Raw genomic sequence first — 72089 nt, forward strand, 5'->3', positions numbered from 1 at the left:
AAGTGGTAGAGAGCTTGCATCAGATACACAAGGCCTTGTGTATACACAAGGTTCAGCCTCCAAGACCTAAGTAAATAGGTAAAAATTTAAATAATTATTTTTTTTGGTCGGTCGTGGGGCTTGAACTCTGGGCCTGGGCGCTGTCCCTCAGCTCTTCAGCTCAAGGCGAGCGCTCTACCACTTGAGCTACAGCGCCACTTCCAATTTAAATAATTATTAAGAAGAAAAATCTGTCCTTGTGTTCACAGTATACATTCTCAAGTTCCTGCTGCAGAACCAAGACTCTGACACTGTTCTGGGCATCATTTACCATCAGTTCTTAGAGGTGCATCCACCTCAAACAGTGGCTTAAATGGAAGATTTCTTTGTAAAGGGAAATGGGAAGCTGACAGGTAAGTAGCCCCATTATGCAGTCCACACAATGTGGAAGCCTCACCCCAAAACCTCCACATGGCTGGGTCATAATTACAATCACTTTTTTAAAAAATCAGTCATGGGGCCTGAGCTCTGGGCCTGGGTGCTGTCCCTGAGCTCTTTAGCTCAAGGCTAGTGCTCTACCACTTGAGCCACAGCACCACTTCCAACTTTTTCTGCTTATGTGGTACTGAAGAATTGAACCCAGGGCCTCGTGCATGCAAGGCAAGCACTCTACCACTGAGCCACTTTCCCAGCCCAATTAAAATCACTTTTAAGATAATATCCTTTTTTTTTTTGTCCGTCATGGGGCCTGAACTCTGGGCCTGGGCGCTGTCCCTCAGCTCTTCAGCTCAAGGCTAGTGCTCTACCACTTGAGCCACAACCCCACTTCCAGCTTTTTCTGCTTATGTGGTACTGAGGAATCGAACCCAGGGCCTCATGCATGCAAGGCAAGCACTCTACCACTGAGTCACCTTCCCAGCCCCGATTGTGGTATTTACTTATATGCACATTCACTTCCCCATTATTCCCCAACATACAACTCATTAACCAAGGACATTATATGTACATATGGAAATGTCATGATGAAGTCCTCTAGGTACAATTTAATACATGACAATTTTGAGAACAAAGTCTGTAAACTGTTAGAGCTGAGGGGTATGTTACTTCTGCCAGCCCTATTTTCCAGCCCAGCATCCACTTTCCAGAGAAGCAGACAAGCCCAAAAAGATAAAGAGAATTCAAGAAACAGAGTTTTGTTACCCTTGTTACTTCCAGGTATTGGGGCCATCTTTCTTCAGCCAGTGAGGAAGATTTTCCTTATCTCCAAGAGGATGCTCAAAGTGCTTTTTGTTCACCACTCAGTCTCTTGTTTTTCTTCACACTGTGGTCTCAATGTCAGGTCTTCCAAATTTCACAGGTTGAAATTTTAACTCTCAATGCAATGGTATTAGGAGGTGGGGCATTGGGAGGTGATTAATTCATGGTCGTGAGTTAGTGCCTTTACAAAAGTGGCCCCAAGGTCAGGTGTGGTGACACACAATTCTATAATCCCAGCACTCAGGGGAGGTCGTGGCAGGAAAACTGTGAGTTAAGGCCATCCAGAGACTTAATCTCAAAATAGACAGATAGGTAGGTAGGTAGGTAGGTAGGTAGGTAGAGATAGATAGATAGATAGATAGATAGATAGATAGATAGACAGACAGACTCAGGTGGCTGAGATTTGAGGATTGGGGGTTGAAGCCAGCCTAGGCAGTAAAGTTTACAAGACTCTTATGTCCCATTAACCACCAAAAAATGGGAAGTTGAGTTGTGGCTCAAGTGGTGGATATCCAGAATTGAGCAAGAAAGCTAAAGGATAGGATAGCACTCAGGCTCTGAGTTCAAGCCCCAGTACTGTCTCCAAAAAATGAATAACTAAAAATATAGAGACTCTATAAAGTTCATCTGCCCCTTCTACTATGTGGTGACACAGAGAATATGCCATGTATGAACCAGAAACTGAGTCCTCACTAGATATCGAATATATTGGCATCTCAGAATTCTCAGCCTCCTGTGTAGGAAATAAATTTCTATTGTTTATAAGATACTTGGTTTATGACATTTTGTTACAGCAGCCCAGATGGACTAAGACATTTGATGACTTGCTATACTTAGAGAATTAGCTTAGTGGGAAGAAAATGCCCTACAAAGAAGTGGCACTGTGGCTCAAGTGGTAGAGTGCTCGCCTTGAGCTGAAGAGCTCAGGGACAGTTCCCAGGCCCAGAGTTCAAGCCCCATGACCAACACACAAAAAAAGAAAATGCCCTACAAAATTTGGACTTGAATTGTATTTCCTTATCCATTGAATAGTTAGGTGTTTTTAAGTAAGTTACCTAATATATCTCTCAGTCTCAAGTCTTATATGTAAAATAAGCTGTGATCTTCTAAGGCTTGCATTTAGAAATTTTTGGTGTCAGTCCTTGGACTTGAACTCAAGGCCTAAGTATTGTCCCTGAGCTTTTTTTTTTTTCAGTCGTGGAGCTTGAACTCTGAGCTTGGGCGCTATCCCTCAGCTCTTCAGCTCAAGGCAAGCGCTCTACCACTTGAGCTACAGCGCCACTTCCGGTTTTTTAGTGATTTATTGGAGGTAAGAGTCTCATGGGTTTTCCTGCCCAGGCTGGCTTTGAACCTTGATCCTCAGATCTCAGCCTCCTGAGTAGCTAGGATTACAGGCGTGAGCCACCAGCGCCCAGCTTTCCCTGAGCTTTTATTGCCCAAGGCTAGCACCCTATCACTTCTGGCTCCACTGGCACCACTTCAGCTCTACTTCTGGCTTTTTGCTGGTTAATTGGAGATTAGAGTTTCATAGACTTTCCTGTCCCAGCTGGCTTTGAACCATAATTCTCATATCTCAGCCTCCTGGTTAGCTAAGATTACAGTCATGAGCCACCACTGCCTGGTTCATTTTGAACATTTTAAACAATTTCAAATTCCAAGTCCCATATTCACTGAGTTCTTATACTTAGGAACTGTGGCTTAAGTCTTGTTGACCTGTTCTCAGCACATAGGGATCTGGCAGAAATTCTCTAACAGGAGCACATAACCAGATTCTGGCCTGGCTAACCCATTCAACAATGGAAAAGAAACGTCAGAGCCCTAGGTTTTGGAAGTTTCCCAGTCTAGAAGTGAGGCATAGGAATTTAGTATTGTTTAACCAACTGAATCAGTACTCAGCCCAAGCAGAGAAGAAATTTAATTTGAAATTTCCAATAATCTCAGCCCTGAAAAGCATAGAAACATAGATGAGAGAGGCTAGACCTGAAATCCCAGCACTTGAGGCGTTCTAACAAATGAGACCTGTCTAGAGAATGAGAGGAAGAACGAGAGCAAAGGGAGACAGACAGAGAGAATGAGTACAATTCTTGGCCAGGTCAGTATACTAAAAACTCAAGCACTAGGGACATTATTTAATAAGAATCCATCAAGGAGCTGGGTTCAAGTGGTTCAAGTATCTAATCCTAGCTACACAAGAGGCTGAGAACTAAGGATTGTGGTTCAAAGCCAGCCTGGGCAGGAACGTCCATGAGTCCATGAGATTCTTATCTCCAATTAACCACCAAAAAGCTAGAAGTAGAGTGTAGCTCTAGTGGTGGAGCACTAGTCTGGAGCAAAAAACTCTCAGGGACAACAGCACCCAGGCTCTGAGTTTAAACCCTAGGTCAGGCACATACAAACAATCCATCAATGGATTCATGAACATATTAAAACTGAACTATCTACTTACTGGCCTTGGAAGAGTCAATGTCAAAGTCAGTAGGGCCCAGAGGCTAGGAAATAGTGTAATAATTCGAGGCCTATAAAATCTTCACATGATAAATCCTTCAATGGCCAACACAATTGAGGGAGACATGGAACTTATAAATTTGAAGGGTGATGAAGTCTTCAAAATTGATTGTGGCAATAGTTTTATACAACTATACAAAAAATACAATTGCTGGACTCCCAGTGGCTACATAGCTACATAGGAAGCCAAGATCTGAGGATGGTAGTTCAAAGCCAACCCAGGCACGAAAGTCTGTGAAATACATATCTCCAATTAAACATCAAAAAGCTGGAAGTAGCGCAGGGCACTGGTGGCTCACGCCTGTAATCCTAACTATTCAGGAGGCTGAGATCTGAGGATCATGGTTCAAAGCCAGCCAGGGCAGGAAAGTCCATCTCCAATAAACCACCAGAAAACCAGTGCTATGGCTCAAGAGGTAGAGCACTAGCTTTGAGCTGAATTACTGAGGGACAGCTCTCAGGCCCAGACCCAAAAAACAAAACAAAACAAAAAAAACTGGAAGTGGAGCTGTGGCACAAGTGTCAGGGCCCTATACTTGAGCAAAAAATTTCAAGCCCCAAGCCCAGCACCAAAGCAAGCAAACAAACAACCCCCCCAACAACAACAACAACAAACTCTGAATAGGTGACTTGTATGCTATGGGAATTGTGTCACATTGAAGATCTTACAAAGGCAAAAAGAAAATCCATCTTTCCCAAACTAAAAGAAGAAAACATGATAGAGAATAGTTATTTGGACCTTGAGGAAGTCTGTGAGATTAGCAGAGCCACAGAACAGAAGAAACCAAGGCTCTGCTGACTTTAGGTCAAGTACATCACTAACTTACCTCTGAGAGAATTCTCTAACCTCTTTTTTGGTGCCAGTCTTGACGCTTGACCTCAGAGCCCAAGTGCTGTCCCTAAAATTTTTCCTCAGTGTTAGTGCTCTACTGCTTGAGCAACGGTTCCACTTCTGGCTTTTATTTTGGTGGTTAATTGAAGTAAGTCTCACAGACTTTCCTTTCCCAATTAGCTTCAAACCAAGATCCTCAGATCTTAGCCTCCTGAATAGCTAGTATTACAGGTATAAATCACCAGCATCTAGCCTAACCTAGCCTAACACCATTGGAATTTGGGTATTTGTAGTGGTGTTGGTCTGTGTATCCACCCAAATCCTGAACAACACATCAGACTTTTCTATCTTGGCTAATGTGAGTATCTGTCAATAAATGGAACAGGAGACAGGTAAGGATGGTTAATAATGGGGAATGAGAGGCAAAGAGAGGTGAAAGAAGGATCATGAAATAAAGAGGAATGTACAGCAGACTGGAGTGAATGTGGAGAGATATAAAGGGAAGAGTAAAAGAAAAACTGTTATGGTTTGGATTTTAAATGCGCCCCCCCCCCCCCAAAGCTCTTGTATTGAAGGCTTGGTCCTCAATACAGCTATGTTCAAAGTTGTGGCCTTTGGATCATGAGGACTCTGATATCATGAATGGATTCTTTCATAGCTGTATAATTTAAAGGTCTGTTGGGTGAAGGAGGTGGGACCTAGTTGGAGAAAGTAGGTTACGGTGTGCTCACACTCATTTTCTCTCTACCTGCCACCTGTGCTCCCTGAATGACATTAAGTGAGGAGCTTGGCCCTACCACAACCTCCCTACCATACACCATGATGTTCTGCTTCTCACCACCACCCCAGAAAAAATGGAGCCAAGTGACCATGGATTGAATCCTCAGAAATGTCAGCCAGAAGAAATCCTTCCTCCTTATAAGTTGTTTTCCTCAGGTATTTTCTCATAGTGACAGAGGCTGACACATGAATATGTACAAGATTTTGAATGAATTGGAAATTATGCCTGAGCTTGGGTATGTGATGGATCATGAGGCCAATCTAAGTGGGCAATAGGCAGGGAAAGGCAGTGACTGTGCATGGAGCTGATGTGAGCACTCAGGAGTAGAGTGGAACTGCGTGATGGTTTGTGAGATATGAGAGAGGAGAAGGTAATTTAAAGGGAAGTAAGAGTGACTGAGGTCATGTGGGACATAAGAGGAAATGAAGATAAATGGGAATTAGTTAGAAATTGAGCAGGTTACCACAAGGAAGAAGGAAAATCATACAAAGTGAATGGGGTGATATTCAGTAGTGACCCAGTAAGGTGGGTGGTACTGGGATCCCAATAGGAATCAGCAGCTGTGAAGGAGCTGAAGAGCTCATGCATGGATGTGACGTTGAACAGAGAAGGAATGGAAGTAAAAGACAGAAGATAAGTACATGTGGGGACTGTGAGGTGAACAGAAAAGTGATGAAAGTCACATAGCACAAGGTGAGTAAGCAGGGAAACAGAACCCAAAGTGAGCAAAAGTGGTGGATTCAAGTCACAGTGTGACTGGATACAGTTACCAGACAGGAGGAGCAAGGACAAGAATCAGGAGTGGACTTTGAGAGGGAAGAAGGTAACAAGGATTACCTTGGGAGTAGATTTATGTGAATGGGGTAATGAGAGGCTGCATGAACACAAATGGACCTAATGAGGAGAAAATTGAGCAAGAATGGGGGTGACCAAGATAGAGTAAGTAAATATTGGTAACTTGAACTAGCATTGGAAGAATAATAAGAAACGGAGTTTCCAGGAAATGGGAGTGCTGAGGGGGAGGGCAGCATTGGAGAGAACAGAGGTTTCAAAGAAGAGAAAAGAGGAAGTGAATGGAGATGATGAGGTCAAGGCAGTAAAAAAAATGCTGAAGGATGGGTCATAAGAGAGTGAATAGGAGTCATTTGCTGTAGTGTCAGGAAGAAGTCAAGGTAAAAGTAGGCAATGAGCCAGGGTGAACATGAAAGGGGAGAAGAAGGAGTATAATGTGAGAAAATGTAGTAGTGATACCTAGAGGCTTAGGGAATTGAAAAGAAGTGCCCAGTCTGAGTGAACTGAAGTGGAGGTAGCCTATGTGAACTGGGGATCAAAAGGGAGAAATAAGAATGAAGATGACACAAGAGTTGAATCTATGTGTGTTAGTGTGTGTGCACATACACACACATATATGCAACATGTCTGTTGTTAAATGTAGTATTGCATAATAATATGCAATATGTAGCATAGTGTGACTATCACATGGATCAGGTTCCAGTAAACTGAAGTGGGACAGTGCAGTAAGTATAGGGAAGGGAGGGGTGTCAAGGATACATGCAGTAGTTTCAATATGTCCCCTCCAAAAGGCAAGTGCTTAGAAAATCCTCAGTGCAACACTGTTGGGAGGTGGGGCATTTGGGGGAGTTGTTCAGGTCATGAGAATTCCACATTTATGAATGAATGCTGATACACAAAGCCTTGCAGAAATGGGTTCATTTTCTTGTCCTTTGCCTTTTACCATATAAAGACATAGCAAGAGAGCCCTCCTTGGATGTCAGTCATGGTTACATTCAGCAGAGCATGAGGACTCAGAAATAGTAGTTTGCACAGTGGAGTGAATAGCATTGACCTGTCAGAAGGAGAAGGTTAGAAGCAATGAGGGTCACCATTGGAGGTGACCAAGTAGTAAAATGTGATTAGCGAGGATAGAGTTGGATAGTGTTTTAAAAATGCAGGGAAATGTGGGTCTAGTACTTGTCCTGCTTTCATATGCTCAATCCCTCTCTCCCTGCATCCTTGTCTGACATCGCTAGGTTCATCCCTCTCATTGTCTGCTTCCATATTTATGTTTGTGTCAGTATTTTTCTTTTTATTGTGTCTGTCTCTTGGTCTTTAATAAATATGGTACTGGGGAGAATGATGAGTTGCCCAGATCGTTAGTTTCTGTGTTCCAAAATCTGTCACACAGGCCAATGCTCATAGAGCCTAGAATTTCAGAATGCCTCTCATTCCGAACATTACAGGGTGATCTGGAGCAAGGAGTCAGCTTGTGAGGCTTATGGGTATCATACTGCAGTCCTGGGATACTGTGATAGTGACCCTGATCACACTGATGATTGTTACTGTGGATGCCAAGATTTATGAACGCTGTGAAATAGCAAGGAAGCTGGAGAAAGCAGGTCTCAATGGCTACCGAGGCTATACTATTGGAGACTGTAAGATTCCAGTTGCCACATGTCCCATCTATATCCTCAAATAATTCACCACACTCAGATCTAGGCCTTCCTCCACAGTTCAGGGCATGATCTTTCAGTCTGGTGATAATGACTGACTTTTTTGTGTGTGTGCCTGTACTGGGGCTTGAACTCAGTGCTTAGGCTCTGGCCCTGAGCTTTTGTGCTTAAGGCTAGTGCTCTAACACTTGAGCCTCAGCTCCACTTCTGGCACCTTGGTGCTTAATTGGAGATAAGAATCTTACAGATTTTCCTGCCCAAGCTGGCTTCGAACTGCAATCCTCAAATCTCAGCCTCTTGAGTAGGTAAGATTACAGGTGTGAGCCACTGGCGCCCTTCAAATGACTGGTTTAACACAACACTAATGTTATCATCATTACAGCCTTTGTAATCATCCCTTTGATCTCTACAATCAACACCACCATTCTTAGTGCCATCATGAATACTATCACAACCACTACCAGTGATATTTTAAAAGAAATGCCAACATCCCCATTCCACCACCAAAACAAAATCGTCACCCTCACAACTAAGACCACAATCATCGCTGTCTTCATTCCCTTTATCATAGCCTTCCCTATTTGCAAATCCTATGCCAACCTCCTACCTCCTTTGTCCCTACTCAGGGTTATGCATGGCACACTATGAGAGTGGTTTTGACTCTGCCTTTGTGGACCACAACCCTGATGGCAGCAGTGATTATGGCATTTTCCAGCTGAACTCTGCCTGGTGGTGTGACAATGGCATCACACCTACCAGGAACCTCTGCCACATGGATTGTCGTGGTAAGACAACCCTGGGAATACATGGAAGACCTGAGTGGCTCTACACACCACACACAGAAGGCACTGTCATCTAAACTAATCTCCTAGAAAAGTAGAAAAGTGAACAGGAAAAGGCAAAAGTTACCTGGGCCATTAGAAACAGCATTCTATACTGAGTTGTCTAGGTCAGGAGAATACAGAGCCCTAAATCTCATCTAGAATGGAAGATGCAGTTTTCTGAGACTCAGGAAACAGGAAAATTAGCTCCATGTGAAGTAGAAGGAGAGACTGTTCTGATTTAGGGTTAAAGTTGTGTAAGCCTTGAAGGAAGAAGCAGATCCCTAGAAGTAGGAAAAGAAACTACCTCTGATAAGAAATGAGAGAACTTTACAGGCAAAAGTGAGGTGTTTTTGAGACAAAATAGAAGAGCAAATTGAAATTATTCAAGGATATCCAAATTGGTGGTTGAAATTGTCCAATACAGGCCAAAATAGAAACAATGCTTATATGAGGCAAGTTCAAATGGAGACTGAGGTTGTCCAAGTCCTGTCAGCACAACAGAAAAGGTCACCCAGGAATGGCCATCAGTAGTTGAAGTTGACTAATAAGGGGTAAATTGAAAAGTGAGGCTTTTTAAAGGCTAGGTAAAACAAAGATTAAGTCTGTTCAGTTTGAGACAGCATGGATATTGAAGTAGTTAATAAGGTTAAAATTATTTATACCTAGATAGCAATTAAGATTGCCCAGACCCTGAGCTCAATCTCCAGTATTGTGAAAAAATGCCTAGGACTGGTCTACATGGTGGTTGAGATCATTAATAACTAGCCAAATAGCAGTTAAAAATCACCCTGTCCAACAAGCATAGCACTTAAGATCATGTAAAACTAGGCACCATAGTGGCTGAGGTTGAACAGGACTAGGCAATGTGGAGACTGAGGTCATCCAAAACCAATCAAATCTAGGATCTACCAACCCAGTATTTGAAATCACCAGGACAAACTGCTGTGGCAATTAAGTAATGCCAGTATTACTGTTTAGTAGCCAGCATTACAGTTTAGATAATTCATAACCAGATGAAAAAGTATAAAAATATCAGTTGAAATCATCCAGAGCTAGCCAGGATGGAGATTAAGGTTGTCTAGGAACAGCCAATGAGGTATGTTGGTTACTCCAAACCAGCCAACGTGATAGTCAAGGTCAATAAGGAGCATCCACATGAGTTCAGCCCACATGGTGGTTGACAAGGAATGATGTCATCTACAATTAGCCAATGTAGTGGCTGAGGTTAGGCCCTGAAGAACCCAGAAACCTAGGGCCCTCTGTATGCTGTCCCCTGGTCCCCAATTCACCAGATGACTTTTTCCCTTTTTTCTCCCCAGATTTACTCAATCGCCATCTATTGGATGACATCCTGTGTGCCAAGAGAGTTGTGAGTTCACATGACAGTATGAGAGCCTGGTAAATTCATGGGGATGGTCTGGACTCTGGACTGCCAGATATGGGGTGGTACTAATACCCCACCAGCTTGTCCATTTCACCCTCCCTCCCGCCCTCTCTCCATTTCTAGGACTTCTTGGATTCAGCACTGTTCTGGCCATGATTTATCTGAATGGCTCAAAGGGTGTGATTTGCATGCAAAATCTGACTCAAGAAAAGATTCTTGGGGATAAAGATTTGCTTTTCCTTTTTTTCAAACCTTTTGTACATTCAATAAAGGGTAATATCTACAAACAATGTAAGGCCATTGCTTGTCAGATCTCTGACTCTTCATTTTCCAATGCCTAAAAGTATCTCTATTTAATCAATTCCTCCATACCATCACACTCTGATATAGAGATACCAGCTGAAGCCAAGCATTGGCGGCTTATGCTTGTAATCCTAGCTACTTGGGATGCTGAGATTGGGAAGATTGCAATTCAAGGTGGTCATGGGTAGAAAAATTTGAGAGACCTATTCTCAATGGAGAGCAGGACATGATGGCATGTTTGGATAGTGGCCCACATGTGCACCTGGGCAGGAAATAAGGCTCTATCTCCAAAAAATAACCAGCAAAATCAGAGTTGTAGATCAGTAGTAAGAGCATCTACCTAGCAAGTGTAAGTATCTCAGTTTAAGCCCTGCAAACTGCAAAAGAAGAAAAAGAAAAGGAAAAAAGAAAATATATGACTCACTTGGAGTAGGTGTTGGAGATTATTGTAGTGATTAAGTGGACAAGTTCTCCTTGGTTCAAATACCACAGCTTCTCAAGGCTATGGTGCCTTAAAAATATCTTGAAAAATAGATCTTTGTGCCTCAATTTTCTCATCTGGGAAGTGAAAATATGATTGCATGGGATTATTGGCAGGATTAAATGAATTAATGTTTGTAAAGCACATAAAGTGGTATAAAAGTCAGTTATAGGGTGTGGTGGTGAGTGTCTGTACAGTGCTTGGGAGACAGAGGTAGGAACATTGCAAATTTAAAGCCAATTTGGGCTATTTAGTGAGATTCTGTCTCAAAAACAGTGTCTCACACCTATAATACTATTTACTCAGGAGGCTGAGATCTGAGGATCTTGGTTGAAAGCTAGCCCCGGCATGAAAACCTGTGAGATTCTTTTTTTTTTTTTTTTTTTTTTTGGGTACAGTCGTGGGGCCTGAACTCCGGGCCTGGGCACTGTCCCTCAGCTCTTCAGCTCAAGGCTAGCACTCTACCACTTGAGTCACAGCGCCACTTCCGGCTTTTTTCTTTTTGCTTATGTGGTGCTGAGGAATCGAACCCAGAGCCTCATGCATGCAAGGCAAGCTCTCTACCACTGAGCCACCTTCCCAGCCCAACCTGTGAGATTCTTATCTCCAGTAAATTACCCCCAAAATAGCCAGAAGTAGAGCTGTTGCTCGAGTGATAGAACTTCAGCCTTGAGTAAAAGCTCAGGGACAGCACTCAGGTCCTAGGTTTGAGTCCAAGGACACTCGCTCACCAAAAAAAAAAAAAAAAAAAAGCGCCATGCTGGTGGTTCACACCTGTAATCCTAGCTACTCAGAAGACTGAGATCTGAGGATTGATGTTCAAAGCCAGCCAGGCAGTAAAGTCTGTGAGACGCTTATCTCCAATTAGCCATCTAAAAGCCAGAAGTGGAGCATGGCTCAAGTAGTAGAGCACTAGCCTCAAGCAACAAAGCTCAGGCTTTTTTGAATTCAGGGCTTCCAGACCCTGAATTCCAGCCCCAGTACCAGCACAAAAGTCACTTAGATGTTTCAATAGAGAGGAGTGGGCTACAAGGATAAGAAAACAAACTTCCCTCAAAAAGTTATCAGTCTCAGATGAGGTCACAACAGGGTCTTTATTTAAGACATACAGTCTCTTCAGGGGAGGACCACAATAGATTCAGCCTACCCAAGAAACTCAGTGGGAATTAGGAGTTTAAAATATTCCCATTCTCCCATTGCCTCTCACGGATTCCCATTCTCTCTGTTCCAACATCACCACGTACACAACCAAAATCCTAAATTGCAAATGACAGACTGGGAATTTAGGCAAGGAGTTCAATAGACACACAAAGTACTCATTTCTTTTTACAGAATGTCCAGGTTTCAGTCAGGTGTCTTCAACATTAAGAATTTGAACTTGCCATTCTCTCTTTCCACTGAGCAGCACCAATGGAAGTAGCCACTCCCAGGAGGAAGCAGCTTTGTAGTCTTTGCTTGGGCCAGGGTAGTGGCTACCCTCCTACTCACGACCTTGCTTTCACTGTTCCCCTCATCCAAAATAAGCCCAGATGATCACAGAAGTAGTCCAAGTCAAGTTTAAACCCCCTCCTTAAGGTCAAGTCAATTTCCCCTGTGTTCTTCCCCAACCAACATAGATGAACAAATTCTGTATCTCCCTTAAGGTCCATTGGGGGGAGAGGGGAATCCCTCTGGGGTGGTGACTTCTGAATGTGATAGTTATTCATCAAAAGTAGCAGAAATAAGCTCAGTCAGAGACGGATCTTCTAAAAGCTTGTTAGGTAGCTTAGTTTATAGCTGTTCTGGGAAAGCTAAACTTTCAGAAAGGGGAAGGTCCATGCACAGAAACAAAAATTTTGCCCACAGAACAAGCGGGGGTAGAAACATTGACATGATTGCTGCTATTTGAGGAAACTAGATTTCATGTTGTCTTGACATTGATTTGATTCAGCATCTTTCTAATAATTTGGAACATTTATAAGCATATTCTCTCTCTCTCTCTCTCTCTCTCTCTCTCTCTCTCTCTCTCTCTCTCTCTCTCTCTCTCTCTCATATTGGGGCTTGAATTCAGCGCCTTGCACTCTCTTGCTTAGCTTTTGAGCTCAAAGCTGGAGCTCACCACTTGAGCCATACCTCCACTTCCAGCTTTTTGATGGTTAATTGGAGATAAGAATTTATTGGATTTGTCTTGCTGGGCTGCAAACCAGGGTTCTCAAATCTCAGCCTCCTGAGTAGTTAGGATTACAGGCATGAAGCCACCAGCACCCAGCAAAGTACATTCTTCATTGTTGTTTTTTTAATCATTATCTTTAAATCTGTACACTTCATTAGTACTATTCCACAAACCTCTTTTTCCCCTTGGAGATGGTACTTCCCATTATGAGAAATGACAAAAATGTGGGTTCATAGTTGGATTTCTTTACTTTTTTCTGTAAGAGTTTGGTATTCAATTTGGAAACATATTTCCCTTATATCATTTCCAAAAGACTGTGCTTCAATAGACTCGCAATACAAGTTCAATACCACATTTTTACTTCAGGATGTTAGAACTTGCTATTCCTTCTGCCTGGAATGCTCTTCCCCCAGTATGGGTGGTGCTTCATTTTCAGGTCTAAGCTCCTCAGAAAAGCCTTCTGGGATTACCCTAGGTAAATAAAGCATGTTGTTTTCTTTGACTTTTCTAAGAAAGATTTTCTATTTTCAGTACTTTGGTTTCTATGCTCTCTGAGTTCTCTAGTGCATGTTGAACTGTGAACCCAGGAAGATTTCTCTCATATTCAGGGAAGTCATAGGGTTTGTCTCCTATGTGAGTTCTTTGATGTACAGTGAGTTTGGACTTCTCTCTGAAGGCTCTGTTACATTTGTCACATTTATAGGGTCTCTCTCCTGTATGAGTCCTTTGATGTATAATGAGATAAGATTTTTGGGAGAAAGCTTTCTCACACACATTACACTCATAGGGTTTCTCTCCTGTATGAACTCTCTGATGAATAATGAGGTATGATTTCTGGAAGAATGCTTTATCACATTCATTGCATTCATAGGATTTCTCAAATTTTTCTCTTGTATGAGCTCTCTGGTGTAGCATGAGATAGGACTTCCGGGAGAAGACTTTTCCACATACTGTACATCCATCAGTTTTTTCTCCTGTGTGGATTCTCTGATGAGCACTGAGGCTCAGCTTAAGGGTAAAAGCTCGTCCACACTCTGAACACACATAAGGTTTCTCTCCTGTATGAATTCTTTGATGTCTGCGCAGAGTTGATTTCTCTCGGAAAGATTTGCCACATTCATTGCATTCAAAAGGTTTCTCTCCTGTGTGTGTTCTTTGGTGCACACTGAGATGTGCCTTTTGATTGAAGGCTCTTCCACATTCTGAACATTCATAGGGCTTCTCTCCTGTGTGAGTTCTCTGATGGATGATGAGCTTTGTCTTTTCTCGGAAGGCTTTACCACACTCATTGCACATATACGGTTTCTCTCCAGTATGAGTTCTTTGATGGATATTCAGGGTTGATTTTTCTCTGAAGTATTTGCCACAATCAGTGCATTCAAAAGGTTTTTCTCCTGTGTGTGTTCTCTGGTGCACACTGAGATGTGCTTTTTGGTTGAAGGTTTTCTCACAATCAGAACATTTATAAGGTTTCTCTCCTTTGTGAGTTCTTCGATGTATGATGAGATTTGTCTTCTCTTGGAAGGCGTTGCCACACTCATTGCATACATAGGGTTTCTCACCTGTATGAGTTCTTTGGTGTATATGTAATGTTGATTCCTCTCGGAATGATTTGCCACATTCATTACACTCAAAGAGTTTATCTCCTGTGTGCATGGCCTGGTGTATACTGAAGAGTGCTGTCTTGTCAAAAGTTTCTCTGCATTCTGCCCATTTCTCTCCTATATGGGTGATCTGATGAACAATTAGGAGGGAGTTTGTGCTGAGGGTGATTCTACACTCAGGACATTCATAGGTTTTCTCTCCAGCTTGGGTCATATCATACTGAACAAAGTTCTGACTGTGACCTTTCCTATATGTATTACAGTCATGTGGTTGTGTGCCATCATTGATCTCATGCCTGCCATGAATTAAGAATTTGCCACATCTATTACATTCATAACATTCCTGAGCTGCAAAGCTCAGGCTATTAGGGCTGAGTAAGCCTACATTACCTTTGCAATTTTTCACACAGGAGTCATTCATATAAGGTGCATATCCTGAAGCAAGTCCCCATGGGCTCTGAGAAAGGGAATTTGCAAGTCCATCATAGTTCTGATTTCTCTTTTCAGTCACATTGTTCCAGAAAGTGGCTATAGCTTGCCTTGGGTGTGTATTTTGGGTTTCCTGATGCTCCTCCAGCTGTCCTTCAACCTGCCCATCTTCTAGAAAGAAGAATAATAAACAATATTCTGTAAATACATGTTTCTCATAAGGAGGTCTCTGATGGAGTTGACTTTTATTTTCTTTTAGGTCTAGGTACCAGTCAAAAAGAAATTCCAAGCATGTTTCTCCCTTACACTCAGAATTTGAAAGGGAAAATAAGTTGAAACAACAGACATTAGAACAGAAAGTAAACAATAAATATACATAACACAATTGCTTTAGGGAGAGTCAGGAATTGTTGGCTCATAGCTATAACCTTACTTACTGAAGTTTGCAGTTAAAACCAGCCCAAGCAAGGAAGTCCATGAGACCCTTTTTTTTTTATTTGGTTGGTCGTGGGGCCTGAACTCTGGGCCTAGGCGCTGTCCCTCAGCTCTTCAGCTGTAGACTAGCACTCTATCACTTGAGCTTCAGCCCCACTTCCGGCTTTTTCTGCTTATGTGGTGCTAAGGAATGGAACCCAGGGCCTCATGCATGCAAGGCAAGCACTCTACCACTGGGCCACCTTCCCAGCAACTCCATGAGACTTTTATCTCTAATTAAGCACTAAAAAAAGCCAGAAGTGGAGCTGTGGCTAAAGTGATAGAACTCTACTCTTGAGCAAAAGAATCTCAGGGGCAGTACCCAAGCCTTGAATTCAAGCCCCAGGACTGGCACACATACACAAAAATAACTTTGTAGAGAGGATGTAAACAAGTTTAGGGAACTGTGAATTGGAAACGAATATTGGAAGAGTAGCAGATCCAGGATTTGGAGGGAGGGAGACTCAGAATGCAAAGGTGAACTTGAGGTAAATGAACAAAGAAACCCAAGGTCTCAACCACAGTGTACTTAGTCTGTAGTTCCTCATCATCTCACACCAAGATTAGCATGAGACAGCAGCTCATAAAATTAAAATCTGGAATTAGCATCAATAGTACATATCCTTTAGAGACAAATTTCTGATCCTTGAAAGATGAAGAAAGAAGAAAAAAGAAGAAAGATGAATTCCTGTGATTCTGGCTACACAGGAGGCTGAGATCTAAAGATCGAGGTTTGAAGCCAACCTGGGCAGGAAAGTCTATGAGACTCATTGCCAATTAACCAGCAAATATCCAGAAGTAGAGCCACAGTTCAAGTGGTAGAACCTTGACTTTGAGTGACAGAATGAAGCAAGATTGAGAAGCCCCAAGTTCAAGTCTAGTACTAGTATGCATGTACACACGCACACGTACATACCACACATTCACACACACACACACACACACAACCAGAATAATGGCTAGGCCTCACAGATGCGCCCCCCCCCCCCCCCCCCCGCCAGGTCTTAATCTACTTATCTCCCAAATTGCTCTTCTTACCTGTACAACTTGAACTTGGAATTTCCCTCTTTATGATCCCAAGGACTGCCTCTTGCTCCAAAAAGGCAATCACTTCTGGTTTAGTAATAAGATACCCTGTAATAAGAAATGATACAATTTTTGTGTTGTCTGTGCAGCCTTCAGGACTTCAAAATAAGGTACATTTTAATAAAGGTTCATGTCACATGGGGCATGAAAATACAAACTCCTATTCACTTTAAGAGGGAATAAGAATCTTGAGTCTCTAGAACCTGAGGTCAAAGTATTAAAGCATTTTGAAGCTGGCAAGTTATTCTACTGGGAATACCAATGAATTATTCAGGCCATCCTCACCCACAGATACAAGATGGCTATAATTCTCTAGCATCACATCTCTGTATAGGGTCTTCTGGGAAGTATCCAGTTGATTCCACTCTTCCTGGGTGAAGTCCACAGCTACATCCTCGAATGACACTGATCCCTGCAATTGCATATTTTTATTCAACCACTTTGATAAAAATTAAAGTGATGACATTTCCCCCCAAAATTAGTCTTAATTTAATGCTGCTTTCAAAAATGCATAACTAAATATTTATGGAGTATAGTAGGATATTTCTCTCTCCCTCTCTCTTTCTCTCTCCCCCCCTCTATCTCTCTCTGTATGTGATATGTGTGATTAGCCCAGGGTAAATGGAGTCATTATTTTAATTTTTTTGGGTCGGGTCATGGGGCCTGAACTCTGGGCCTGGGCGCTGTCCCTCAGCTCTTCAGCTCAAGGCTAGCACTCTACCACTTGAGCCACAGCACCACTTCTGGCTTTTTTCTTTTTGCTTATGTGGTGCTGAGGAATCGAACCCAGGGCCTCAGGTATGTAAGGCAAGCGCTCTACCACTGAGCCACCTTCCTAGCCCATGGAGTAATTATTTTAAGATAAAAGAGATAATCTTCAGAAAGGAGCTATCATTTAATCATTTCAAAAAGCCTTTCAAAAGGGCAGAGGGTATGGTTAAGTGGTAGAGCACCTGTCTAGCAAGTATGAGGTCCTGAGTTCAAAGCTCCAGTACTCGGAGAGAAAAAAAAAAGCTTTCTACGGTACTAGTGTATAGCCAGTAGTATGATGCTTGAATAGTATCCATAGAACTCTAGGTTCCATCCCCAGCACTGCAAAAAAAAAAAAAAAAAAGCTTAAGTAAAGCAAAAACTTTTGTATTGTTGAACCAAGTAGAATTCCTTCAAATCAATAATATAAATAGATAATCCAATTAAAATTAGAAAATTATTTCATTAGATAATTTCATGAAAAGGATATCTGGATTGTGAATGAACATGTGAAAATATTTATCAGGGAAATGCAGAAAAGTTAACAATCCTGGAAGTGGAGCTGTGGTTCAAATGATAAGAGTCCCAGCCTTGAGCAAAAAAGCTAAGTATGTGGGGGGGGGGGAGTGTGTGCGTGCACACACACACACACACACACACACACACACACACACACACACACACGACTAACAAGCCAAATGTTGGCAGGAGCGTGGAACTACTAGAATTTTCATGTATTGTTGATAGGAGTAAAATAGTACAGATACTTTAGGAGATAGCTTGACAGAATTTACTAAACCTGAAAATACTCAACATAGGACAGAGTGACTCAATCCCAGGTGTATATATCTAATTAAAATGCTACACACATATGTCCACAAAGACATGTACAAGAGTATTCATAGATTTGTTATTTGTAATAGGTGAAATGTAAAGATCAGCAGTGGAATAGATGAACAACTGTGATACTTTTTTCTGCTGGTCCTGGGGCTTGATCTTGGGGCCTGGGAAGTATAACTGTGCTTTTTTGCTTAAGGTTGGTGCTCTACCACTTGAACCACAACTCTACTTCTGGCTTTTTGGTGGTTAATTGGAGACAAAAGTGTCACTGATTTTTCTTGCCTGGGCTGGCTTGAAACCACAATCCTCAGATCTCAACCTTCTAAGTAGCTATGATTACAGTCATCAGCCATTGGTACCCAGCTGTGATATATTCTTTGGTAGTATGGGGGTCTGAACTCAGAGCCCTTCATTCCTTGGCTTGCTTGCTCAGCTGTACGTCTACCACTTGAACCAGGCCTCCCACCTGTTTTTTTGCTGGTTGTTTTTAGAGAGGAAGTCTCACAGACTTTACTGCCTGAACTGGCTTCAAATCTAAAACTTCTAGATCTCAGCCTCCTGAGCAGCTAGAGATATAGGTATGAGCCAACAGGAGCCAGCTTGTGCTACACAATGGAATAGTAAACAGTGATTTAAAAGAGAGCAAACTACCTATACATGAAGTAACAAAGATTAGTGTTAAAAATCATTATGCGGGGGTTAGGAGTGGTAAACATTTGCCTTGCATGTGCTAGGCCCTGGTTTCCATCCCTAACACCACAAAACAATATGAGTGAATGAAATGAGACTCAAAAGAATAATAACAGATGATTCTGTTTAAATGATAGATTCAAGAAGAGACAACAATCTATGATAATAGAAATCAGAACATGGTTACCCAAAACTCAAGAGATGTGACTAGAAGAGGCTTCTGCGTGGTGTGTAATTTCCTCCTTTGTGCTTCAGGTAAGGGTTGCACAGGTGTTTCCATAGGCCTGTACATTTTATATGCTTTTTCTGTGTATACTATGTTTCAATCTACCTCCAGTCTACCCCCAACGATTTTTAATGAGAAGAATATATCCATAAAAGGTTTAAGAAATGTCAAGGTATATTTTTACATTACCACAGGGGGGAAAAGCAGTATATGTGAAAGAACAATTCACCAAACTAATATAAAAGAAAAAAATATTAAAAGCTGCTCAACCACATTGATAAGGTAATAAAAACAAACAACCAAAATGAGATATTTTCAATAATAAAACTACAAAGCTTAAAACTATGACAAGAGGACTCAAAGGTGTATTTTAATTCACTAGTGGATATGTCAACTTACATTAACATTTCAAAAGGCAATGCCTATGAAAGTACAAAGCAAGATGAATTTTGAACTAGGTATTTTAGAAATGCTCATCTCTATACACAATGATAGATCCAGAGATATTGCTAAATACTGTAACAGAAATTATACAACGGCCCTTCAATATGAATCTCATTAATCATGGTATAAGCATACAAAAAAACAAATTCAGTTGTTAAAATACTGCAATGTGGCCAGGCACCAGTGGCTTGTGCTTGTAATCCTAGCTACTTAGAAGGCTGAGATTTAAGAATCATGGTTTGAAGCCAGCCCAGACAAACAAATTTGAGACACTCAGCTTTCCAAATATTCAGCAAAAAGCCAGAAATGGAGGTGTCCCTTAAGAGGTAGGGAGCCAGCTGTGAATGAAAGAGTCAAGCCAAGAGTGTGAGGCCTGGAGTTCAAGCCCCAGTATACACAGAAAAGTGTGTTCAATCTTTAGTACTACATACATACATATATACAAACACACACACACACACACACACACACACACACACACACAGCTTGACAGCTGGATACAGTGGCATACTTGTAATCCCAGCTACTCAGGAGGTGAAGATAGGAGGACTGAGGTTGAAAACTAGCATAGGAAAAGGTTAGCAAGAGCCTATCACAAAATACACCAGTGGTTTGAGCCTAGCTACTCAGAGTATGGGATGACACCTGGAGAATCAAGGTTCAAATTCAGCCTTGGAAGAAAAGCCTGAAAGACTCCATTTGCAATTAACTGACACAAAGCCAACCTGGAGGGATGGCTCAAGTAGTAGAGCACAAGCATGAGCAAAACACCAAGCAAGAGCATGAGGCCTTGAGTTCAAGCCCCAATTCTGGCACACACACAAGAAAATTGCTGGTATAATAGTATATACCAATGGTCTCAGTTACTGGGAGGCAGAGATAGGATAATCAAGGTCCAAAGCCAGGCAGGGAAAGTTGACTTAAAACCTCATCTGTAGGAAGTAGAGCTGTAGCTCAATTGGTAGAGCACAAGCCTTGAGGAAGAAAGCTCAGAGACTGTGCCCAGGCTCTGAGTTCAAGCTCCAGGACAGACAGACAGACAGACAGACAGACAGACACACACACACACACACACACACACACACACACACACACCATCTGTAAAACAAGATAAAAGAACAAAAGGGGTATGTCTCAAGTAGTAGACCATATGCCTAAGAAGCACAAGGATCTGAATTCAATCCCTAGTACTACATACATGCACACACAGAGACACACATACAATCTCTATGTGGCTAGGCACGGTTGCACATGCCTATCTCCCTAGCTACTTGTGAGGATTGTGGCTCAAGGTCAGCCTGGGCAGTGGCAGGCCTGTCTCAAAAACAAGCTGAATGTGCTTAGCACATTCCTCTGGTCTAAGCTATTTAGGAGATATAGGTAGGAGGATCACAGCTTAGGCTAGCCTTGGCAAAATATTAGATTCCATCTAGAAAACAAACTAAAAGCCAAAAGATTGGGGGTGTGGCTCAAGTGTTATAGTGCCTTCCTTGCTAGCATGAAACTCTTGAGTTCAATATCTTTGTGGGGCAGGTGCATAATTATCATCCCAGTTTGAAGGAGGCTGAGGCAGGGGGATCGTGAGTTTGAGGCCAGCCTGGACTACATATCCAGATCCTATCTCAAAAATCAAACAAGGAGCCAAGCTCAGAGAGACAAATGATGCATATTTTCTCTCATATGTGGAAGCTAGAGCAAAAATGCACTGGGACATAAATTATATAGGACTCTAGGCATTCACACACAGTGAGACCAAAGGAGGCTACTCTTAGAGGTCAAAGGAGTAATGCCTATGTGCACCTGATCATATAAAATAATATTTTTTGAAATGAAAATATGAACAAACAAAGGAGCACGATACAATGGCTCAAGCCTGTAATCCTAGCTGCTTGGGAGGCAGAGATCTGGGAATTTCAGTTCAAAGCTAGCCTGGCCATAAAAGTTGGCAAGAGTCCATCTCAACTAATGACAAAGGAAGAACAAGTAGCATAATAGCCCAAGCTATTCCAGTCATTAAGCAAGACTCTACCTTGTAAATATCCAAAACAAAAAGAGGCTGGAGATGTGGCTCAAGTGGTAGAGAGCTTGACTAGCAAATAAAAGGCTCTGAGTTCAATCCCTAGTACAGTCAAAAACAAAAACAAAACAAAAAAAGGAGCCAGGGGCTGATGGTTCATGCCTGTTATACTAGGTGCTTGAGAAATGGATACTGAGATGATATCAATTCAAGGGCAACCTGGGCAAAATGTTTGAGAGATCCCCATTTCAACAATAAAAGCTGGGCATGGTGGCACGTGTCTGTCATCCCAGTTTATACTGGTAAGTGTAAATAGGAGGTTTATGGTCTAGGCCAGCCCAGAAAAAAAATAAAAAAGACTATCTCTCCCCTCTAAAAATCCCACAGAGGCTTAGCTCAAGCACTTTAGCACCTGGCTAGCAAGTGCTAAGTCCTGAATTCAAACCCCAGTATCACACGAAAAAGAATGGGCATAGTGGTACATGTCTGTAGCCCGGCTATGTGGGACATGGAGGTAGGAGAATCATGGTTGGAGGTTGGTCCAGGCAAAAAGCACAAGACTCTATCTAAAAAGTACCTAAAGATAAACCTGATACTGGTGGCTCATACCTGTAATCTTAGCTACTCTAGAGGCTGAGATTTGAGAATCATGGTCAAAAGTCAGCCTGGGCAAGAATGTTTGTGAAACTTTTATCTTCAATTAACCATCAAAAAGCCAGAAGCAGAAGTGGGGCTCAAGTGTGAGAGGATTATCCCCCCCACACTTTATGTTGGGTGTGGGTCTTGAACTCAGGGCCTGGGTGCTGTCTCTGAACTCTTTTGCACAATTCTAGTGCTCTACAACTTTGAGGCACAGCACCACTTCCAGTTTTCTGGTAGTTAACTGGAGATATGAGTCTCATGGGCTTTCTTACCTGGGCTGACTTTGAACCACTATCCTCAGATCTCAGCCTCCTGAGTAGCTAGGATTGGAGGCATATGCCACAAGTGCCTGGTGATATTTTTTGTGTATGTGACCCATCACATAAGGGGAAGTATAGCTTTTCCATTTGTTGCATCATGTCCATAAAACAAGTTTCAAATTTGTGAGCTTTTTGGATTTAAGATTAGGGCAATCTATACTACTATTATACTTATTCTGTTATGAAAAAGCAGAGTTGGAAAACAGCTTTAACTAGTGAGCAAATTGTAGCAAAAGGAAGACTTATGTAAACTATGCTTTAGAAATATATGTAAATATGGGCTTGGAAGGTAACTCGGGTAGAGTGCTTGCCTTGCATGCATGAGGCCCTGGGTTCGATTCCTCAGCACCACATAAGCAGAAAAAGCTGGAAGTGGCACTGTGGCTCAATAGACACTAACATTGAACTGAAGAGCTGAGGGACAGTGCCCAGGCCCAGAGTTCAGGCCCCACAACCAACAAAAATAAATAAATAAATAAAAATTTAAAAAATAAGCATAAGTAAATATAAAGTGAAAGAACAAAGGCAAGAGAGATGTATAGGCAAAAAGTAGCCAAATTCACATTAAAACTGGTTATCTGGAATGATTCAAGATTGTGTCTCTTTTTAGTTTTATTTATTATTTTTCTTTTTTGTGTCAGTACTTGGACTTGGACTCAGGGCCGGGTACTGTTCGTGAGCTTCAAGGCTCTACCACTTGAGCCACAGTACCACTTCTGGCTTTTTCTGTAGTATATTAGAGAGAAGTGTCTCAATTACTTTTCTGCCCAGGCTAGTTTCAAACCATAACTCTCAGATCTCAGCCTCCTGGGTCACTAGGATTACAAGGGTAAGCCACCAAGGCTGAGATGAGGATCACAGTTTGAAGCCAGCCCAGGCAGAAAAGTCTGTGAGACTCTTATCTCCAATAAATTACTCAGAAAAAGCCAGAATTGGTAGTGTGGTTCAAGTGGTACAGTGCCAGCCCTGAACACAAAGAGGCTCAGGGATATTGCCCAGGCCTTGATTTCAAACCCCAAGATCAGAAAAAAAATGGAAAGAAGGAAAAAGGAAGGGAGAGAGAGAAAGAGGGAGGGAAGGAGAAAAAAATGATTTTTTTTTTTGGTGTGGTACTGGTGATGAAACCCAGAGGCCTTCCCGTGCTAGGCAATGCTCTACCACTGAGCTATACTACCAGCCCTTGGTTTACTGAGATGGAGTTTCATTAGGTAGCCTTGGCTGGCCTCCAACTCCCAATCCTCCTGCCCCTGCCTCTGGAGTGCTAGGACCACAACATATTCCACCATTGCTAGCCAGAGAGCTTGAATTTTTTATTACCATTTCTATCTCACTTCTGAAACAAAATGATGAAATAGTCTAAACTTTTAAAAGAAAAGTAAGAAGAAGAAAAGAACTGAAAATGGACAAACACACATATGAATTCTGAACTTAAGAACAAAAGCAGCCCTGTGCATTTCTCAGGCTGTACTGAAATTGGAGATGAGAACTACAAATGTGTCAGTAAGGAAATGGAAGGCTATGAGGTTTACTGATTCTTCCAGCCTTTCAAGATTTTTATCCCTGTGTGAGCCAGATCACAAGAAATGTTGGCGTAGGCATGGCTATGGTTGTATGAAGAATCACATCTCTTTAGTTCTACACTGGCAGGACACCTTTGGCTGACACACCTGTAATCCTACCTACTCAGGAGGCTGAGATATGAGGATCATGGTTCAAAGCCAGTTTGGGCAGGAAAGCCCATGAAACACTTTTCTCTAATTAACCACCTAAAAAACAGAAGTGTAGCTGTGGCTCAAAGTGGTAAAACAGTAACCTTGAGTGGAAAAGCTCAGGGACAGCATCTGGGCCCTGAGTTCAAGCCCTATGATCAAAGGGCGAAAATAGATATTTTATATCACAGCTGAGCAATTCTAGCCCTGTATTTCCCACAGGATTGCTGATGGGGAATTGGATGACCCATCAGAAAAGTAGCTGATCAATTTCAGGAAATCTTTGCTTTGGAAAAAGTGCTCACTTAAAAAAAATATAAATGTGTTGTTATTATTAAAGTGTTGTACAAAGGGGTTACTATTTCATAAGTCAGGTAATGAGTACATTTTTTTTTTTGGACAATGTGGCCTCTTCCTTTCCCACATGTTCACTTTCTCTAAATGAGATAAATAAACCAAGTGTCTTTCCTTTCTTTTATGAAGTTGCTTTTATAAGTCTCAGAAAAGTAACCACAGCTCAATATATGCAGACTCCTATAATCTACATATATTTCAACCTTGACTTGGTCTTACTTTACCTCACCAAACCTTATTTTGTATGGTTTTTTGTTATTGTTCTTGTTTCATGTTTATAGCTATTTTTAGGGAGGAGAATTTGGAGACAGGGTCTTTCTTTTTTTGGGGGGGGGGTCCGGTCGTGGGGCCTGAACTCTGGGCCTGGGCACTGTCCCTTGAGTCACAGCGCCACTTCCGGCTTTTTTCTTTTTGCTTATGTGGTGCTGAGGAATCGAACCCAGGGCCTCAGGCATGCAAGGCAAGTGCTCTACCACTAAGCCACCTTCCCAGCCCAAGACAGGGTCTTTCTATGTAGCACGAGCTGGCTTGGAACTCTTAATCCTCCTGAGTTTCTGAGTTCTAGGATTACAAATGTGTGCTAGCATGTGAGGTTCTGTATGTATGCATACCTGTACAATTTATAGTATCAATAGTAATACAAAGCTGGGCAGTAGTGGCTCTTGCCTGTAATCCTAGCCATTCAGGAGGCTGAGCTCTAAGGATCATGGTTTGAAGCCAATCTTGTCTGGAAAGCCTGAGATTCCTATCACTATTTAACCACCAAAAGGCCAGAAGTGGATCTGTGGCTCAAGCACCAGCATTGATCAAGAAGAAAAAAAAAAAAAAACTAAGGGACAGCACCCAAGCCCTGAGTTCAAGCCTTAGTATCAGCACACACAAAAATAATGCAGTAACATGAAATTTATATTTAAGGCATATCACGTATATAGTAGGCATTGTCTTAAACACTTATCTTAACTCAATTGATCTCTAAAATAACCATGCAAGGTAGGTAGCATCACCATCATCATCATCATCATCATAGTCAGGGAAACTAAGGCACAGAGGGACTAGACTTTACTCAACATTGTATAGCTGTTAAGATGTAAAGCTTAGGATACTGTGGTCTTAATTCTTGTACATCATTGCCTTCTTGTTTCTATATATTCTAACATGGGGAAGGGGAGGGGGGTGAGATACAAGTAATAACTTACCCAGAACTCAGTCATGTCTGACTGTGGTGAAGGGAAGGCAAAGGCCTATAAAGGCAGAACTGTTGAAAGGGAGGAGAAGAAAAGAGAAAAGCTGCAGATGGCAAGGAGTGCCCAGACTGAAAGTTCACCAGATCACCAGGCCAGAAATCCACACATGCCAGCTGGTAAAATGGCCACGCTTTAGCTAAGAAAAAAGGGAAAAGACATTTGTTTTCCCCCACAGATCCCCATCACCCAACAACACATTTGTATCATGGACCTCATAAGCCATTCTACATCCCCCACCAGATTCCCCATCGCTGACTCAGAATCCCCACCCCCTGCCACCCCATATATTCCCCAGAGCTCCCTCTGCCATCATTTATACTACAAACTCCATCATTCAATCTATAGATCCGCTCATCATCCCCCCCCCCCCCCAATACTCCCATCATTCACCCCATACACAACTCCTCGGTTACAGACTTCACAGACCCCCGTCTCGTCCCACAGACCCCCACCAGCCTACGTACAGCTCCATCCTCAGATTCTCATTACTCAGCTCCGAGCCCCTCCCCAAGTACTCACCCTGTAAATTCGTGTCTTAAAAAAAATCCACACTCGCAATCCCTGTCACTCCGCCCCACAGAGTACCAGCCCTCTCACTTCCGCTCTGAGTGAACTCTGCCCTCCTTCATCCCTAGCTCCGAATTCTTATTCTGGCAAAGTCTCCTTCAATGTTTCCAAAATCAGTCCTAACTTCCTGCGATAGCCACTTTTTCGCCCTTTATCCCGCCTCGGTTACTGTCAGTCACTATATTTGCTCATGCGCAGTAGCCCTTCCTGAAGCCATTCATGCTGGCAGCTTAAATTATTTTGATTACCACAATGATTGTATTTGGGGGGCAAAAAAATGGCCGCGTTAATAAGCCGACTTTCCTTGGGAGCAGACATCTTTACAGCTTTTAGAGTTCCGTACAAAGGAGAAGTCTGCTTTTTCAACTTTAGAAGAGATGAAATTTCGAGAGGCATTAAAAACAAAACTTGGCGCTAAGACTAGGGACTCGGGTGCCAAAGCTGGCTAATTATGGTTTTTGTTCTGCAAATCGAGAGTTAAGGACCACCCCCTCCCTCCGCAGGGAGGGGGAGGCTGGAATGGTACAATCCTCCCGGGTAACTATTCAGGAAGGAAGGAATCGCAGCAGAGAACGATCCATTTCTCTACCGACCAATGCCTCTTCGGAGATAAGGAGGACATTTAGAGCTGATGGTCCTCTTAAGAAAATATCACTTGCGAGCCAAATACGGCTTGAAGAAGGTCGGAGTTGGTACGATCCGCTCTGGGAGATACCAAGGTGCAGATACCGGGAAGGGGGAGGTGGCGGCAGCAAAATTCTATCCTCTGTAAAGAGTCGTTAGAGCAAAGCTACACCTGTAAGCACAGAGATTCGGAGACAGAAGCTTAGAGACAAAGGGGCCCGGGCGAAGTAGGATCTTAGACATTAAGGAAAAAGCCACACAGAATTGACAGTAACCCCGCCATGCACAAATTTCTGGGAATCTGCTGCAGGCACATTTGGGAAAGCTGAGATGTGATGCCAGGGTCCAACCCCGCACCCCTCCCATCTCTGAGCTCCTATGGGGAGGGGCTGATCAGGGTCTCCTAGAGGCCTGGAGGAATCAACTGAAGATAATGCTCAGATTCAGAACTTAAGACACCTTGCCCCATGAATCGAACTCTTATCATTTAACCAGGTGAAAGACAAAAAGTCAGGCTATTACAATAGAGAATACTTTCATTAATGAGAATATCCCAAAGGCAAGGAAGTGGTCCTGAATTTTATAAGGATGGACCAACAAAGGAGTCAACCTTAAATCATAAAGCAGGATACATAGATTAGTTAGAATATGAAAAAGACTTGGAAACTGATATGGACTGGTGTCCCTTTCCAAAATTACTATATTGAACCCCTCAATATGATGGTATTTGGAAATGAGACCTGGTTGGGGGGGGCAGTTAGTTAAATGACTTCATGAGGGTAAAGCTCTGATCCCATGGAATTAAGGCCCTAAAACCTGGAACCACCAGGACTGTGAGAAAGCAAGTTCCTGATTCATAATCCATTCAAACTGTGATATTTTGTTATGGCAGCCAGAGCTGACTAAGGTAGAGTCCTGAACAGTTAGTCCTTACCTGGAACACAAAGGGACGGTGTTTGAAGTGATGCAAGGGAATAACCATCCCTACTTTCCAGAAACACAGCACTCACTCAGATACAAAGAAACACTGCCACCTCTATTTCAGCTTACTCTGACCTTAGTGATTTCCTTTCTTTCCCAATTCTACCAATCATTCAAATTGATTCTCATTTGCTGTATCCTAAATGTCCTTCCATTCAATCACACTGCTATTCGTGTTCATTCACTCTACTTCATATCACCATTCACACATAACACTAACTCTAAGGGAAAACTTGGGGGAAGGAGACTGGGGTTGGGGCTCAGAGCATTTGCCTATTATATTCAAGTCCCTTATTTGATCCCCAGCATTGGAAAAATAAACTTTTGCTGTTGAAGCAGTAAAATATGCATAGCATCAAATGTTTACTATTTTAACATGCACAGTTCAGTGTCATTTAGTTCATTTAGTGTATTGCAACAATTACCACTGTCTGGTTACAGACCATCTTCATCACTTCCCCTCAAACCACACAGCCATTAAGCAATCATTTCCCATCCTGCTCAGTTCCCATCTCTTGGATACCACATAATCTGTTTTCTGTCACAATGGATTTGCCCACTGGGAATATTTCATCTGAATCAAATGATGCACTCTGTGGAATTTTGTGGCTAGCCTTTTTTCCCCACTTAGCAGAATGTCTGTTTTGTTTATTGCATGCCACTGAAAAAGAATACCATATTGGGCTCATGGTTTTGGAGTCTGGGAAGTCCAAGATATACAACATAAGAATATGACCAGGACCTGGCTAACATGTGTGAGTCAGGAGGCAGACATCTGAGGATTTTGTTTTGAAGCCACCCTGAGCAGAAAAGTGTGAGACTCTTACCTCCAATTACCCACCCCCCAAAAAACAACAACAGGAATTAAAGCTATAACTGAAGTGGTACAGTGTCAGCCTTGAATAAAAAAGCTAAGGGATAGCACCCAGGATCTGAGTTCAGCCCCCAATACCAGCAGACACACACACACACACACAAATCTGGTCAGGGTCTTGCTGCATACTGTCATTGCAGGAAATAAGCAAGCAAGAAAAATCAGGAGACTTCACCCTTTCTCATCAGGAACCCAATCTCCACATAACACACTCCTTCTATAATGGCATAATGACAAAGGAAAGGGAATGATTTCCAGAAATAATCCTGAAATGGTGGACTGCCAGTGTTAGAAATAGCTCAGGACGCTGGGGTGTCATGTAGGGATAATGACATCAACTTGAAAGAAACTCAGTCAGACAAAGTCTCCTTTTGTAGAAGGATGAACCATCAGACAAAAATCCACCAGGTAAGCACCCAGAACAGGCAAGCTGCTCCCTTTTTATCCCTAGAGCAGCAGGCCCTGCCCCTCTTCTCAGATTGAGTTCAGAATGTAGTTAATTAACAAGATCTAACTAAAATTCAAGGAGCTTTGAACAGGATGTCTTTATAAAAGTGCAGCAGGTAAAGGTTATAAAGATAATGTAATTAACAAGAGCCAAGTTACTTGGCCAAAACAGGATCAGAAAAATAATTCTCAAAAGATTAACTGTAAGGAAGCCAAGTACTTTAATAGAAAAGAAGCTTTTCTCACACAGGTCAGTCAATCAGCTGGCAATATAATCCTAGAAGGTGTCAAGTTGTGGGACTCAGAATCAGGAATGCCACTGTGACAGATTGGCATAGCAATAATCTGTGCTATTTTTTGTGATAACCTCCATGCTTCACCAGCCTGAAAGAGTATTAATATCAGTACTTGACTGAACACACCTTGGTCTGACTGCTAGGGGTCAAGGCTCCTAGCTGGCCAGGGACAGTTAATTGTTGACCAGGATCCCCCCAAACCAATGCTAGACATCATGAACCTTCTGAGCCTGAACACAAACAGAGCAGTTCAGGACCTTGGAGCAAGCCACACAAGCCAAGCATTCAGACTGAGTCCAGACCTGAAGTGCAATTGACCACTGTATTTGTTGAAGCAGCAATAGCTGTGCTTGCATATGGAACCACAGAACAAGATGACATCTTCCTAGTTCTATTGCAGAGCCAGTTCCATACCTGACATTTTGGCTGAGGTGACTAACACATTACTAAGGAGACAAAAAGTAGGGAGACCAGGAAGTAGGGCTAGGAGCATAGCTCACTGGTAGAGCACTTGCCTAGCATGTGCAAGGCCCTGGATAATGACCTGGATTTTTGGAGCCATAGGCTGGTAAAAAGATTTCATAGAATGGGGCATGGGTGGTTCATACCTGTAATCCTACTCAGGAGCCTGAGGTCTGAGAATCTCATTGGAAGCCGGCCCAGGTAGATAAATCCAAGAAACAGTTATCTCCAACTAACCAGGAAAAAAGCCAAAAGTAGAGATATTGTTCAAGTGGTAAAGTATAAGCCTTCAGTGAGAAAGGTAGGCAAGTCCCAGAGTTCAAGCCCCATTACCAGGGCACATACAAAAACAAAAGTATCAAGACACGAGATTTTAAAAAACAAAGATTAGCTGGATACTAGTGGTTCATGCCTGTAATCCTAGCTTATCAGGAGGGTGAGATCTGAGGATCGTGGTTCCAAGTCAGCTCTGCAGGAAAGTCCATGATTCTCTTATCTCTAATTAACCACAAAAAAAGCTGCAAGAGAAGCTGTGGCTCAAGTTGTAGAGTGCCAACCTTGAGCCAAAAAAGCACAGGGACACTGACAAGGCCCTAAGCTCAAGTACCAAGACTGGCACACAAAAGAGCAGGGGGTATTAGAATTACAATAAACTAGGCAAAGGAATACAGTGCTGCCTTTACTGCTAAGCCGATCTGAGGTGGGGAGAGGCTTTAAAGAGATGACTGAGGATTGTGCTAGTTGGCTATTTCTTTTTCATGGGCTTAATTGATGTTAATTTTTTTTTTCTTTCAGAGGATGGTTTGAATTAGGGATGGGGGAACATCTTACCACCAGATTGATTTGACTTGTACATTCCATAGGAGTCTGGATATTTTCCTGTCTTCCATGACTCATGTGTGTGTGTGTGTGTGGTGGTGGTGGCTCCACAGATTCTATCCATGGCAACAGGAAACAGGAGTTGGTTATCCTACTCAAACCTAAAGACTCCTAGTGAACCTTGCTCCCTGCAGCTTTTCACCAAGGAAGCTAATTTCCACAGACAGCAGATAAGGGAAGCTCACTGGAGGTGAAAACTGGCGCCATCTAGTGAAAGATCTTAAGAAGACAGTTTATCTGCAAAATAATGACAAAGACAAACAAGAAAGGTAATTTCTCACTTGGGGAGGAGACACATGCTGCTCTCTCTTCTACTCTGGCCCAGTGTCTCCTGAAGGACATAGCCCAAGAACTGATAGAAAAAAATGGGCTTGCTGGTAGAAAGCACATATATAACAGTGTACTACATGCCTTACCTGAAGTGGCAAAGTGCTGAGCCCAAGGACAGTGCCCAGGACCTGAATTCAAACCCCAAGACTGTCACACACAGACACACAAACACACACATACGTACAAAAGGATATCACATTTGGCACATGGAAGTGTAGGCTGAGTAGTCCAAGAACCCCAGCACCAGAATCTGGTTGGGGTGAGTGCCCAGTGGCTCACAATGGGAATTCTCATACCCAGGACGAGCTGAGAGTAAAGATTCACATCCTGCTGGGGTATGAAAGTTCTTGACACTTATCACTAACCCTCAAAAATTGAAAGTGAAGCTGTGGGTCAAGGGGTTAAAGCATCAGGCTTAAGAAGATAAGGGAAAGACAGAGACGCTGATATCAACCTCTAGTATGGGGTGGGGGAGTGAGAATCTGGCCAAGGTCTTCATCCTCCATGCTGTCATGGCATGCTCCAGACAGGGCAAAAGAAGTCAAGAGACATGTGGGCTAAGAACACAGCTCACTGGCAGGGCCCTTGTCTACATATGTAAGGCCCTGGATTATGACCTGGCTCATTGGACCCACAGGTTAGTCAAAAGAATTAATCAAGCCATGGACTGGTGGGTGGTGGGTCATACCTGTAATCCTACTCAGGGGCCTGAGTTCTGAAAAAAAATCATCTTTTAAGCCAGCTCTCAAGAACATATCTTTATCTCCAACTAATTAGAAAAAAAGTCACAAGCAGAGGGTTGTAGAGTGCTGGTCTTAGCAAAAAGGCTAAGCAAGAGCCTGAGTCCCTGATTTCAAGCCCCAGTATCAACATGCATGTGCATGCACACACGTGTATGCACATACACACACACATACACACAATTATCCATACATAAAAACAGCACTGTCTGTGGCTCATACCTGTAATCCTAGCTACCCAGGATGCTGAGATCTTTGGATCACAATTCCAAGCCTGCTGGGGAAGAAAAGTTCATGAGACTCTTATCTTTAATTAATAAAAATAAAAAGTCAAAGGGGAGGCTGGCTCAAATTATAGAACACATGCCTTGAGTGAAAAAGCAAAGAAAAAACACAAGTCCCTGATTTCAAGACCCAGCACTAGCACACATACCCCCAAAATATTGTCAAGACAAAACTATGGCCAGGTGCTGGTAATCCTACCTAGTTAAGGGGCTGAAATCTGAGTACCATAGTTTGAAGTCAGCCCAGGCAGAAAAGTCCATGAGACTAATTAATCACAAAAATGCCTCAAGTGGAGCTGTGGTTCAAGTGGTAGAGCAATAGCCTTCAGCAAAAGCTCAGGGACAGCATCCAGGCCATGAATTTACCACCCAGGACCAGCAATAAATGAATAAATACATAAATAAAAATAAATTAAAGTAAAATAGACAAAACAGAAGTTCATTAAAATCTGGTTAAAGAAAAATGGCAGCAAACTAGGCAAAGGAACACTACTGTGTACTGTAGCTGCTGAGCTGATATATGGTGGGGAGTGGCTTGAATGGGAAGACTGGGGATTTTGTTGATTGGCTATGTCTTATCTGTCTCACTGATAGGCAGATTTTTTTTCCCCTTGGAGTACGCCTTGAATTAGGCTTGAGGGAACATCTCATCTGATTTTCTTCTATATTCCATCAATGCCTGGATATTTCCCTGAATTCCAGTCTCTATATTAAGGGGAGGAAGAGAGTGGACCCCCTCAAAAGTTCTATCCCTGAAGGGAAAAAGAGCAATTTATATTTCTCCCTTTCAAGACTCTGAAGGAGGTGACTATCCTACCCAAACCAGGAGACCCAGAGTGAAACTTGCTCCCTGTAGCTTTGCACCAAGAAGGCAAACTGCTCAGACACCATAGGGGAAGTGCTCTGAGGATGAGAACTTGCGCCATCTAGTGAAAGATTATGAGAAGACAGACGACCTGCTTTGCTGTTGACCCCATGCAAAAGACAAAGACAAAAGATAAAGACACACAGGGGATGCAATTTCTTAAGTCGAAGAGGAGCCACATTCTCACATACATTTTCTGTCTTCCCCTCTGGCCCAGTGTCTCCATAAGGACATGTCTCAAAACTAATGAGAAAATAGACTGTCTGGTTAGAAAGAACAAAAGGGAACGTATGACAAGTTTGGCCTACTAGAGACTGAAGTGACAATCAGATGCCATAGTATAGACTGTACATGGTGTTCCTCCTGCAGCACTGTACACATTGTTGAAAAGAAATGTCAGTCCATGAGGAGCATTTGTACCACAGTTCCAACTAACTGTAGTGGTTTTGGGGAAATTCTATGGCTTTGGAAATCTACTCACCTAACTTGAGACCTCACAGCCACTCTCCCCGGCAGACATGCAATTGACTCAAGTTGTTCATTTAGCCACAAGGAAGAGCACCAAAAATTGTGGGGACACAAATACAGGGAATACACATGAGAGGGGATGGGTTATTTCAGAAATAGACAGAGGCTGGGTCCATTGGCTCACACTTGTACACCAAGCTATTCAATCCATCAATTCTCACTTACTCAGCTCTACCTCAACAACTCACTATGAACCTCTATGTTCTAAGTTGATAATGATATCCAGTTTTACAAGTGAACAACGTGCTAAGAAAAAATAATTATAACATTGGTTTCAGAAATTCAGGAGGGGAAGAAGCAGCAATTCCAGGGATCTCACAACAGAGATGGGTCCTTAACTGGCACCATACAAAAAAGAAATAAATTTTGCTGGGTATAGTGGTGCATGGTTGTAATTCCAGCCATTTTGGAGGCAAGGATGGGAGCTCTTTGTTCAAACCAGCCCTAGCAAAGTTATTGTGAAATCTTATCTGAAAAACAAAATAAAAAAGCAAAAGAACTTGGACATGGCTCAAGTAAATTAATCAATACATTCAGAAATTAATTTTTACAATTAATTTAAAAACAAATAGCATCTACAACAAAAAGATGAACATGTGAAACCCAAACCATAAAACATCCCATTCAAATCATTTTTAATGATAAACTGTACTTTTTATTTTGACATACATTTTTGTGGTATTTGGAACTAAACCCAGGGCTTTGTGAGTGCTAGGCAAAGGCTTGACTACTGAACCCACACCCCAAGGTCATAGCCTTCTCAGCTCTGAGAAGTAGGTGGATTGAATGCGCTGGTCTGCAGAGAATCTGCTCTAACCCAGGGAGACAAGGTGGCTATAGGCTTCCAACATCACATCTGTGTGAAGTATCTTCTGAGGGGAGTCCAGCTGCTGCCACTTTTCCTATGTGAAGTGCACTGTCACATCTTCAAATGCACCTGCTTCCTGTAATAACACATTCCGGTGCAATCTCTTCATTTCCCTACTGCAATATATGTATCACTATCTGAGTGAGACAATGCACAGTCTTCCCAAAGAACAATACAGTGGAATGAGTTAGAGATAATAAAAGTGGAAAATGTATGAACAAGGTGTCATTTTCAATAATGTGGAGGAAAATTGTATTCAAAACTGATGAGCTGCCAGTTGTGAATGGCTCACTACTGTAATGACTGCATCTCAGGCAATTGAGATCTGAGGATCGCAGTTCGAAACCAGTCTAGGCAGGGAAGTCCATGAGATTCTTATTTCCAGCTACTCATCCAAAGCAGAGTTGGAGCTGTGGCTTAATTGGTAGAACCCTGGCATGGGAGGGGGAAAAGCTCATTAGAGCACCTAGTCACTGAGTTCAAAACCCAGGACTGGCATACACAAACATAGAAACCTGAAGAGCCACAAGAAAAAAAAATGTAGTGTTGCAATTCTTACACTATCCCTCCCCGCAAAAAGTTTAAGATCCAAGAAAAATTCAAACAGAGAAAAAGCCAGGTACTGGTGGCTCATGCCTGTAATACTAGCTACTCAGAAGGCTGAGATCTGAGGCTCACAGTTTGAAGCCATCCCAGACAGGAAATCCATGAGAATCTGATCTCCAATAAAAACTACTCTGAAGAAGGCAAAAGTGGTTCTGTAACTCAGAACTGTAACTAGCCTTGAGCAAAAGAAGCTCATGGACAGAGCCCAGGCCCAGAGGACTGGCTAAATAAAATTTATATATATATATATATATATATATATATATATAATCAAACAGTGAAAAAGATCGGAACTGGGGATGTAGTTGAGTTGTTGAGAGCTTGAGAGACAGAGAAACCATTAAATAAAGATAGGAGAGGGGAACGTACACTGAAGTTTACATCTGTATTCAAAGTTACTTGGGCAGGAAAGTCTGTGAGACCCTTTTATCCAATTAAACACCAAAAAAGCTGGAAGTAGAGCTGTGATTCTAATGGTAGAGTTCTAGCCTTGAACAAAAATAAGGGACAGGGCAGAGGCCCTGTGTTCAAGTCCCAGGACCAGCAGAAATCTTAGATATTAAGAAGGTTGAGATCTGAGAATCAGTTTGAAGCTAGCCAGCGCATAAGAGACTATGAGAATCTTATCTCCAATTAACCACCAAAAATTCAGAATTGGAGCTGTGGCTTAGTGGTAGAGTGCTAGCCTTGAGCAAAAACAATCAGGGGTCTGGGAAAGTGGATCAGTGGTAGAGTGCTTGCCTCGCATGCATGAGGCCCTGGGTTCGATTCCTCAGCACCACATAAGAAGAAAAAGCCAGCAGTGGGCGCTGTGGCTCAAGTGGTAGAGTGCTAGCCTTGAGCTAAAGAGCTGAGGGATAGCGCCTAGGCCCAGAGTTCAATATCCACGACCAACCAAAAAACAACAACAACAACAACAAAAACCCACAAAAAACCCCAAAAAATCAGGGACAATGTCCAGGCCCTGAGTTCAAGCTCAACAACTGACTAAAAATTAATATAAAAAATACTAGGTACTGGTGGCTCACACCAGGATGTTGAAATCTGAAGATCACTGTTCAAAGCTAGCCTGGGCAGGAAAGTCCATGATACAATTATCTCTAAATAACAAACCAAAAAGCCATAAGTGCAGCTGTGGCTCACTTAGAGTGATAGCTTTGTGAAAAAAAAGACAAGGCTTAGGCACACACACACACACACACACACACACACACACACACACACACACACACACAACCTGAAGAGCTATGAGGAAAAGAATGTGACATTAGATTTCTTACGTTCTACAAAAAATTTAAGATATAAGCAAAATTTAAACAGAAGGAAAGGTCAGAACTGGGGATATAGTTAATGGTTGAGAGCTTGCCTAGCACACACAAGCCCCTGAATTCCATTCCCAGAACTGAAAACAGACAGAGAAACCATTTAATAAGGATAGATAAGGGGACCTGGGCACTGAGGCTCACCTGTGATCCAAGCTACTTGGGAAGATAAGAATGTGAGGGATGTGGTTTGAGGCCACTTCAGGCAGAAAAGTTTATTAGATTCCAATTCCAACAGTAAAATTCTATGTATGGTGCTATATACTTGTCATCACAGGAATGCAGGAAGTATAAACAGGAGGAGAATCCAACTAGGGCGTAAATTTAATCATAAATAAAATCAAACAAAAGCAAAAGAGGTCTGGTAGTACCATCCAAGTGATAGAGCACCTGCCTGGTAAGCACAAGTCTCAGTTCAAACCTCAGTGCACACACACACACACACAATAGAATAAGAAGACTGGTATAGTGATGCATGCTTGGAATGCCAGTATTCTGGAGGAAGAAGCAAGAAGATTAAAAGCTCAAAGCAACCCTGGGCTATAAGACCTTGGCTAAAACAAAAATAAATAGAAATAAATAAATAAATCACTGATGGCTCATGTTTATATTATTAGCTACACAGGAGGTTGAGATATGAGGATCATGGTTTGAAGCCATTCCTGGCAGAAAAGTCCTTGAGACTCTTTTTTTTAAAAAAAAAAATTATTGTACAGGTGATGAACAGAGGGGTTACAGTTACATGATTCAAGTAATGAGTACATTTCCTTTTGAACAGTGTTACCCCCTCCCTCGTTCTCTTCTAGTTTCCCCCATCCCGACTTCCTTCCTCCCAAAGTTGTATAGGTCATTTCCAACATATTGTCTTTGAGACTCTTATCTGAAATTAACGCCAAAAATCCAAAGTTGAGGAGTGGCCCAAGTAGTAGATGGGCAGTAAAAATCTTAGGGGACAACAGCAAGGCCCTGAGTTCAATTGCTAGTATTGGCACACTGGCACACACACACACACACACACACACACACACACACACACACACACATACACACAAAGACAATAGAAAAAAGTTTGGAGAGAGCTTGGAGTGTATCTATTAGAAAATGCTCATCTAGAATGCATGAGGATCTGGATTCCATGCCCAGCACCCCCAAAAACACAAAAACAGAAGAGAGTCTTTCTTTTTATTTTTTATTAATATACACTAATTACATAAGGCAGGACTATTTAAGTTTGAAGTTCAGAGCTAGCCTGGGCAGCCAAATTTGTGAGACTCTGATCTCCAAACAACCAGCAAAAAGACACAAGTGCAGGCATTGATCACATAGTAGAGTGCCAACTGTGAGTAAAGAAAAGCTGGGGAGGGGCTGGGAAGGTGGCTCAGTGGTAGAGCGCTTGCCTTGCATGCATGAGGCCCTGGGTTCGATTCCTCAGCACCACATAAGCAAAAAGAAAAAATAAGCTGGAAGTGGCGCTGTGGCTTAAGTGGTAGAGCGCTAGCCTTGAGCTGAAGAGCTGAGGGACAGCGCCCAGGCCCAGAGTTCAGGCCCCACGACCGGACCCAAAAAAAAAAAAAAGAAAAGAAAAGATGGGGAGACTGAAAGGCCCTGAGTTCAAGTCTCAGTACCAGCACAAAAGTGCAAGGTGGCTACTAGAAAATATTTAAATATAGGTGGCTTATAGTTCAATCCAACAGGGAATTGGTGATCCATTCCATTCAGTTATAATAAATGGCCACACCTATCAGTTGAATCTGGAATGTCCTCTAAAGTTACATGTTTACAATGTTGTTCCTCAGCCTGTTGCAGAGAGGTGGCAGAATCTTTCAGAGGCAGGGCCTATTGGAAGTAACTTAGGTCACTGAGGAGGTGCCATGAAGGGGACATTGGGTGTCTTCCTTAAACCATAGAGGGGTGTGTGTGTGGAGGAGGGTGTGGTTGTGATTGAACTTAGGGCCTGGGTACTGTACCTAAGCTCATTTGCTCAAAGCTAGCGCTCTACCACTTTGACCCACAGCTCCACTTATGGTTTTCTGGTGGTTGATTAGAAATAAGATTCTCTCAGACTTTTGTACCAGGGCTGGTTTCGAACCAGAATCCTCAAATTCCAGCCTTCTGAGTAGCTAGGATGGTAGGTGTGAGCCACTAGCATCCAGGTTGTATTTTTTAAAAAAAGAAATCTTCACTAGACCAATGCCAGACAAGTGAGAATTGTGGCCTGAACATGAAGAGAGGTGCAGTTTGTTGCCCTGGTAGCTATGAAGAAATCTCCATACACTGGCTGCTGATTTTAAGGACTCTTGAGTCAAGCCTAGAAGGCCAAGGCATTAGTCTGAGTCTGGACCTGAAGTGTAGTGTAAGGCTGTGCTTGAGGAAATAGCATCAGTGGTGGTTGCACGTGGACCACAGGGCCAAATAGCCACTTTCTAGTTCTTAGCAGAGCCAGTTCCCACTTGACATGTGGGCAAAGGCACAGATCACTGGCAGGGCACTGCCTACATGTACAAGGCCCTGGATTATAACCTGGATCTTTGGAGCCATAGATCAGTTAACAGAATTAATTAAGCCAGGCACAGGTGGCTCATGATTGTAATCCTACTCAGTGCCCAGTTCTGAAAAATCATCTTTTAGGACAGCTCTCAAGAACATACCACTTATCATCCAATTAACTAGAAAAAAGTTACAGGTGGAGGCTGGGGTGAACTAGTATTGGCAAAAAAAGCTAAGCAAGAGCACCCACCCACACACACACACACACACACACACACACACACACACACACACACATACACACACACACACACACACACACACACACACACACACACACACACACAGTGTGTCAGTGGCTCATGCTTGTAATCCTGTAATCCTAGCTACTCAGAAAGCTGAGATTTTAGGATTGGTGTTCGAAGCCTGCCAGGGAAGAAAAGTCAAAGTCTGTGAGACCCTTCTCTTTAATTAATAAAACATAAAAAGCCAGAAGTGGCCCTGTGGCTCAAGTGATAGAGCGACAGCCTTGAGCAAAAGCAGTTCAGGGACAGCATCTAGGGCCTGAGTTCAAGCCCTAGTATTGGCACACACATACACAAAATAACCCAGAAAATAGGAAAAATAGAAATTTATTAAAATGCAGTTAAAGAAAAATGGTAGCATGTTAGGCAATGGAGAACCATGTAAGGTTGCTGCTGAGCTGATATAGGGAAAGACCTGAATGGAATGACTGGGGACTGTTAATTGGCTACCTCTTTTCTTTCTTTCTTTCTTTCTTTCTTTCTTTCTTTCTTTCTTTCTTTCTTTCTTTCTTTCTTTCTTTCTTTCTTTCTTTCTTTCTCTCTTTCTCTCTTTCTCTCTTTCTCTCTTTCTCTCTTTCTTTCTTTCTTTCTTTCCCTTCCTTCTTCCTCCCTTCCTCCCTTCCTTCCTTTCTTTCTTTTTTGAGTGGTTAATTCAAGTTAAACGTCTCACTGGGACTTTTCTGCCTAGGCTGGCTTTGAACCATGATGCTTAGATCTTAGTCTTCTGAGTGGCTAAGATTCCAGGCCTGAGCCACCATGCAGGGATAGAAATGCAGAAGTGTAAACAGGAGGAGGAGGCACAGTTCAGGCCAGCTAGGACACAAATTTGAGCTCCTATATAAAAATGCAACAAAAGTAAGAAAGAGCTAGTAGCATGGCTCAACTGATAGAGCACCTGCTTGGTAAGCAGAATTCTAAGTTCAAATCCCAGTACTGTCATACACACATACAATTCACAGAATAGGAAGACTGGTATAGTGATGCACACTTGAAATGCCAGTACTCCAGAGGCAGAAATTGTAATATTGGAAGCTCAAGGCTGGCTTGGGCTACATAACAAGACTTTGTCTAAAAAAAAGTGAAAAACTGAGCACTGAAATCTCATGCCTGTAATCCTAACTACATAGGAGACTAAGATATGAAGATCGTGGTTTGAAGCCAGTCCAGGTAGGAAAGTCCACGAGACTCTTATCTCCAACTGACCATCCAGAATTGCAGCTGTGGCTCAAGTGTCAGAGAGACAGTCTTGAGGAAAAAAAAACCCTCAAGGCTCTGAATTCAAACCCCAGGACTAGCTTGTGCGTGCACACATGCACGTGTGCACATCCCCCCTCCACAAAATATCATGAAAACATAAAAATAGTCAGGCACCAAGGGATCATGCCTAGTTACTCAGGGGGCTGCGGTCTGATGACTGTGGTTTGAAGCTAAAGAAAAATGGCAGCAAGCTAAACAAAGGAACACCATGCACAGTTGCTGCTGAGCTGATGTATGATGGGGAGAGGTTTGAAAGGGAGTACCGATGATTTTGTTGGTTGGCTATGTCTTATCTGTTTCACTGATTGGTTGTCTTATTTTCCCCTTCGAATATGGTTTGAATTAGGCTAGAGGGAACATCTCACCTGATTTTTTATTTCCATATTCCATCAAGGTCTGGATCTTTTTCCAAACTCCAGTCTCCTTAGTAAGGGAAGGAGGAGAGTAGACTCCTCCAAAAGTTCCATCCCTGCAGGACAAAAAAGGACTATTTATATTTTTTGCCCTTTCAAGACTCTGAAGGAAGTGACTATCCTACCCAAACCAGGAGACCCAGAGTGAACCTTGATCCCTGCAGCTTTGCACCAAGAGGGCAATCTCACCAGACACCAGATAGGGAAAGTGCACTGGAGATGAGAACTTGTGCGATTTAGTGGAAGATCATGAAAAGACAGACAGCATGCTCCTTTGCTGGGGATCACCAGCAAAAGACAAAGACAAAAGAGAAAGACACATAGGAGAGGCTATTTCTCAACTCAGGGTGGAGATACATTCTCAGATACATGCTCTCTCTTCCCCTCTGGCCCAGTGTCTCTTTAGGGACATATCTCAAAACTAGTGAGAAAAATAGACTGTCTGGTTAGAAAGAATAAAACTGACAATGTATGACAAGTTCGGCCTGATAGAGGCTGGAGTGACAATCAGATGCCATTGCACAGACTGTACTTGGTGTTCATCCTGCATCATTGGTGAGAAGAAATGTCAGTCCATGAGGAACATTTGTACCACAGTTCAAAACAACTGTGGTGGTTTGGGGGGAATTCTATAGCTTTGAAGATCTGCTCACTTAACTTGACACCCCACAGCCACCCTCCCTGGCAGACATGCAACTGACTCAAGTTGTTCATTTAGCCACAAGACAGAGTACCAATAACCGTGGGGACACACATACATGGAATCTGTAACAGACTCAAGCCAAGCTGTGAGACCAGGAAGGTATTAAGACATTGGAATGCCACCTTGTCAGTTCTCCAAAGACTGAGAACTGGACACTGGAATGGTCAAAACAGGCAAGGCAAGATCAATGTGAAAGTTACAATTAACTGGACTGGATGATGTCTCAGTCACAGTTGATCAGACCATATGATGCTTGAGACAATGGCAATAAGATGAATGTTACAGCCACCGCTTCTCACTGCTCCCTACCTACAGAGTTAGTTATTACTATGTGCACAAACTATGTCTTATGTTAATGATTGCAACCACAAGATAGACTGATGCCTTGTTTTCTACACATACCTATAGAAACCTTCTCTATGCTGAACTAACTAAACTTGCTTAGGAGAGCTCAGGGATCAGCAGCCAGTGAGAGTTGGAACCCTAGTTCCATGCTTTTCTATTCTATCTTTTCTCATTTTTTCAGCTTTGGTATCCCATCCTGGTTGAGGTTAGCAACAGAATTCATATGAGAGGGGATGGGCCATTTCAGAAAGAGACAGAAGCTAGGCTCTGCTGGCTCACCCTCGTGATCCTAGATATTCAACCCACCAATTCTCACTTGCCCAGACAGATTCAACTCAACAACTCACTCTCTACAAACCATGGGTCCTCTTTGTGTTCTATGTTGGTGATGATATGCAGTTTTACAATTGAACACCCTGTTAAGAGAAATTAATTATGACATTGGTCTCAGAAATTCAGGGGTGGAATAAGCAACAATTCTAGGAGTCTCACAGCAAATATGGACTCTTAACTGGCACCATACCAATAAAGTTCTGCCAGTGGTGGTGGCACATGCTTGTAATTCCAGCTATTTTGGAGGCAGGGAAGAATTTCGTGGTTCAAAGCAGCCCTAACAAAGTTATCATGGAATCTTATATGAAAAACAAAGTTTTAAAAAAGGTAGAGTTGGGAATGTGGCTTAGTGGTAGAGTGCTTGCCTAGCATGCATGAAGCCCTAGGTTCGATTTCTCAGTACCACATAAACAAAAAACCAAAAGCAGTGATGTGGCTCAAGTGGTAGAATGCTAGCCTTGAGTAAAAGAAGCTCAGGGACAGTGCCCTGAGTTCAATCCCCAGCACAATAAAAGTAAATTAATCAATGTATTAATTAGCAAATTTAATTTTAAAATATAATTAATACATTGCTTAATTTAAAAACAAATATCAAGTATAACAAAAAGATAAACAGGTAAAACAAACCATAACACATTCCATTTAGTAAAACCTTTTTTTTTTTGGTCCGTCACATGGGGCTGGGCCTAGGCACTCTCCCTCATCTCTTCAGCTCAAGGATAGCAGCTTACCACTTGAGCCACAGTGCCACTTCCAGCTTTTTTCTGCTTATGTGGTGCTGAGGAATTGAACCCAGGGCCTCATGCATGCAAGGCAAGCACTCTACCACTGAGCCACCTTCCTTACCCAGTAAAACCTTTTTTTAATGAGAAGCTGTAATTGGTTTTATTTTGACATACATTTGTGGTATCTGGATTAAGCTTAGGGCCTTGTGCATGCTAGACTAAAGCTTTACTACTGGACCCATACCTCAACCCAGGAAAGTCTAATGATTATAGCTTTCTCAGCTCTGAGAACAAGGTAGATTGGATGCACTGGTCCACCAGGAATCTGTTCTAACCCAGGGACACAAGGTGGCTATATGTTTCCAGCATCACATCTGTGTGAAGTGTCTTCCCATTCTTCTTGTGACGTGCACTGTCACATCTTCAAATGCATCTGCTTCCTGTAATAGCACATTCCTGTGCAATCTCTTCATTTCTCCACAGAAATAAATGTATCACTTTGAGAATCAGTTAAAACAACTCAAAAGGCATTGAGCAAGTTGAAAATTGGTGACAATTGAGAACTCCCAGGATAGCTATACTAATTATGGACTTTTTGTGGACAGATGACTACAGTCATAGGGATTGTTTTGTTGGCCCCTTTTCCTCTTCTATTGTTTGCTTTCTAGCATTTCACCTGTGCTAGCTCAAGCTGGAATGAAAACAAGGCTTTTTCAAATAAATAAAAAATGAGGAAATGAAGGGAACTCTGAAGCTGAGCTGTGAAACCTGGAAAAGGTTTGAAAGGTTGGAATGCTGCCTGGATAGTACTAGGAATGCTGAGAACTGGCCATGGAAGGGTTTAAACAAACAGCTCTGGAGAGGGTTAAGAGATCAGAATGCTGCCTACTTCCTTAGTGTTGGAAGGGCTGAGAGCTAGACGTTGGAAGATAGATAAAGTGGAATACATGCTTGAAGTGTGCTTAGGTTGCAGTCTTCACTCTCAAAACATGAAGGGAGCCAGTTATTCTCACTAACTCTGTTTTGACTCTGATTGAAATAACAGTACAGATGTCTTGTTTTCTGCATGTACCCATGGTACCCTTCCCTGTACTAAATCTAATAAATAAACTTGCTTATAGAAACTCAGGTTAAAGAGGCAGTCAGCCTTGGGCCCCCTGGTCCCTGCTACATCTCTTTTCTCTTTCTATGTGTTTTTCTTATTTCTTCCTTTTTCCATTTTGGAGCAAACATTTAAGACAATTATTCAATTATTACTTACCAAATCCTTTCTTATCTAAAGGAAATCATTTTCCTGTTTCTTCAATTCTCTTTCCAAAGCCTTTCTTTATATGGTTTTATAAGCTCTATCTTATAAGACTCAAGACATCCCTTTTCCTTTTTACTTCTTTTTCTCCTTACTTTCTTCAATTTGTATTTTGAATTAACTCTCAAAAAACTTTTGAATTCACATATCATAGTTTTTCTTAATGTAATTTAATAACCCATAGACACATGTGTTACACCCAAATATAATGATCTTTGCGGTTTGAGTTTAAAATTGCCCAGTTTTATTTCTGACTCTTTTGATAAAGGATTTATCTCCCTGACTTCGCTAGCTGGTAATAAAGCAGCACACCTGGTAATTACAATTTATTCTTTTAACTCCTTTGAGAAAAGATTAATATTCCTCACATGGTTGCTGGCTACAACAGTATAAATACTAGACAAAAAGCAAGCAATTCCAGCAATTACTTAATGCTCAAAAGCAAATACTAAGTTACTCAGTACCAAAAAATATCAATCTAGAGGACTAAAGCACTTTAGTTTGATAGAAAAGACTACTTTTTCTAGTACCATGACAGTTTTTAGGCATTAAAATATTAGATTATGTTGATCATGTTCACATGCACATACACTTGTGTACAAAAGTTTTAAGGCACGCTTAGGTGTTGTTGTTGTTTGCCAGTCCTAGGACTTGAACTCAGGGTGTGGGCACTGTCCCTGAGCTTCTTTTGCTCAAGGCTAGCACTCTACCACTTGAGCCACAGTGCCATTTCCAGCTTTTTTTTCTGTTTATATGGTACTGAGGAATTGAACCCAGGGCATCATTCATGCTAGGCTAGCACTCTACCACTAAGCCTCATTCATAGCCTTTAGGTTAAAAATGAAGATCAGCCATTAGTTTTTTGGAATTCCAGTGGCAAATGACATTTTTTCTCATTGTATGATAAAACCATGTGATCAATGTGAGAAAAACAGACTAAACAACACAAAATACAAGACAAGATGTGAAACACAAAACTTTTGCCAAACAGAATTTAAAGACCAAGTTTTTAATTGAATTGCTTCCCGCTGTCTATAGGCCTTTTTAAAAGACATGACTACTTCCTTTTATCTCTGGACTTGCAGCATTCCTTGTAGATGAAACCAATAACATTTTTCATATAATGTACTAAATCCTCAAAATGTTTAATTTTTACTTTCATTCCTGATGCTGCCAGCAACATCATTACCAACTTAAAATACTCAGCCCTTTTGCTTTCTGATTGCCCCATTATTACTCTGGTGATCCTGAAGCATGTCCTAGCACGTGTTCCTGGATCATTGACTCTTCAGCTGTCTTAGGTTGACCTAATTGAATACTATGGTTCACCTGTCACTGCAGCCCTACGTTGGGCACCATTCGTTGCTAACAACAACCCGAGGCAGTGTGATGTGATACTGCAGCCGAAGAAATGAGAAAAAGAACTAGAGAGAGAAAAGAGAAATGCAGCGGGGACCAGGGATCCCAAAGCTCACCAGCATTTGAACCCACAGTTCCTATAAGCAAGCTTATTTATTAGGTTTAGTACAGGGAGGGTTACTATGGGCACATGCAGAAAACAAGGCATTTATACTGTTATTACAGAGACGAAACAGTTTGTGAGAATACTGGCTCCTTTAATGTTTAGAGAGTGAAAACTGCAACCCTGCCACACTTCAAACATGTATTCTACTTTATCTTTCAAGGTCTAGCTCTCAGCCCTTCCAGCACTAAGGAAGGGGCAGCACTCTGGTCTCTTAACCCTCTCCAGAGCTGTCTGTTTTAACCCTTCCATGATCAGTTTTCAGCATTCCTAGGACTGTTGAGGCAGTTCCAACCTCTGAAATCTTTTCCAGGTTTCACAGCTCAACCTCAGAGTTCCCTACAGCATAATCCTGCCATTAGAAGGAACGATACAATGGAATAATTTAGAGATAATAAAATTGGGAAATGCAATATAACTTCAAAGTATCATTTTCAATAATGTGGGGTTAACGATCATTCAAAAGTGAAGAGCCTCCACGTGTGGGTTGGCCACTCTTGTAATCCTAGCTATTCAGGAGGCAGAGATCTGAAGATCATGGTTGGAAGCCAGACTAGGTAGGAAAATCTTATGTCCAGTTAATCACTAAAAGCAGACATGAAGCTGTGGCTCAACTAGTAGCACCATGGGCTTGACCAATAAAAGAAAGAAAGAAAGAAAGAAAGAAAGAAAGAAAGAAAGAAAGAAAGAAAGAAAGAAAGAAAGAAAGAAAGGAAGGAAGGAAGGAAGGAAGAGAGAGAGAAAGAGAGAAAAGAGAGAAAAGAGAAAAGAGAAGAAAGCTCAGGGCCTTAGTTGAAGCCCCATGACTGGCATATACAAATACAAAATTGAAGAACTATAAGGAAAAATGTGACATTGGCATTCTTATACTATACAAAAATATATAAATTTTAAAAAATATATAATAATACAAATATACAATAATACAAATATACAAATTTTAAACAAAGGCAATGATCGGAACTGGGGATGTAGTTCAGTGATTAAGAGCTTTCCTGGGACACACATGGCCCTGAGTTCCATTCTCAGCACTGAAAAGGAACAAACACACAGAGAATTCATTCAATAAAAATAGGTGAGGGGACCTGGGCGATGAGGCTCACACCTGTAATCAAAGCTAAATGTAAGACTAAGGATGGGAGGGATGAAGTTCCAGGCCAGTTCAGGCAGAAGAGTTCATTCCACCAGTGAAATTCTATGTTTGGTGGTGCATACTTGTCATCCCAGCAATGCAAGAAATGGAAAGAGGAGGAGGGTAACAGGTCAGGCCAGCCAGGGCATAAATTTGAGATCCTATAGAAAAGTTAAAAAAACAAAAGCAAAAAAGGACTGGTAGCATGGCTCAAGTGATAGAGTAATTGCCTAGTAAGCACATGTCTGAGTTCAAATCCCAGTACTGTCATATATGGACATAAAAGATAGAATAGAAAGACTGGTATAGTGATGCATACTATAAATGCCAGTACTCTGGAGGAAGAAGCAAGAAGATGGGAAGCTCAAGATTAGGCTGGGCTGCATAACAATCTCTGTCTCCAAATAAATAAGTAAAATAAAAAGCTGGGCACTGATAGCTCATGCCTTTAATCCTAACTACACAAGAGACTGACATATGAGGATTGCGGTTTGAAGCCAGTCCAGGTAGGAAAGTCCTGAGACTCTTTTCTCTAATTAACCACCCAGAAGCCAGAAGTGGAGCTATGGATCAAGTGGTAGAGAGCCAGTCTTAAGCAAATAAAAAAACAACAACAACAACAACAAAAAACCTAAGGGAAAGCATCAGGACTCTGAGTTCAAGCCTCAGGACTGGCACAAAAGAATCAAGTTTGGAGAGGCTTGGAGTATAGCTATTAGAATTCTTATTTAGCATGCATAGGGTTAAAAACAGGAGAGGGTCTTTTTTTCTATGTTATTAACATACCTTAATAGCACAAGAAAAAAATGTTTAAGTTGCCCATTTTATGGCATTTTATTTTATTTTAGACAAAGCAGAACAAGAGCATGAATCCCTCATTTCAAGCTCAAGTACAAGCACACACACACAAATTATTATGAAAACATAGAAAAAGTGAGGTACCAGTTGATCATGCCTGTGATCCTACCTATTCGGGAGCCTAAAATCTGAAGATTGTGGTTCAAAGCCAGCCCAGGAAGAAAAGTTTATGAGACTCTTATCTTCAATTAATCACAAAAAAGATAGAAGGGGAGCTGTGGCTCAAGTGGTAGAGTGATAGCCTTGAGCAAAACATCTCAGTGATAGCATCCAGGCCCTGAGTTCAACACCCAGCACCAATACACACACACACACACACACACACACACACACACACACACACACACACACACACCATAAAAATAAGTTTATTAAAATGTGGTTAAAGAGGCTGGGAAGGTGGCTCAGTGGTAGAGCGCTTGCCTTGCATGCCTAAGGCCCTGGGTTCGATTCCTCAGCACCACATAAGCAAAAAGAAAAAAGCCGGAAGTGGCACTGTGGCTCAAATGGTAGAGCGCTAGCCTTGAGCTGAAGAGCTGAGGGACAGCACCCAGGCCCAGAGTTCAGGTCCCACGACCGGACCCAAAAAAAAAAATGTGGTTAAAGAAAAATGGCAGCAAGCTAAGCAAAGGAACACCGTGTACTGTTGCTGTTGAGCTGATATATGGTGGGGAAAGGCTTGAATGGGAGGCCTGGCTGGCTATATCTCTTGCTGATTGGTTATATTTCCCCTTGGAGTATGGTTTGAATTAGGCTTTAGGGAACATCTCATCAGATTTTTTTTTTTTTTTTACTTCCACCTTCCATCAAGGCCTGGATATTTTCCTGAACTTCAGTCTCTTTAGTTAGCAGGTGAAGGGAGTGGACTCCTCTAAAGGTTCCATCCCTGCAGGGAAAAAAAAGGGCAATTTATATTTCTGCCCCTTCAAGATGCTGAAGGAGGTGACTATCCTACCCAAACAAGGAGACTCATAGTGAACCTTGCTAACTATAGGTTTGCACAAGGATGGCCAACATCTCAGATGGCAAATAGGGCTGGCACCCTAGAGATGAGAACTTGCGCCATCTAGTGGAAGATAATGAGAAGACAGATGACCTTGGTCTTGCTGGTAACCACATGCAAAAGACAAAGACAAAAGACAAGGTCACGCAGGGGAGGCAATTTCTAAATCCTGGGGAAGAGACACACCATCTCTTTCCCCCTCTGGTTTAGTGTCTCCTTAGCCAAAGAACTAAAGTAAAAAATGGAATGTTTCTTAGAAAGCATATAAATGACAAAGTATAACAAGCTCGACCTGGTAGACATTGAAGTGACAATCAGATGTCATAGTGAGGACTGGTATACGGTGTTCCTCCTGCAACATTCTTCTGCACATTGTGGAAAATTTAAGTCAGACCTTGAGGAGCACTTGGTCCACAGTTCAGATGATCTGTTATGGGGATGATTCTATGGCTTTGGAGATCTACTCACCTAACTTGAGGCTTCACAGCCCCTCTCTCTGGAAGACTGTCAATTGACTCAAGGTCTTCATTTAACCACCAGACAGAGTATAGTACCAAAAACTGTGAGGACAACCATACAGGGAATCCACATGAGATGGGATAGGTTATTTCAAAAATAAGACAAAAGGGGCTGGGAAGGTGGCTCAGTGGTAGAGTGCTCGTCTTACACACATGAGGCCCTGGGTTCAATTCCTCAGTACCACATAAGCAGAAAAAGCCAGAAGTGGCACTGTGGCTCAAGTGGTAGAGTGCTAGCCTTGAGCTGAAGAGCTCAGAGACAGCACCCAGGCCCAGAAAATAGGCCCCATGACTGGCCACAAAAAAAAAAAAAAAAATAGACAAAAGCTGGGTATACTGGCTCACACTTTTTATCCTAGCTATCCAATTCATCAATTGTCATTTTCTCTTTTTTTTTCCAGAGCTGAGGACCGAACCCAGGGCCTTGTGCATGCCAGGCGGGCGCCCTTCCACTGAGCTAAACCCCCAGCCTTCCAATTGTCATTTTCTGAGGTAAATCCACCTCAACATCTCTCTCTATGAGTCATGAACTCTCTTTGTGCTCCAATTTAAGATGATATCCAGTTTTATAACTGAACATCATGCTAAGAAAAATGATAATGATACTTGTCTTAGAAATTCAGGAGGGGAAGAAGCAGCAATTGCAGGGTCTCTCAACAAACATGGATCCTCAACTGGCACCATACCAAAAGAGATACTGCCCAGAGTGGTGATGCATGCTTGTAATTTGACCTATTTAGGAGGCAGGAATGGGAGCTTCTTGGCTCAAGTGCAGCCTAAGAAAAGGTTTTGTGAAATCTCATCTGAAAAACAAAGTTACAAATAAAAAACAAAAACTTGGGCATGACTCATGTAGTATAGTGCTGACCTAGTAAGTTTGAAGCTCTGATTTCAATCTCCAGTACCATAAAAATAAATTAATCAACAAATTAATTAACAGATTAGTTTAAAAATGAAAACGATAAAAAATAAACCACTCTAAGAAAAAGATAAGCATGCAAAATCAAAACAATAAAACATTCCATTAGGGAAAATCTTTGTTTTAATTGGTAAGTTGTGCTTGTTTGTGTTTTGTCATGCAATAGTGTTTAGGATTATACTCCAGGCCTTGTGCATGCTAGGGAAAAGCTTTACTACTTATGCCATACCTCCAGCTCTGGAAAATCTTAAAGGTCATAGCTTTCTCAACTCTGAGAACAATGTGGATTGGATTCATTGGTCTGCAGGGAATCTACTCTAACCCAGGAAGACTAGGTGGCTATACGTTTCTAACATCACATCTGTGTGGTGTCTTCTCAGCTGCATCCACCTGCTGCTACTCTTCCTGTGTAAAGTGCATTGTCACATCTTCAAATGCTTCTGCTTCCTGTAATAACACATTCCTGTGCAATCTCTGCATTTCCCCACAATAATATATATATATATATATATATATATATATATATATAGATGCATCATTCTCTGAGTGAGACAATGTACAATCCTGCCATTAATATGAACAATACAATGGAATAATTTAGAGATAATAAGATTGGGAAAGGTAATATCGCATCAAAATGTCATTTTCAATAATGTGTGGAAAAGAGCATTTAAAACTGAAGATCTGTGGGTTATTCACACCTGTAATCCTAGCTATTCAAGAGGCAGAGATCAGAAAATCACTGTTTAAAGTCACCCTAGACAGGAAAATCTGTGAGAATCTTGTTTCCAATTAACACAAGAAGCAGACATGAAGCTGTGGTTCAAGTGGTAGTACCCTGGCCATGACCAAAAAGAAAAGAAAGGAAAGCTCAAAGACAGCAGCAACTGGGGCTTGAGTTGAAGCCTGAGGACTGGCATATATAAACACAGAACTGAAGAGCTATGATATTGGGATTCTTTTACTGTACAAAATGCTTAAGATATAAGCAAAATTTAAACAGAGGGAAAGATTGGAACTGGGGGTGTAGTTCAATGGTTCAGAGCTTGCCTAGCACACACAAGGCCTTGAACTCCATCCCCAGCACTGAAAACAAAAAGACAGAGAAACCATTTAATAAAAAAGTGAGGAGACCTGAGACTCACCGAGACTCATACCTGTAATCAAAGCTACTTGGGAGGCTAAGAATGAGAGGGACATGGTTCAAGGCCAGTTTCACCAGAAAAGTTAATTAGATTCCAATTCCACCAGTAAAATTCTATGTCTGGTAGTGTATATTTGTCATCCTAGAAATTCAGGAAATATAAACAGGAGGAGGGTCACAAGTCTGGACAGTTAAGGCATAAATTTGAGATCCTATAACAAAAAAAAACCCCAAAAATGGGCTGGTAGCATGGCTCATGTGATAGAGCACCTGCATGGTAAGCACAACTTAGAGTTCAAATTCCAGTACTGTCATATGTGAAAACACATACACACACACACACACACACACACACACACACACACACACACACACACACACACACACACCACAGAATAGAAAGACTGGTAGTGATGCACACTTGAAATGTCACTACTCCGGAGGAAGAAGCTGAAAGACTGGAAGGTCAAGGCGAGCCTGGGCTACATAACAAGACTTTGTCTCAAATATAACTAAATAAATAAAATGAAAAACTGGGCACGGATAACACATGCCTGTAATCCTAGCTACCCAGGAGACTGAGATATAAGGATTGTAGTTTGAAGCCAGCCCAGGTAGGAAAGTCCATGGGATTCTTATCACCAACTAATCACTCAGAAGCCAGAAATAGAGCTGTGACTCAAGTGACAGTCAATTTTTAGCAAGACAAACAAACAACAACAAAAAATAAAATGAAGGGACAGCATCAAGACTCCGATTTCAGGCCCCCGGACTGGCACAAAAAAATCAAGTTTGGAGAGGGCTTGGAGTATAGCTATTAGAATTCTTGTCTAGCATGCATAAGATTCTGGAGTCCACCCTCACCAACACAAAAATAATATAAAAATGGGAAAGAGTCTTTTTTTTTTTTTTTTACTATTTTTATTAACATGCATTAATACTGCAAGGTAAAAGTGTTTAAGTTATCCCATTTATGGTATTTTAGCAACCATAGCAAATATTCACATAGAGCATAAAAGCATAATTCAAAACACTGACTTAGTATTTTTATTGATTACATATTGAATAATATTTCAGTGTACTTTATTGAATTAAGTACAGTATTAAAATTAATTTTATGGTTGCTCAAAGGGTAAAATGCCAGCCTTGAGCCAAGCAAGAACCAAGGTTCTGAGTTCAGCCTCAGTAATGGCAAAAGAAATGAATTTAACTTCTATCATCTTGCTCTTAAAAAGTGAGTAGCTGATCTGGGTGCCAATGGCTTTTACCTGTAATTCTAGCTACTCATGAGGCTGATTTTTGAGAATCACTATTCAAAACTAGCCAACGCAGGAAAGTATGTGAAACATTTATATCCAATTAACCACCCAAAAGCTGAAAATGGAGCTGTGTCTCAGTGGTAGAGTGCTAGATGTGAGCATACAAACCCTGAATTCAAGCCCCAGAACCAGCACACACACACACATACACAGACACAGACACACACACACACACACACACACACACACACACACACACACACATATACACACAGAGAAAAGTGGCTAGCTAAACATGGGTGGCTTACTTACCTACTAAAGAGGCTAAGATCTCAGAATTAAGGTTCAGAGCCAGCCTGCGCAAATTCATGAGCCTCGGATCTCCAAATAACCAGCAAAAAGACATAAGTGCAGGCACTGATCACATGTTAGAGCGCCAACTGTGAGCAAAGAAAAGCTTGGAGGGAATGAAAGGCCCTGAGTTCAAGCCTCAGTACCAGCAAAAAAAGTGCAAAGTGGCTACTAGAAAATATTTAAATATGGGTCACTTATAGTTCAATTCTATAGGGAACTGTTTATCTAGAGCTTTAGGTTATAATAAATTGGCACATTCTATAAATTGAATTTGTTTCCTAAAGGTACATGTGTAGAAGTTTGTTCTACACAGAGAGATGGCAGAGTCATTCAGAGGCAGGGCCTATTGAAAGGAACATAGATCACTGAGGATATGCCATGAAGGGGATATTGAGTGTCTTCCTTAAACTGTAGAGATGTGTGTGTGTGTGTGTGTATGTGTGTGTGTGTGTGTGTGTGTGTGTGTGTGTGTGTGTTGGGATAGATTATAGAGCCTGGGTACTGTCTCTGAGCTTTTTTGCTCAAGGCTAGCAATCTACCACTTTCAGCCACAGCTCTATTTCCAGTTTTCTGGTGGTTAATTGGAGATAAGAGTCTCATGGACTTTCTTACCAGGGCTGGCTTCAAATTGCATGCCTCAGATCTCAGCCTCTTGAGTAACTAGCATTACAAGCATGAGCCACCAGCACTGGATTGTAGAGATTTTTAAAAATTAATTTTAGATCAAAGAAGACTCTTTCAAATGTGCTTCAAAACCTGAATACCAACTATGCATAGTAGCTAATGCCTGTATCTCAGCTATTTGGTAGGTAGAGATTAAGAAGATCTTGATTTAAGACCAGCCCAGGCCAAAAAATAAATCAGTAAGAACTAATGGAGTGGCTCAAATTGTAATGCATCTGCTGAGCAAGCACAAGGCCTTGATTTCAAATCTCACTACCACTACAAAAAAATTAATTGTTGATGATGGTGGCTCATGCCTGTAATCGTAGCTATTTAGGAGACTGAGATCAGAGAATCACACTTTGAAGCCAGCCTGTGTAGGAAAGTCCATGAAACACTTACATCTAATAAATCACTAAAAAAGCTAGAAACTCAAGCTGTGGCTCAAATGCCAGAGTGCTAGCCTTGGATAAAAAAAAGCTAAAAGACAGCACCCTGACCCTGAGTTCAAGCCCAAGAACCACCATAAAAATTTATTTTAAAAAAGTTAGAGCTGCATATCATTAATGACTCATGCCTTTATTCCTAGCTAATCTGGAGACTGGTATCTGATGATCATGGTTTGAAGCTAACCCAGTCAGGAAAGTCCATTAGACTCTTACCTCTAATTAACCAGCAAAAAACTGGAAGTAGAATTGTGACCTAAGTGATAATGTCCTCGTCTTGAGCATAAAAATCTCCAAGACAGGCCCCAGGCCTTGAGTTCAAGACCCAGGACTGACACTAAAGCAAAAAATGTAGTGAGATACCAAGTCTACCAACAGGTTGTATTATTTGGCATGAACCTGTAATGTCAGCTATGCTGGAAGCTAAGATCAGCAGGATCATGTTTGAAGCCAATCCAAGCAAAAAAGTTAGTAAACTTCACTCTCAACCAATAAAGCTGGCTGTAGTGCATATGCCTGTCCTCCCAGCAACACAGGAAGTGGAAATAAAAGGATTGTAGTCTGGTCCATCCTGGGGCAACACACGACCTTATGTGATGGAAGCATGAAGGGATGGAAGCATGGCTCTAGTGGTATGGTTCTTGCATAGGAAGCATGAGGCCCAAAGGACCACCAAAAAGAAAATAAATAAAATATACTTAGATGCCAAAAAGGGAAATATTGGTAGACCTGACTATTTTATATACTGTATGTATAGCAAAAAAATCATATATTCAGAATATGTATCTAACTGGGGCTGTGTATACAACATATAGATCAACATTTCATCTATATAGATCAAATATAGGCATAAATATAAATCAAATATAAATTAATATAGATCAAAACTGATAAGCATTGTGAGTTAGTGAAAGGTTAAGGAACAATGGTTGGGGAGTAGAGATCAGTGGTAGAGTACTTTCATAGCATGAGCATGGCTCTGGGTTCTATCACTAGCACAAAGAAAGACAGAGAGAGAGAGAGAGAGAGAGACAGACAGACAGACAGAGACAGAGAAGAGAAGGAGGAAAAGATACATTTAGTGCATTCAAATTTGAGGGGAGGGACAATTAATTTGATAATAAGCATCAAAATGTAAAAGGTATGCATCTGTCTAGCAATTAAATTTCTAGAAATTGTATAGTCACCCATATGAGCAAAATAGCATATTTGAAGATAATATACAATTGTTTATTATAGCAAAAATAAAAGGGAAACAGTCTCCCAGGGGATTGGATGAATCCATTATATCATAGTCACCAGAAGAGTGGGGTAATTTGGAACTATTAAGCAATCACAAAAAATGAGGGACCTGGAGGCATGATTCGAGTGGTAGAGGGCCAACCTTGAGCAAAAATGTCAATTGAGAACTTTAGGCCTTGAGTTCAAGACCCAGTACCAACACACACACACACACACACACACACACACACACACACACACGCACACACACACACACACACACACACACACACACACTGCCTACTGGTGGCTCACAGCCAACCTTGAGCAAAAATGTCAATCGAGAACTTTAGGCCTTGAGTTCAAGACCCAGTACCAACACACATACACACACACACACACACACACACACACACACACACACACACACACACACACTGCATACTGGTGGCTCACATCCCTAAATCTAACTACTCCAGAGACTGAGATCTGAGAATTAAAGTTGGAAGCCAGATGGGACAGAAAAGCCTATGAGGCTTTTACTACCTATTAACTAGCAAAAAGCCAAAAGTGGAGCTGTGGCTCAAGTGATAGAAGGTAAGCCTTAAACAGAACAAGCCCCAGTATCAGAACAGCAACCACCAAAAAGAAAAAAGCAACAAGGAGGCTCTCCATGGATTGAAAAGTAACAATCATATTAACTGAAGCCAACCTTGGGCCTGGATGTACTAGTGATAGAGAGCTTGCCTCATATGTGAAGAGCCTTGGGTTGCATCCCCAGCATAACAAAAATGGCATTCATTCATTCAGCAAGTAGTTACTGAATACTTATTGAACATAGGCACTATTCTAGGACCTGAATATGCAGCCAGAAAGATAGCTGGCAGAAATATCTTCCCTCAAGAAGCTTCTGTTATAGGGAGGGGAAAATGATAAAAATTGAAAGAAATCACCTACTGGCAAGAAGAAATTAAGATGCATACTTTAAAATTGCTATCACTGCTGGGCACTGGTGGCTCATACCTATAATCCTAGCTACTCAGAAAGTTGAGATCTGAGAATTGTAGTTCAAACCCAGATGGGCAGGAAAGTCCATGAGATTCTTATCTCCAATTAACTACCAGAAAACCAGAACTGCAGATGTGGCTCAAAGTAGTAGAGTGCTAGCCTTGAGCACAAAAAAACAACCTCAGGGGCTGGGAAGGTGGCTCAGTGGTAGAGCGCTTGCCTCACATGCATGAGGCCCTGGGTTCGATTCCGGTTCGATTCCTCAGCACCACATAAGCAAAAAAAAAAGAAAAAGAAAAAAGCCGGAAGTGGCGCTGTGGCTCAAGTGTTAGAGCGCTAGCCTTAAGCTGAAGAGCTGAGGGACAGCGCCCAGGCCCAGAGTTCAGGCCCCACGATCGGCCCCCCCTCCCCAAACAAACAAACAACCTCAGGCACAGCACTCAGGCCCTGAGTTCAAGCCCCACGACTGCCAAAAATGTAAACAAACCAACAAACAAAAAACCTCTCACTCATATACAGAAACCTCCTTGAAAGCAATTGAGCAAAAGACAAAGAAGGAAAATGAACTTATAACCTGGCAGCAGTGGCTCAGGCCTGTAATCCTAGCTTCTAAGGAGGCTGAGAGAAGAAGGAACACAATTCGAGGCCAGCCTGGGCAGAAAAAATTGAGAAAGTCTATCTGGACATGTATCCAATTTATGATATACCTTCTTTACTGGTGGGATCACAGGTGTACATCCCATATTCAGCTTTCTTTTGTGGAGATAGTCTCCTGGACTTTTCTGCCTAGGTTAGCCTACTACCTCAAATCATCCTGAGTTTAGCCACACACGTAGTTTAGGATGACAGGCTTGTACCACTGTGCCTGACTGTAGGTTGAAAAGGTGGTCTCCAGCCTGAATTTTTCTGCCTGAGCTGGCCTCAAATTGGGATCCTGCTTTTAGAATCCCAAGTAACTAGGATTACATAAATCATATAATTCCTTTTTTTTTTTTTTTGTCAGTCATGGGGCTTGAACTCTGGGCCTGAACCCTGTCCCTCAGCTCTTCAGCTCAAGGCTAGTGCTCTACCACTTGAGCCACTGTGCCACTTTCGGTTTTCTGAGTGTTTTATTGGAGATAAGAGTCTCATGACTTTCCTGCCCAGGCTGGCTTTGAACCGAGATCCTCAGATTTCAGCCTCCTGAGTAGCTAGGATTACAGGTGTGAGCCACCAGCACCTGGCTATATAATTCCATTTTTATAGATAGTTAAACATTTCCACATGACAGAGATTTTAGTTAAGTATTACCACAGAGATAAAATAACACTGGGGAAATAAACTTAATGATATAAAAAACAGATCTGCAAAAATGAAGAAGAATGTAGAGGCATGACTCAAGTGGTAGAGCACCAGTCATGAGTGAAAAAGCCAAGTGAGAGTAGTTCAAGCCCCAATACCAGCACACAAACAACAGCAACAACAAAATCCGCAACAATCCAAACCAGAAAATAACACAAAGAATCCATGATCTACATGGCTGTTTACTAAACAAGTAGAGATTACAGATATGTATTAACACACCTGGCTTAGGTCACACATATTTTTTATTTATTTATTTAGGACATTACTGCCCTGGGTAGGCAGGTCTTCTTGGTCTTCTTGAACAGGTCTTTGACAAAATAGACCTACTTAAGAGACTGAGACACATACCCCACCTACCACTCACCCTGGCATCTGTTTCCTCCTGCACCAGCCTTGAGTGAAAAAGCTGAAGAGCACAGCATCTAGGCCCTGAATTCAAGCCCCAGTATCAGCAAACATAAAGAAAAGAAATGAAAAGAAAAGGAAAAGGAAAGACAAAGAAAAGGAAAAGAAAAAGAAGGAAAAGAAAGAGAAGGGGAAGAAAGGAAGGAAAAAGAAAAGAAGAAAGTAAGTAAGAAAAAGAAGTAAAGAAGAAAGACAGAAGCAAACAAAATGAACATATGGGGCTTTTGTAGCCTCTATCAAGGTTTTTGAAGTCATAGTCAAGGGTTGTGGGCTGAGGTGGGTAGGTCTCAGTGGTAGAACACTTGCCCAGCATGCGCAAGGCCCTAGGTATTATTTTTTTCCCAGCACAAGGAGATGGGGGATGCTGGATGGAAACTCAGCTTGGAACACGATTACAGAGTTCACAAAGGATCTGTTCTCTGAAAAACAGGAGGCTCTGATGTTGCTAAATCCCTGTTTGAAGGTCATACTAATGGAAATGAGGGATATTCATTCATTCATAGCTCAGTGGCACTGATGTAGAAGAGTTGTCTGGTTCCAAGGTCATTCCACAGAGTCTTTGAACGGACTTTTAACTTAGACTCAAATCTGAACAACAGACAGCAATGATGATGGCACACTTAGCAATGGCCCATAATTCACAACTTATATCAATGGGGTAAGAATGGCAGGAGAGCTAATCAAGTCCTGACTTCAAGGTCAAACCAAATGGGCATTCACGATTTTAAAAAATAACCCTTTCCTGAGGTGGGAAAGTTGACTCAAGCCAGTAATCTAAGCTATTTAAGAGGCAGAGATGGGGGATGAAGGTTCCAGGCTAGCCTTAACATAAAAATTTCCCATCAATGGTTGGGCTTGTTGGAGCATGCCTGTTATCCCAGCTATAGGGGAAGAACAATGGTTGGATGCAGTGGACCAATCCTGTCAACCCAAGTAATGCTAAAAGCACAAGTAGGAGGATTGTGAACAGGCTGGCCCCGGCATAAAGCTAGACTGTACCTTGAAAATAGCCAATGCAAAAAGGGGCTGGTGGTTTGGCTCCAGTAGAATGCCTCATTAGGAAGCAGAAGGCAAGTCCTTGGGTTCAAGACCTAGTACTGGAAGCCAAATCAAACCAAATCAAACCAACAAACAATAAAAAAAATAGTTTGGGTTGGTGCACACAGGAGAGAGTACAAATGGCAACAAAATTAGCACAAACTTGATGTTCTGAAAGCATAATCAAATGAAACAGGATAATGGGGACAGGATAAATCAGGGAAAATGAGGCATGTGAAACAGCAGCTCTGAGTTCAGAGAGAAACACTATTTCTGAGTAATGCAATTGAAAACACATAAGCTCTATTTTTGCTTTAAGGCTTACACTTTCTCACAATCTGTAACATTTCATTTAGTAAGGAGGAAAAGAAAAAGTCAAAAAAATGTCTATCTCCCTATCACCCTACCTCCTTGTCCAAATAATTAGTGTGCTCTAGAATCTGTACAAAGAAAAAAAACACTCTAAGAAAATGATTCCTCATGACACAAAACCCGTTTAAGGAAGAAAAGTTATCCTGGGGATGGATACCTGTCTTGGTGGGAGCATATGACAGAATCCATCATATGTTTGAAGGGATGTGAGACATCAATGATCCTAACACTGGTTAAGATGCCTTAATCTGACTTGTAGAATTGAAACCCCTTTGTACAACTACTAAAAAAAAAAAAAAAAAAAAAAAAAAAACACATCAAGGACCCAAGTTTAATGAGCAGGTTAACTTCAAAATCTCTGGGCCCAGTGAATAAAATAGCATAAAAGATCTGAGCACCAGTGGTTCATGCCTGTAATCCTCACTATTCAGGAGGCTGATCTGAGGATCACAGTTTAAAGCCAACCCAGGTAGGAATGCCAGTGAGACTTTTATTTCTAATTAACCACCCAAAAGCTGAAAATGGAATGGTGGCTTGAGTGGTAGAATGCTTGTCTTGAGCAAAAAAGCTCAGGAATAACACCCAAGCCCCAAGTTCAAGCTCTAAGGTCTGCGCACACACGCACACAAATTAGCATAAAAGCAAGAGTGATTAAATTAACTAGGAATAGGAACAAAGGGGGAACACTAATCTTAAGGTAAATTTAAACTGAACGCCAACCTACCTTTCCCCCATAAATCCCTGTGATGTTAGACTACTCACTAAACTTGTTATCAGATGTGCCTGCCCCCTTCTCTCTGTGTGCTGTCTCTCTATCTTTTCTTCCCTTTACTGATAAACTTCCTTGGTCTCTACTTCAATGTGTCCTCAAATCTTTTTTTTTGCAACAACGTCAAGAAGTCAGTATCCAAGGCCTCCTCCCCTTTGGACACCTCCTCCCTGGAGCATCACTGCTCACTGATCAAGTAACAGTTCTTTGATGACTTCACCGGGGCCAGAATTGGTTGTTCTTGTAACAGTTGTTTGGGGATTCGTCTGGAATCAACATCATCCAGGTATGAATTTTATTTTCCTTTTTCTCTTTGCTCTTTTTCTCTGTGCTAATACCAGTTTTTCTTGGATCTCAGTCTTTTTCTTGCTTTTTTCCCTCTACATGTTGAAGCTACATGCAACTTTCTACCTTCCTCCGGAGAAAGAAACCAAATCCCTGCACTCCAAGGGCCTGTGATAAAGTAAATGGGCACTAGGCTTTCCTGACTACCTCCTCAAGCCCTACTGCTTTCCCAGCTAAGGTTGTGGTTTAGATCACTGCCACTTATATATGAAAGCAAACTCCTATCATCACACACACAAAACCAGTTTCACCCTGGCTGCTGCCTCAAAATGCCTTTTTTTATATGCCAGTCCTGGGGCTTGAGCTCAGGGCCTGGGCACTGTCCCTGAGCTTTGTTTGCTCAAGGCGAACACTCTACCACTTGAGCCGTAGACTCATGTTCAGCTTTATTGGTGCTTAACTGGAGATACGAATCTCATGAACTTTCTTGCTTGGACTGGCTTTGAACCTCAGTCCTCAGATCTTAGCCTCGTGAGTAGCCAGGATTACTGGCTTGAGCCCCCAGTCCCGGCCAAAGTGCCTTTCTTAAATTTTATAAAGATGCATACCCTGAGAACCTCCAGGACCCTTGGAGCAATGTCCCAACCTGAGGCAGACTTGCCAAGATTTAGTGACTAAAACTCGGAAATATTTCACTATAAAACTTGAATTAAAAAAAAGAGCATTCTAAACTTTTTCCTTGTCCCTACACACAGGAGACAGGGGAACAAAGTTGTCCTGTTCTCACTGGTCTCCGGCAAGGGTGTGATGCTGGCTGACTCTCAGTTCTCTGTAGGACATCCAGGCACAATCAGGGTCAGAGATGGAGAGTTCTACTTTATTCACTGGGAAGAAGACTGGCAGTTTCCTTCTCTGACTCCACTCATTCCATTTATGGTTTATGCAGATTTTTTTGTCCAGCTCTTCATATTCTGGTTTCCTCCCTAATCAGCACCTAAGGCATTTTCATTCAGCTGGGCTTTCTTTTTTTTTCTATGATTCATGTACTTTTATTGTATTCTTTGTTGTAAATTTTGCTTTAGAATTATAAATTGCTGGGATTTTTTGCATTGGAATTATCTAAGTTAGAAAAAAAGACTTAAGCACAGACATTTATATCTGAATTTGAAATTATTCGGTTAACACATAAAGGTTTCCATTCTTGATGTATGTGCATTCTCTCTCTCTCTCTCTCTCTCTCTCTCTCTCTCTCTCTCTCTCTCTCTCATGTACATTTTTTTCTTTCTAGCTTGTCGTGAGAGAGTTCTGTTGTTGAAGGTCATTTTAAAGTTTTGTTATCTTACCCAGCCTTCATTGAATGCAACATTCTGTAAGTCTTAGAGTCCAAAAGCAAATAAGACAATAAAAGTCTTTTTAAAGAAGAATCCAAGCAGCAGTTCACAAAAACCAGAGAATCTCATAGGGTAGAAGGCCCTCCCCAGCTGTTTTCTTGAAGAAAAATGACCAGAATTGGTTGTAAGTAAAAACTATACAGAGCAGCCATGGCTTTACTCAAACATATTTTATTTATACATATGATTTCTATGGTTTTTTTTTTTTTTTTTTTGCCAATCATGGGGCCTGAACTCTGGGCCTGGGCTCTGTTCCTCAGCAATTCAGCTCAAGGCTAGCGCTCTATCACTTGAGCCACAGCGCCACTTCCAGCCTTTTCTGCTTATGTGATGCTGAGAATCGAATCTACGGCATTATGCATGCAAGGCAAGCACTCTGCCATGGAGCCACCTCCCTAGCCCCTACATATGGTTTTTAAAAATCCTTTAAGATTAAAAATTAAGGATAAGTGGGATAAACAAACTCAAACATCCCTTAAGGTAAACTATCCATGGCTTCTGTATTCATTCAGTCTTCTCCAATGTAATTTTAAAAGGCTAAATATGATTTTTAACAAAGATAAATTTTTTACCACTGCTCAAGTCATACTTGTCCATCAGTCTCTTCTAAGTTCCTTTATTTTCTATTTAAGAAGGCAAAGGAGAGGCTGAATCCTCAGGGATGCTCAAGAAAAAGAGATTTCCCCCTCAGAGATGAGTATACCCCCTCAGTTGGACACAGCAATAGTTGGATAGGCAAATGTTGTCTATCCTGGTAGACTAGCATGGATCTAAGGCATGGTCTATTCTAAGTGTTTAAATGGTCAGATGGGTCTCTGTGCCCATTCTTTTCTATCCTTTAATTTTCTCACAGGTAGACAGTGCAACTGAGAGTGGTATGGGAAATATTATTAACATTCCTGACAATTCTCCCTTAGCATGTACATTAAAGAATTAGGATTTTAAGGACAATATCAAAGGACAAAGATTACCTGTGGCCATTTAATCTTTGTATTTTTTGGCTTTGTTATATGTGCTTAGATTGACATTACTGATGTGCCAAACTAAAACTTTTTGGGTTGAGACAAATTTTGATCTGCAATTACAGAGGGGTTATGGCCTGTACTCAAGCAACTGGATTGTTTTTCTGTGGCCTCATTCAAAGCATTCTAGATTTAACTTTCAAGCTCTCGACTAAAGAAAAAAGATGTCATTTTAAAACTCAAACAGACCGCATAATTATGGACTTAAAATAGATTCTAAAGTTTGGTTATTTAAACAAATGATCTTAATCCATTTCATTCTGTCTCAGGTATAATTTGGATTCCACCTTCTTTCTCAACATATTTGAGTATATTAATGGTTCTTTTTAATGTTATTACACTTAAAAAATAAAATTATAATTTATTTAAATTAAATAAAATTCCCTTAGGTCTTCATTAAGAGCAAGACTACTAAAATTATTACTTGGAATGAAAGTAATTGTGTTCAAATCACTTTAAATAAAAATTTAAAAAGAAAGAGGAAGAATGATGAAAAAGGGCATAAATATATTTTTTGAAAAGAAAATTAATGTTGTGCACTGCTGGCTCAAGCCTGTAATACTAGTTACTCAGGAGACTGAAATCTGAGGATTTCAGTTAGAAGCCAGCTGGGGCAGGAAAGTCCATGAGACTCTTATCTCCAATAAATTACTCAGAAAAAAAGTTGGAAGTGGCACTGTGGCTCAAGTGGTAGCGTGCTACCCATGAACCCAGGCCCTGAGTTCAAGCCCCAGGGCCAGAAAGAAAAAAAGAAAATACAATAAAATTAAGACCAGGCGTGGGTGGCTCACACCTGTAATACTAGCAACTCAGGAAGCTGAGATATGAGGATCTGGGTTCAAAGTCAGCCAGGAAAGTCATGAGTTTCTATATCCAATTAACCACCAGAAAACCAGAAGTGGAATTGTGACTCAAAGTGGTAACTCACTAACTTTGAGCAAAAAATAAGCTTAGCGGCAGTGCCTAGACCTGGAGTTTGAGCCCTATGACAAACAAGAAAAAAGAAAAGGAAAGCAAAGAAAGGGGGCTAGGAAGGTGGCTCAGTGGTAGAGTGCTTGCCTTGCATGCATGAGGCCCTGGGTTTGATTCCTCAGCACTACATAAGCAGAAAAAAAAAAGCTAGAAATGGTGCTGTGGCTCAAGTGGTAGAGTGCTAGCCTTGAGCTGAAGAGCTGAGGGACAGCACTCAAGCCCAGAGTTCAGGCCCCATGACCGGACCAAAAAAAAAAAAAAAAAAGAAAAGGAAAGAAAAGAAAGTTAAGCCAGGCACCAGTGTTCATACCTGTAATCCTAGCTACTCAGAGATTGAGATCAGAAGATTGCAGTTCAAAGCCAGCCCTGGGCAGGAAAGCCCATGAGACTCTTATCTCCAATAAACCTCCAAAAAGCCAGAAGTAGCACTGTGGCTCAAGTGATAACAGTGGTACCCTTGGGCAAAAAAGCTCAGGGACAGTACTCAGGCCCTGAGTTCAAGCCTAATATCTGGCACACAAAAAAGTAAAATAAAAAAATCTCAAGAAATATCCTCATGATACAATCAAGCTTTTAGGGAAATAAAAGCAAGCCAAATCCTTAATTAGTAGATGGAAAGAAATTATAAAGGTACTGGTAGATATTAGTGAATCTGAGAAAAAAGGAAAATACAAATAAACCAAAAGGTAGAATCTAATAAAAATACAAAAAAGAATAAATGGAATATCTATCAATAGATAAATAAGATTGACTAACAAAAACAAGAGCCTGACAACAAAAATAAGAGAAAAGAATCAGATGAAAAGGGAAATGTTATACAGATACTCATGAAATTCAGAGGCTCATCAGAGAATAATTTGAAAACTTATATTCCAATAACCTGAAAATATGTTTCCAGACACATAGCATCTACCAGAATTGAACCCAAAAGCTACAAACCACTTAACTATAACAAGAAATGGGACAGAATCGGTTATGAAAAGTCTCCCAACAAGGCAAGCCCATGACTGGAGAGCTTCACTGTTGAATTCTACCCCATCTTAAGAGAGCAACTGTCACCAATACTCCTCAAGTTGTTTCAGAAAATTGAAAGGGAAGGAACACTAATAAATTCATTCTATGATACCAGCACTATTTTGATCCTAAAGAGATAAGGAAAAGCAAGCAAGCAAGCAAGCATGCAGGCTGGGTGTAGGTGGCTAACACCTGTAATGCTAGATATTCAGAAGGATGAGATATGAACACAATAGCTAAGGAGCAGGGTCCAGGCCCCGAGTTCAAGCACCAAGACCAGAAAAAATAACTGCCATCAGGTCCCAGTGGCTCATGCTTGTAATCATAGCTATTCAGGAGGCTGAGATCTGAGGACCCAAGTTCAAAGCCAGCTGGAACAGGAAACTCTGGGAGGCTATAATTTAGAATTAGTCACCAAGAAGAAAACAAAAGAAAAGAGAGAAGGGAAAGGAAGGGAAGGGAAGGGAACCCAGAAGTGGAGCCATGGCTCAAATGAGAAAAAGAAAAGCTTAGGGATAGTACCAAGTCCCTGAGTTTGACCCCCAGGACTAGCACACAAATGCACACACACATGCACACATACACACACACACAGAACTTAAAATAAAAAGCAAAATTATAAAAAGATTTCTTTGTTGAATATAGACACAAAAAGTTTCAACAAAATATTGCAAACCATATATTTTACATCTTAGGTGCAGATAAAAAAACACTGACAAAATTCAACGTCCCCAAACAAATGGAAGGTACCTGAAAATAATAAAGGTTGTAAGTTCTGGTCCTTGCTTATCTTAGCTGATCAAGGAGGCTGAGATCTAGGAGGCCAGCCTGGCATAAAAGCCTAAAATATCAATCTCCAAAATAACCAGGACAAAAAGCATTGCTAGAGGCATAGCTCAAGAGGCAGAGTGACAGCCATAAGCAATAAAGCCAAGCAACCGTGGGACCTTAAGTTCAAACTCCAGTACTGGCAAAAAAAATTTCAATGCTAGGGAAATCAGAACATCTGACTTCAAATTATACCTCAGAATTATATTAACAAAAACAGCATGATATTGGCACAAAACAGGCATATAGACCACTTAAGTAGATTAGAAGACCCACAAATAAACCCACACAGCTATAGCTGTCTGAAAAGACCACCTCTTCAACAAGTGATACCATGGAAATCAAAGTCCACATGTGAACAATTGAAACTAGACCCCTATCTTTCACTATGAATGGAACTCAATTCAAAACGGATCAAAAACCTTAATATAAGACCTAAAACTACTAGGAAAACCCAAAGAAAACACTTCAAGATAAAGGAAGAGGCAAGCACTTTCCGAATAGGACCCCAATAATATAAGAAAAAGGAGCAAAAATTTCCAAACAGGATTATAATAAGAAGTGAAGTAAGCCAGGCTCAAAGAAACTTAGGTCCCATGGTTTCCCTTATTTGCAATAACTAGTATATGTCTAAGTCAAGCAGAAAAGTTCAGATAAGTTGATGTTAGGGAAATGAACCCCAAGATATGTATTCAAATGTTCTTTTTCTTTCAGGTGATTGTTTCTAACACATTTATAAGATTATTTCTTTGTTGCTTTGTATGTCCCTCCCCCATGGTATAACCCATGCTTTCACTGTATATGAGGTTGGTATAATTTGTGGAGGGGAAGGGAAAAAACAAATCATTTAAATAGGGATACAGATGGATCCATTGCAACAATGAGATGTACAAGTTGTTATGTGGAAAAACTAACTCTACAACTTTGGTGGGGGGGAAGAGGACTAGGTGGAGGGGGCAGGGGGAAGATGGGAAGGGATGGGAAGGGGAAACAAAGGAGGAGACTACAATGCTTGATAAGAAATGTACTCATTATCTTGCCCATGTAATTGTAACCCCTCTGTACAGTATTTTCACAATAAAAATTTTTAAAAAAAGGATTATAATAAGTTTAAAAGCTTCTTGGGCTCTAGATGAAGCTCAGTGGTAGAATATCTGTGTAGCAAGTTCAAAGACCTAGTTTTAAAACCCAGCACTGCAAAATAAAGGAATCAGTAAATAAGTGAGTAAATAAATACTTCTGCAATCAAAGAAAACAATTATCAGGGTAAAGAGATGACCTATAGAATGGGTGAAAATCTTTGACACACTATTATCCAGAATATATTAAAAAGAACTCGAAAAGAGAATGAGAGGGTTACGTTGATTGAAACATAATTTAATGTGTGGAAATAGAACAATGAAATCTCCTTCATAACTATAGAAGCTATAAAAATAAAATTAAATAAAAATCAAAAATTAAACACCTAAAGAAAAGCAATCCACTTAATAAATGGGAAAATTAATTGGATAGTTTCAGAAGTACAAAGGGTCAATAACCACATGAAGAACTGCTCAACATCTGTAACTTCAAAGGAAAGGCAAATCAATGTATTCTTGAGATTCTATCTTACCCCAATCAAATGGCTATTATCAAGAAAATAAACAAGAACACATGTTGTCAAAGATATGGTCAGAGGAGAACCCTTACACATTATTAGTGCAAACGTAAACTTGTGCAACCACTGTAAAAACCACTGGTTCACTCTTGTAATTCTAGCTACTCAGGAGGCTGAGATATGAGGATCGGGTTTCAAAGTCAGCCTCAGCAGGAAGAGTCCAAGAGATTCTTATCTCCAATAAACTACCAAAAAATCCTATAGTGAAGTTGTGGATCAAATGGTAAATTGCTAGTATTAAGCAATAAGAAGCTTAGGGACAGCATCAAGGCCCTGACTTGAAGCACCAGGACCAGAAAAAAAAGTAAAATCAGAACTATTGTAAGAGTTGGCATCATCACTTTGCAGTATATATTAGAAAGAATGCAAGTTAGCATACAATAGAGATACTTACACATTAATATTTATCAGAGCACAATTCAGAATAGTCAAGTTATAGAATCAGCCTCGGTGCCCATCAACTGATGAGTGACATAAAAAACTAGTATATATGCACAGCAGAATATTATTCAGCTATAAAGAATAAAATTTTATGCTGTCAGCCGGGCGCTGGTGGCTCACGTCTGTAATCCTAGCTACTCAGGAGGCTGAGATCTGAGGATCGCGGTTCAAAGCCAGCCCGGGCAAGAAAGACATGAGACTCCTATCTCCAATAAACCACCACAAAACCGGAAGTGGCGCTGTAGCTCGAGTGGTAGAGCGCTCGCCTTGAGCTGAAGAGCTGAGGGACAGCGCCCAGGCCCAGAGTTCAAGCCCCACAACCGACAAAAAAAAAAAAATTATTCTGTCTGCAGAGAAATGGATGGATCATGTTAAGTAAAATAATTGAAACTCAGACTGATAAACACTACATTATATATATATATATATATTATATTATATATACATATATGGAGAGAGAGAGAGAGAGAGAGAAGCAAGAAGAGATCTAAAACAGGTGCCAGTGGCTCACACCTGTAATCCTAGCTACTTAGGAGGCTGAGATCTGAGGATGGAGGTTTCAAGTCAACCTGGGCAGGAAAGACTATGAAATTCTCTCCCCCCCTTCTCTTTCTCTCGTCCATCTTGGGGCTTGAACTCAGGCCCTGGACGCTGTCCCTGAGCTGTTTTGCTGAAAGCTAGTGCTATAGTGCTCTACTACTTTGACCCACTACAGTGCCACTTCTAGTTTTCTGGTGGTTAATTGGAGGTAAGAGTCTCATGAACTTTCCTGCCTGGGCTGGCTATGAACCACAGCCTCCTGAGTAGCTAGGATTACAGGCGTGAGCCTCCATAGCACAGCTTGACTGTGAGACTTTTTTTTTTTCACATTTTTATTATTATTATCTTTAGTTGTTCAAAGAAGATCCCATTCTACAAAACAGTATACGAATACAAGGTGTCTGACAACATTGTCACTCATCCTCCTAACCCATCCCTTCTCTAACTTTTCTTTTCTTTTCTTTGACTATGAGACTCTTATCTCCAATTAACTTACAAAGAAAGTTAGAAGTGGAGCTGTGGTTCAAGTGGTAGAGCACTAGCCTTGAGCAAAATTGTTTAGGGCCTGAATTCAAGCCTCAGGACCAGCACCAAAAAAAAAAAAAGATACAAACATAAAAGAGATAAAAGAAGTACTATTATGGAGGTACTTGTGGATGATGTGAAGAGAAAAGAGAAGGGAGGGGAAAAACATGATCAAAGTATATTGTGTATACATATGAAAATGTCAAAATAAAACCCACTTTTAAAAACTGGAGAAAAGAGCTCGGCACCAGTGGCTCACACCTGTAATCCTAGCTACTCTGGAGGCTGACATCTGAGGATCACGGTTCAAAGCCAGCCTGGGCAGGAAAGTCTGTGAGACTCTTTCTCCAATAAGCCACCAGAAAACTGGAAGAAGCGCTGTGGCTCAAGTGGTAGAGTGCTTGCCTTGAGCTGAAGAGCTGAGGGACAGTGTCCAGGCCCAGAGTTCAGGCCCCACAACTGAAATAATAATGGAGAAAAGAGAAAAGGGAAATACAAGGAAGAAATGGAAGTAATAGAGGCAATGATCATGATCAAAGTATATTAGATGTACATAGGTAAGTAGTAGGGAAATCTCTCACATTGTGTAATTATAATGTCCTAATTAAAAAAAAAATTAGTGAATTGTGAGAAATTTTGTTTCACAAAAGCAGAGTGCTTGGATCAGCAGAGGAAAAAAAGGATCATTTTGAAAACCTAGAATCCAGAGGTCTGCCTCATGCTGCCTCTGCTGATGTTCGGAACCAATGCGGCAGAGTCCTGTGTTTCACTGTGGGATAGGACAGGCTGCTTCCTCTCTGAGTTTCCAGGCTGGTGATCCAGGACAGCATGGCTCATGTGTTCCAGCTTCAGGCATTTAAAGACTCTGTAGCAGGAGCAGCCATAGTGAGATTGGCAGAGCATGTACTTACCCTGCTCTACAACAAGCAGCTGTGTGGCTAATGGCCTGGCACTTGCACATCAGCCATGCAGGAACTACTTTAGCTAGAGTAACAAGCTGGGAATGTCACTACAGTGAAGTACTTGCCCAGTGTGTATGAGGCCCTTAGTTTCATCTCTGATGTTGAAAAAAAGGTAGGAAGGAAATAAGGAAAAAGAAAAAGAAATTACAAATCCTTGATTAAAGAAAAAGCCACATAGTTTGGAAGCTCAGTCGTAGAACACTTACTTAGCATGACCGAGGCCCTGGTTTCAGTCTTCAGAACTGCAAAATAAATAAATAAATAAACAAAAGTTAATGAAAATAAAAATAATTGGGTAAAACAGTTTAACAAAAGATATGTAGGTGACAAATAAGCACACAAAAGGAACTTGAACTTGCTCTGCGGGTGCTCTACCACTTGGACCATGCCTCCAACCCTGCCTTTTGCTGTTATTTTAGAGATGAAGTCCTGATAACTTTTCTGCCTATGTTGGCCTTAAACCACTATCTTATAGGTCTCAGCTTCCTGAGTAGCTAGGATTAGCACAAGCCACCAGTGTTCAATTTAAACTATAATAATTTCTTTTTATCAACTTTTAAAATTGTCACAGGTTATTACAGAGGCCTTGGGAAAGATTCCCTAATCAGGGGAAGTTAGAGACTAATAGGAAGGATTTAAGATAGTAACGACTTTTTTTTTTGGTCCTGGAGTTTGACCTTAGGGCCTGGTGCTTTCTCTGAGCCTCTTTCTGCTCAAAGCTAGTGCTCTACCACTTTAGCCACAGCACAGCGCCATGTCTGGCCTTTCCTTAGCAATTTTTTAGAAATGAGAATCTCACGGACTTTCCTTCCCCTGGCTGACTTCAAACCATGATCCTCAGATTTCGGCATCCTGAGTAGCTAGGATGAGCCACTGAAGCACAGCAACAACTCCTTAATAATAACAATAAAATGATACTTATATATATACACACATATATATGTATGCTGAAGGGCAATAGTGGCTCACGCCTGTAATCCTAGCTACTCAGGATGCTGAGATCATAGGATCGAGGTTTGAATCCAGAAGTGGAACTGTGGCTTGAGTAGTGGAGCTAATCTTGAGCAAAAAAGCTCAGAGACAGCACCCAGGCCATAAATTCAAGCCCCAGAACCTGCAGGAAAACAAAAACAAAAAAAAATAAACAGCAGCAAAAAAAAACCCCACCAAACTGTAATAACCTGTAAGCGAGAAAATCTACGGAGGCATGGTTAAAGGTGACAAAGGAGTTTTATTAGTTGGTCTGCAACCCTGTCCTGGGTTACCTCAGAACTAGGAGTAGCTGCAACCTCCAAAGGGGCAAGGTTTTTTTTTTTTCCCTTTTCCCCCCTTCCCTCAGGGCTTTCTAATCTCCATGCGCTACTCCACTCTCCACTAGCCTCTCTCATCTCCATGGTCCTCTCCTTCTCTCTGCAGGCCTCTCCGGTCTCTGCAAACCTTTCCAAGAGCCTCTCTCATCTCCACTCCACTTGCCTCTCTACTTCTCTGCGGGCCTCTCTGATCTCCCCAGCCTCTTGGCTCTTCACAGGTCTTTCCACCTCTCGACCGGCCTCTCAGCCTTTCTGCCGGCCTTTCCACTTCTCAGCAGCCTCTTACCTCTCTGCCAGCCTCTCTAGCCTCTTCTCTGCCGGCCTGGGTCTCCCCTCAGGCCGGCCGGGGCTTCCCCTCAGGCCAGCCCGCGGCCTGGGTCTGCCCTCAGGCCGGCGGGCTTTCTGTCAAGCTGGTCCATGGCCCGGACTCTCCTCAGGCCTGAGGAGAGCCCCGGCACTGCTTGGCTCCAAGAGCCCCGTTCCCATGCAGTGTCTCTCCTCCGTTCTCAATCTCCTCCCCAGAACCTCCTCCTCTCTATGTTGGGTGGCCTGCCCCCCAAACCACTCTTTGAAGCCCCAACTCCCCAGTGGCCTGACACGAGTGGCGGTGATGTCAGCGTGGGGCTGCCCCACAGGTTCTCACGAAACAAACAGAAAAATACTAATAAACACCCTGTAGTGGGCAGGAAAAAAAATGGAGGTTGAATGCAAAGAGAAAATCGGAACATGCGTATTAGCTAGCAATCATCATCATTATAATAATATTCGCGCCCAAACGTTTGAATTCCCTCCCACTCGCCTTGAGAAGAACTACCTATCTCGAGTTTTGAGACATAGACCTAC

The 72089-nt window shown here is 41.6% G+C and overlaps 2 protein-coding genes across 5 annotated transcripts; one reads left to right on the forward strand and one right to left on the reverse strand.

Moving 5' to 3' along the window:
- The first annotated feature begins 7629 nt into the window (after nucleotides 1–7629).
- On the forward strand, nucleotides 7630–10238 carry LOC122098800 (sperm acrosome-associated protein 5-like). The gene is made up of 4 exons (XM_042669258.1): nucleotides 7630–7786; nucleotides 8431–8589; nucleotides 9948–10026; nucleotides 10136–10238. Exons 1-4 carry the CDS (start codon nucleotides 7630–7632, stop codon nucleotides 10236–10238), a joined length of 498 nt encoding a protein of 165 aa, XP_042525192.1.
- A 2676-nt stretch (nucleotides 10239–12914) lies between these two features.
- LOC122098817 (zinc finger protein 2 homolog) lies at nucleotides 12915–30238 on the reverse strand. Of its 4 annotated transcripts, none has more exons than XM_042669281.1 (5): nucleotides 27840–27902; nucleotides 26661–26662; nucleotides 16827–16953; nucleotides 16494–16589; nucleotides 12915–15152 (listed from the first exon to the last, which is right to left on the reverse strand). In XM_042669281.1, the coding sequence occupies exons 3-5, from the start codon at nucleotides 16858–16860 to the stop codon at nucleotides 13456–13458; spliced, it is 1827 nt and encodes a 608-aa protein (XP_042525215.1). In that variant the 5' UTR covers nucleotides 16861–16953; nucleotides 26661–26662; nucleotides 27840–27902; the 3' UTR covers nucleotides 12915–13455. The 4 variants fall into 4 exon arrangements, with proteins under 4 accessions (XP_042525215.1, XP_042525213.1, XP_042525216.1 ...); XM_042669279.1 differs by lacking the exons at nucleotides 26661–26662; nucleotides 27840–27902 and adding exons at nucleotides 25730–25913; nucleotides 26297–26566; XM_042669282.1 differs by lacking the exons at nucleotides 26661–26662; nucleotides 27840–27902 and adding an exon at nucleotides 30175–30238.
- Nucleotides 30239–72089: the final 41851 nt, after the last annotated feature.

The sequence above is a fragment of the Dipodomys spectabilis genome, unplaced genomic scaffold (genome assembly GCF_019054845.1).
Source record: "Dipodomys spectabilis isolate Male_0828 unplaced genomic scaffold, ASM1905484v1 ptg000492l, whole genome shotgun sequence".
Taxonomy (NCBI): Eukaryota; Metazoa; Chordata; class Mammalia; order Rodentia; family Heteromyidae; genus Dipodomys; species Dipodomys spectabilis.

Coding starts and splice junctions, on each gene's coding strand:
- LOC122098800 (XM_042669258.1), top strand. CDS start 7,630: ATGGGTATCATACTGCAGTCCTGGGATACTGTGATAGTGACCCTGATC. Junction 8,590..9,947: donor CTGCCACATGGATTGTCGTG/GTAAGACAACCC, acceptor TTTTCTCCCCAG/ATTTACTCAATCGCCATCTA. Junction 10,027..10,135: donor CATGACAGTATGAGAGCCTG/GTAAATTCATGG, acceptor CTCCATTTCTAG/GACTTCTTGGATTCAGCACT.
- LOC122098817 (XM_042669279.1), bottom strand. Junction 16,590..16,826: donor TAGCCATCTTGTATCTGTGG/GTGAGGATGGCC, acceptor TTCTTATTACAG/GGTATCTTATTACTAAACCA. Junction 15,153..16,493: donor TCCAAGTTCAAGTTGTACAG/GTAAGAAGAGCA, acceptor TCTTCTTTCTAG/AAGATGGGCAGGTTGAAGGA.